This window comes from Gopherus flavomarginatus, chromosome 11 (assembly GCF_025201925.1).
Source record: "Gopherus flavomarginatus isolate rGopFla2 chromosome 11, rGopFla2.mat.asm, whole genome shotgun sequence".
In the NCBI taxonomy this organism is placed as follows: Eukaryota; Metazoa; Chordata; order Testudines; family Testudinidae; genus Gopherus; species Gopherus flavomarginatus.
Genome location: NC_066627.1, coordinates 40,070,042 through 40,142,130, shown reverse-complemented (window position 1 = coordinate 40,142,130; position 72,089 = coordinate 40,070,042). Strand labels below are relative to the sequence as shown.

Sequence of the window (72,089 nt, the reverse complement as noted above, 5' to 3'; positions counted from 1 at the left end):
TTTGTTTTACCTGGCTTCATGTTGATTAGGGTCAATAATCAGGTGAGGATTTTGGTTTTTAATTGTTTGTATGTGATAGGTAGCAAAGAGGGGGAATGGTCTATTTTACACATCTTTCATTGTTTGCAGAACTTTGTAACCTCCCTTTGCTCCTGTCACAGTGAGTAGGATATGCATTAATCAAAAAAAAAGTTTCTAGCCTTTGAGGTTGCGAAAATTTCCTTCCCAGTGTAAGCAAAACTTGAGGTCCCACCTTGCTGAGTCTGGTGCTAATGTCTCATTCTGTCTTGGCTCCAACAGAAGCGTCAACTATCCCTCTCGGTCTCTTTGGAGGTCTTTTAAATACAAACACCAAGTACTTAGCAAAAAAAAAACCACTCTCAAAACAGCCATTTTGTGTCATTGAAATGTATTGTGGAATATTTAAAGTTGTTAAATGGGTAATAATGAACAATGGGGAGGGCATTTCCTGGCTGTTTAACTGAAACCTCCTGACCCCAAGGTCAGTATTGGTCAGTGCAAAACTCTAAAAACAAAGAGGAGGGAAAAGCGGAGTAAAATCGTTACCTTGTTAGGTGTTGCTCAAGGCAAGGTGCTTTGTTGTGTAACCAGTCTCTTCTCAGCAGGTAAAGACCACAGCTTTCGTCCAGTGGGAATGGCCTCACACTGCTCTGGCCACAACAGGCTCAAGCGAGAAACTGCTAAGAAAGTTGGACTTTATGCTTCCTGTTCCATCAAATGTATATTTTATGAAACAATGAACACGTCTACCCTTTCAGTTAGCACGACTATCCATTTAATAATGAGTCATTGCAAACATGCAGAATTGTGATATCAACATTTTTAAGTGCTATCTCTGTTCAAATTTTAACATACTGATTTAAAACCAATGTCCTTTTTGTTCTACGTGGACACTAAGGATCCCTTGGGACTTTTTCAAAGGGTAGGCATTCGCACCTCACTATCTTTGGCTTTCTCCTCTTCCTGCTGTACAATGCTGGTGGGTGCTTCCCTCCACCCCAGAGGTGGCTGCATTTCTGTGCTTTGAAGCACATCAGGACTCTTCAGGTTTAGCAAGACTATTTGAATGCAAATGACTGTTATTCCTAAGGGGTAAATATGCCCTGTACTATGTTGTGTGTCCCTAAATAGAGAGGCACCAAGGTGCAAACTATCCAGAGTTAGAATATTGCTTGTGATACATTAACTTTTTCAGTACGGCCTTAGGTCATAATTAAAACTGCTGGATCCTGTCTGACTTAAGCCAAAGTAGAAAAAATAGCCTGCCCTTTGCCCCATGTAGTCTATTTAGGTTACCACCACTCAATTTGGCAAACAAGCAATGCTCCACATAAGAATGCAATGGAACCAGCCTCGATTAGAAAGCCATAATGAAACACATGAGCAGGTTGCACTGAAGATTGGAAACCCACCCGCCATCCCCCTTTTCACTGTTGGATATTGCCTGTTGTTGACTGTCAGGCAGGGCATTGGCCCATCCATCTCCCCATCCCCCAATACATGAGTTACTGAGTATTACCACAGCAAACATCTTGTCAGATTTGTGAGATCAGAGATCTGAACTGATGACTAGTATGTTAGGAACTTCCCCCTCCCCTACAAATTCCATATATATTCCATCTGAACTTTTAATGCTGCTACAGCATGTTTTCTTCCAGCTGCAGGTTTGATGGAGGGGGGTCGGGATGGGGTGTGGAAAGCAGCATACTAGAATATGGCGTACCTGTGTATATGGAGTCATTGCGGATACTGCTGCGGTTTTGGTTACAGGAAGAGTGTGGGTAGGTGCCAACATGGAGGAAGGCACCAGAGAGTGGAAGAGAAGTGTCAGGTTCAGAACTTTCAATGGGATTTGTGCTCCAAAGCCACTTAGGCGCTTTTGAAAATCTCACCCTTGAACATGATTTTTTAAATAAGTCCTTTGTCCAAAGATGTCTAAAAATGTTTAATTTCACCAGAGTTCAATACACCTGCAAGTAGGCAAGTATTATTGCATCCATTTTACAGACTGGTAGACCAAAACTCAGACAGATGGGGGATGCCATGTCAGAGGACTCACTTGGACTCTCCACCATGGTTAAAACAGGGCAATGTAGTATTAAATAGGACCTACTCACATTTTAACCATGGTCCCAAATTAGGCTAACTTCTTGGACAAAATATGAGTCAAAGACAGCGAAGTCCCATCTACACTACAAGACAAGCATGTTGCAGCCAGGTCCTTGAACAATGGTGTAGGGCAGCAGAGACGTCTCCTTAGAAAATGTTTGTCATTCATTTGTAGGTGGTGAGAATACTGCAAGATTGAGCAATTCAGGCAAATGACACCATTTTTACACCATGCCTGCCACCCAGTCACCCTCTGAGAAGCATAGAGCACCTTGAGATGTGTGTGTTTCCTGCATAGTAGGATTTAAGATCCCTGCAATACCAGTTTTTAAAAAATGTGCTCAAATAAGAGACACACACAACATAAATCAGTTAGGAATAAAGGCTCTTACCAGACAGTTCTGTAATCAAATTCTTTAAAAAATTATTCTATCCTATCCGTACAAAAAGATGAGGGGAAATCTATCTAATCCCTTCTAATCCCTTACAATGCAGAACTGTGATCACACATGTTATTGTGTGATTATGTGTCTTTGAGTGCTCGTTTAGTTACTTATTAAAAGATACCAACCAACTTCTGGTGTATGAAAAGGAAAAATTGCTTGATACTTTTTTTGCATTTTCGAAAGAGAAACAGAGCTTCCATTTATACTATGTAATGCAGTCCATCCAGTCTCATCTCACAGTCACAACTCTTTAGACATAGACCACTACCCCGACATAATGCCACCCGATATAACACGAATTTGGATATAACATGCTAAAGCAGCGCTTGGGGGAGGGCAGGGCTGCGCACTCTGGTGGATCCAAGCAAGTTCAATATAACACGGTTTCACCTATAATGCAGTAAGATTTTTTTGGTTCCCAAGGACAGCGTTATATCGAGATAGAGGTGTATTGGGAGAATTTGAAGTTCTTTCACATGAAAGGGACTATGGTTTCACATTTGCTCAGGTTGGGATTGCTTGCATGAAAATGAGTGTGGCACAGACATATGATAACTATTTTGATGGGAAGATGTGAAATATTTGCGAAATAAACAATTCAGTAAGAGGGGTTGCTATGGACAAGCAAAGGTCTATCAGTCTGGGTACCTGGGACCTAATTCCCAACCATGTGACTTTGGGCAAATCCTTTCCTCCCCTTTTTGCCTCAGTTTTCTCATCTTTAAAATGGGCACTGAATTACCTGACTTTGGAAAGCATTTTAGGATCTATGCCTGTAAGGCTCTACATATACACAAGAAATTCTTACATCATTTAGTGGTGCCTTTAATGAATGTTTCATGAGCACAGATCATTTAAATTGTCTGTGATATTCCCATGTGAACGAGATAAAAGGGGCAGAGTGACTCCTTAACTGATCATGGGTATTTGTTTGTTAATCCTTTTAATTTGTGTCTCTTTTTAAATAAACTTATCGTGGGAAAGGTTGAAAAGGAATGAGTTTCATGCAGATATTGAGTGGAATTTGGTAATAGTGAAGCAGATTGCTTAGTGAGGAAGTTACAGAACATCCTTTAAAGATAATGGGTGAAATCCTCACTCATTGATGGCAAAATGCGGGGCCAGGATTTCACCCACTGAAAGACAGGTTAGAGCAGCTTACTGAAAATATTTTGTAGTATAGTGTATAGTATAGATCAGGGGTGGGGAAACTACGGCCCCTGAGCTCCTGGCCTGGGAGGCTCGCCCCAGCCCCTCCCCTGCTATCCCTCCTCCCCCGCAGCCTCAGCTCGCTCACTCTGCTATCAGCACAATGCTTTGGGCGATGGGGCTGTGAGTCCCAGCCTGACCCAGTCTCTGCGCTGCACAGTGGCAGTGGTGTGGCCCAGCTCCAGCCAGGCAGCGCGGCTGTGGTGCCACCAGTGCTTCAGGCAGCGCAGTATGGGAACAGGGAGGAGAGGGGGTTGGATAGAGAGCAGAGGAGTTCGGGCTAGTGGTCAGGAGCGGGGACAGGGATCGGGGCGGTTGAGGGGAAATAGAGGGTTGAATGGGGGCAGGGATCCTGGGGGGCAGTCAGGTTGGATGGGGCGGCAGAGAGTCAGGGGCAAGGGTTCTGGGGGCAGTCAGGGAACAGGGGGAATGGGTGGTTAGATGGGGCAGGGATCCCAGGGGGGCTGTCAAGAATGAGAGGAGGGTTTGGGTGGGGCAGTCAGGGGACAGGGAGTGGCGGGGGGGTTGGATGGGGCAGGGTCCCAGGGGTGGGCCATCAGGGAATAAGGGGATTGGGTGGGGCAGGAGTCGGGGGGAGGCAGATAGGAGATGGGGGCTGGGCTACAACCCCCTCTTCTAACTGGCCCTCCATAAAATTTCCAAAACCCGATGTGGCCCTCAGGCCAAAAAGTTTGCCCGCCCCTGGTATAGATGCTTGACACAGGGAGTTCTACTAGCTTGCCTAGAGAGTTCCCTTCACCCATGAGTCCAGCCAGAGCACAGCAATCAGTGCAAATGTTTACAGCACAAAATATATATTAAGAATGTGAACATGATACAAGTTCAGCTGGGAATGTCTGGCCATGCAGATTACAGCACAATGTCTACTGAAGTAAATAGATGCCAGCTCCTAAAATATAAATAACCATAGAAATGATACAAACTGAACTAGACAAACTAATACTCTCAACTTTGGAATCCAGAGCTGGTTGAGCAGAGCAAGTCCATTTTCCAGACAAACACTGAATCTTCATCTCAGAATAAAACCACCCACAGTACCCTATTAAAGGCAACATGGCATAATTTTAGATCAGAAACAGATAAAATCAACAGACAATAGCTGAAAATGTTAGTGTCATAGATCTACCTAAAAGAGTGATGGAGACCCCATTGCAAGGTGGACTGCATTATTTAACTAGGTGGCTTTCTGTGTATGTTAAAACTGTTTCAGCATGTTCTGGAGGAAAGAGAACAAGAACAGCATGTAAGGATGCAGTGATTTTCAAGGTAACATTTGAATCAGAGAATTACATGGTGCAGAGGAAACAAGGTGGCTTTTATGGTTTGTTTCTTGGCAGTCTTGCTATTAACATGACTGTCTGTGGAGAAGCCCCATAGACTTTAGGACTACAGCCAGTGAAACTCTAGATTCCATTTGGGGGAATAAGCCAGATGGCGTGTGTGTGTGTGGGGGAGTTTCTGGTGGGACCGAAGAACTATTTGTATAGATTAAAAAACATCAGCAAGAGTATAAAAGGGACAGCTTGATTAGAGCACTGGAGAATGAAAGCACGTTCATCCACAGAGCAGTTACATCAAAGGCAGGGGCAGTGCCAGATTACCAGTTCCTCCCCTCCACCCTTGTCTTCTAAGGGCAAGATGACAGACCGCTGCACAGTAAATCCTCAGCCTCTGCTGTGATTGCCAACAGGGGTAGCAATTGGACTGAAGGTACCTGGAATAGGGGGGAGGAATAGTTCAGTGGTTTGAGCATTGGCCTGCTAAACCCAGTGTTGCAAGTTTAATCCTTAAGGAAGCCACTTAGGGATCAGGGTAAAACCAGTACTTTGTCCTGCAAGTGAAGGCATGGGACTGGACTCAGTGGAATAGGATGAAGGGTATCAGCCAATCAGCAGGTGCTAGAGACTCAGCCACTTTGAAGGTGGACTGGATTTGAACCATTATTCTAGATGTAAAAGGCTCATTACTAGATTACCCAGCAAGAGTCTCTTCCCCTGCTGATACTGTTGAAATTATTGCCACAGAATAATTTACCCAGGAAGCTCTGATTTCCAGGAGGATTGTAGCACCAGGGTGACGTGTCACAATTTTGGTCTTTTTCTTTATAGTTCTGACAAATCTACAAAGCTGTCAATGGTAACAGGGCAGCCTTTGGGATAATACTCTTATAATACACTGACTTTCCAGGATCCTCCCAGAAGCCTGACTGTCAAGAGCTCTGACCTGCTCTATGACACCCTCAACACGAACACTTAAGCAAAGTCTACCTCATAGTACTACTGTTGGTTGTATTGTAGTTAGTCATGGGGAAAAAGCATAAGAGGAAGAAAGGAAAGAGCAATACTTACTAATCTCTTCCTCCCTGCAATTGTATGAAATCACACACCTCATCCTAACAGCTTTTGCAGGATTTGAGCTTCCAAGCAAGTCAAATCATTGTGCCATCTTATCAAAAATTGTTTTATGTTTGTGATACACTAATGCTGTATAATGAAAATGAAAAGAAATTCATTCGAGTACCTTCCATCCTGGTCCACAGTTAATGGTACATTGACATGTTAAAATGTGAAAACCGTCCCCAACTCTTTGTGTGTTACAATCCCATTATTAAAACTGAAAAAAAAATTATAAATCTAATTTGTTTTTCACGATTCATTTTTTTTATTTTACATTTTGCTGTTTTAACAATGCAATTAGACTTGTCAGTTTCACCATTGCATAATTTTTCTTTTCAGTTTCACCTTTGGATGCTCATGTAACAGTTAAATACTCTCCTATATTTGAGCTGCCAATGCTGCAAGACACTTATATTTAAGATAAAAAAACATTTTCAGCGTGTTTTTCAATTTGAAAATATTAATTTTATGAAAGATTTCTAAGAGATTTTTTTAAAATCCCACATCTAGATTTTGGACCGAAACTACTTGACATGACCTTAACCAAACCTAAAGTAGTAAAAATTGAAAGTCAAGCTGGTTGAAACATTTTCAACAACGCAGTTTTCTAACAGAAAATGCAATTTTGTCAAAATCTAAATGTTTTGTGGGACTTTGTTTCAATTCACATCGAAATTTTCATCGGGGAAAAGGTCTACACATTTTGTTTAACTTTTATCATTTTGATTCATCTTGTTTAGACTTCTATAAAATGTTATCACATACTGAATATTTTAAAAATATAATACACAGTTCAAAATGATTTAATAATCCCAAATCAAAATTTTGGTGGTGGATTTTCACTGTACAGATTTCCCAAGGAGCCAAGATTCGGAGGGCAGGGGATGTATAAATGATTGAGAGTATCTTAACCTGCACGTATCTTTTTAAAATGTGGAAGTTAATTGCCAATCATTTTTATTCTGCTTTACAAAACAATTAATATTGAGTCCCTTCCTATAAGAGTTTACAATACAGGTAAAGACAAAGACAACACAAAAAGGTAACAGAGACGAGAAGAGGTAGTAGAGAGAAGTTGAGTCAGTAAAATTAAACTGTAAACTCTACAATGCAGGGATTATATCTTCCTCTGTGTTTGTACAGGGCCAAGCTAGCAAATAGAGTTCTGCTGGTACTTCAGGACTTCTAGGCAATACCATAATATATAAATATTAATTACACCATCACATGGGAGGCGAGTGCATTGTTCTTGGTGGTGACACAAAGCAAAAACTTTCCTGATAATGTATTTAGCTATAGTCTATATTTAGGCAAGCCTGAAGAGGTGAGCATGAGAGAACTTACATGACAAGCAAGAGGCATTGTGGCCATTGTCAGGAAGGGAGTACCTGGGCTAGGGGGTAATCTCTGAAGTGGACAGAGGAGGGAGAATACTAAGGGGAACAGCTGAGCAAGTAGCTTGGGCTATGCCAAGATGTGGTGGGACATGAAAAGAGACAGGGAGATAATGCAGTAGATACTTATTAATCTACTGTCAGAGCCTTGAGAGTAAGCAGAACTCATTCTGTTGTGCACATTTATATTCATTCACAGATATATACCTTAATGCAATGCAATGCTCTGTTCCAGCATTATGGAGAGTTTCCTCGGTTGTCATATGCTTTCCTTTTTCACTGCATGTTAATAATTACAGGCTTTCCTCTACAAAACTGCGCCAGAACTATGCTTCTTTGGGCTGTACTTTTGGTGCCACCAAATGGATAATATTATCAACTGCAGCTCATGTTCTCTGCAATATTTTTGCTGAAAGCTGTGTAAAAATCATGTGACCTACTGAATATCTACACCCAAGAGAGGCTGATACACATTATTTAATTTCAACAAGGGTTTGAAATACATTAATATTATAGCACCCAGAGCTCCTAACCAGCTCCATTATGGTAGCAGGTGTTACAATCACAGACAAGGTCCTTGCCCCAAAGAGCTTGCAAACTAAGAACAGGTTGCACTTGTCATGAACCAAGATGTGAGGGGTGGTTGGAACAGGGGTGGTTAGGCCTAGTAGTGGAAGTTGGAGATGGTGCTCAGGGAACAAGCCAAAGGTCAGAGCCTGGAGCTGGGGACCAGCAGTTAGAGCCCAAGTAAGGAAACAAGCAGGAGTGGAGTGGAGTGGGCAGGACAGGAGCAAGGCTGGAGCGAGGGAGGCAGAGAAAAGATCACAGCTGTGGGCATGTACATTGAGTAGCCAGAGATCAGTTGTTGCTGCTGGGGTTAAAAGCAGGCTTGCTGACTTCATCACTGAAACAGGTGGCCCTGCTGTGCTCATAGGCTGCCTGAAGACTGAACAGGCACAGCTGCAAGTCCACATTCCTGACAGGACCCAATACAGCTTCACACACGCTTCAGAGGCTAGTTCACAAGCAAACTGTGTGTAAGCCTAAATCCCTCCCCTTTGGGGATCACTAAGCCCAAATATAATCATAAGGCATGTCTGGATGTCTTACTTGCTTTTGGTGGATTTCTGTAACACAGTAGAGGGGAGAAGCAGGTTCATTAAGGGTTTTATTCAGCTCTCAGGTAGGTACATGAATAGTAAGTGCTTCATACTGAAACTATTTCCCTTAAACTTTCCCAAAACAGCTGGAAGGCTAAAACTGACTGATCTTAGATCATCTCATTGTAACTAGAGAGAAAATCCTCCCCCCTAATTTGTCTGTGCAATGTTATTCCCTTCAGTTTGTCTGTTGTTGCTTTGGCCATTTGAGTTATAAATGATTCAAATTATTAGGGCTTCCATCACTTCCCTCAGGGAATTAGTTTACAGCATAGAGGACTTCAGTGTTAGGACTTTTTCCTTGGCTCAATTTCAACCCTTTACTCCTATTTCATCTTAAAAATCTCTCACCTCACCAAGCTGCCTTTTAAATAGTCTCTCCCCTAGACATTTGTTTTATGTAGAGGTAACAGGTCAAATTCATCCTTGGTTTAACTCCACTGATGGCAGTAGATCTAAACCAGGAATGGATTTGCCCCAGATGAGAATATCCTACCTGCTAAATCTCCTCTGAATATTAGATGGGTTCAGTTCTTCCCATTCCCATATGCAAATCAGGTAGATCAACAATCAGATCAAGAACACCTTCCCATGCTTCAGTCCCATCACTCCACTCCATGTATTTTTGTCCAGTTAGTGATTCCAATGAAACTAATGTATGTCATGCAGGAACTTTAAAGTTTGAACAAGCAAGTAACAAGAGAACCTAAGGAAGCACTGGTGGAACTAGGTCACAGAAAGCAACTAACAGGTAAGGAATTCCTCTTCCTGTGGACCAGTGGCCACCTGTACAGACCAGATGGGGCGTTAAGTAGGGTTATACCCAAAGGAGAGGGGAAGTAAATGACTGGTTAAACAGGTCCATCTAGCTCAGCAGTGCAGACTGCTGGCCCTAATTCAAAGGCAAGCAGAACTGTTTTTCACACCATTAAATAGGAGAACTAGTTCAAATATTAAGAAAGGGGAGAAAGATGGTGTTATCTTGTAGGAACACAGGAAATGCCACATTGGATCAGGCCCAAGGTCCATCCAATCCAGTATTCTGTCTCTGGCAACAGCCAGTATCGGATGGTTCAAAGGAAGGTATAAAGATATCTCAGACAGATGTGGGACTACATATTTTCCTCCTCCACCCCATTAGATTTCATGCCCATTTCTAATAGTTACAGATTTGCTAATAAAGGGGAACTAACATTTAAGGCTACTCAATGAAAACCATGAAAAAAAGAGAGACTATTCTATGTATCAAAGCTGGACTAGGCAATGCAGTATGTTGATGGCTCAGGTTTTCATCTCTGGATAGTTTCAGAAGTTAAGTTATTTGCTTCAATCAAATCCCTGTTTTGGGGATTACCATCATCCTACGTTGATGGACATATTAGAAATGCACGTAATAAAAATTATTTGTCCACATAAAGGCTACATTACACAGACCACGACTGGCAGTTTCTGCTCATGAGAGATCGCACAGCTGAAGAGCAGGCAAGATGGAAACTAGGACTCAAGCCCTGGCAGAGCTGTATGGGGTTTGCATGAATCACACAAGCACGCATTGTGCCTGGCTTGTCAGTGCTATTAATCAGCCCCATTCAGAAGCACTGAAACTCCCACCATTCCCATCCCCCTTTGCCAATCAAATATGTGATCTAATGATTACAAACACTTGTGTAATTTCAGCACTTTTGTCAGTCTGAATAATGCACGTTAACCTTAACATGAGTTAAATACGTTTACACAATGAAACACACTTTAAAAAAAACTCTCAGGTTGTTAACTTGACACCACACTAGGAGGGTGAACCATTTAGACTATAGAGTTCAGCATGCGACCAAATATTGAAGATTATTTTTTTTATATCTGTGTGACCAGTTTGCTTAGTCTGAATACTTGAGCAAGAAGCTGTTGTGCATTTCTTTAGCTTGGTATGAGAGTTCAAGCCTGCATTCTGGAAGCTCACTGGTGCAAAGAGTTTATCACTAGATATAAAGTGCAAAATGGATATTAAAGGATATCTAATTGGTTGTGGGTTGTTTTTTTAATTAAAACTAGCTCTGTGGGGATTCCTGCCATTCTTGACAGTCATTAGGGAAGTTTAAGCTGCTAAACTAGCAGCCATTCTATTTTAAGTTTAATCTAAAGCAGCTGCTTGTTCCCATAGCCAATTAGGCCAGTCTTTAATGTTTAATTTAGGGAAAAGCAATCCTTGTGCTGCCTGGAGTGCATGTAATTTATTACAACTGCCTTTTGCAATGCAATAATATGACTACACTTTGCATAAATATATTGCTCTTTCAAAGATTACAATGATGTCTTACAACATCCTTGCAAGGTAGGTAAATGTAATGCACATTTTCCAAATGTGGAAACTAGGTACAGACAGGTTAAGTGACTTGGCCAAGGTCACACAGGAAGTCAGAAACCTGCCCCTATCAGCAATGGGGAGAGAAGGAGATTTACAGGCAAATTCCCTGACAAACTCCACTGAAGAGGCAGCTTCTCTCTTTGGCGAACCATTCAAGAGCAACAAACTAAAAATCACAACCTGATGAACCAGGCTCCCAATCCATCCAGGACTTCCACTCCTTTCCCAACCCATGCTAGGTCCAGGACCTGGGCTAGAAGGTGAAGAGAAAGTTAGGTCAGATGAGACAGACTCCTCAGCTAGTCCAACAAATGCAGATTGGCTTGGAAACAGTGTAGACCAAGCATGATTCTGAAACCAGCACCTCCCATTCTGTGGGCCTAGCCTTCCGGCTTAGCCAGCCTCCCCTGAGTGGGGAGCTGGCTGAGGATCTCCGTGGAAAAGCACTAGGGAGGAAAAAATAAGCAGTGGACCATGGAGAAAGTGTCTGATACTGGATGTAGCTGGTGGATTCTAATTGATCCACTTGTCTTGAAGGAAAAACAAAATGTAGTAAGTGGAGGGGAAAGCTTATTCACCTGGAAAGCCTAAATTTTCAGAGAAGCCTATCTGCAAGAATTGATGGTGATGTAGAAGAGTATGAGGTGACGGTCGTTGTATAGTTATAAGGAGCCAAAGTGAAGTGGACTGCCAGGTGAAATTTCGAAAAAGGATGAATTTCAGTTTCTCACAGTATTTTCACTTATCATTGTGAAATAAATTATTCTCTGAACAGAAACTGGAATGGTGCTAAATTTGTAGATTGAATTCAGTGTTATTGAACTGTGAAAGGGGGATTTTAATCCCCTTGCAAGTGAAAAACTCAACATAATTGTAGCTATGGAGTTGCTTCCAATGCCTCCACGATACACTTGGGGTAAAACCCCAGCTCCAATGAAGTCAATGGCAAAACTCCCATCAATAGAGCCCTGTGCGGACACACAAATGTGTATCTGCATCTGAGCCACTACCTGCAAAAATTATCTGTAGCTATCTATGGCTTTGCAGGGCTCTACCCTGGGAGCCGGGCTGAGGCTCCAAGGCATCCCCCCTGCCAGTCTGGTCAGGGAGAGCCCTGTGGGGAGCCTGATTGGAGTTGTGGACCCTCCACCTGCCCTCAGCAGGCGAGGAGCTGGGCAAGAGAGGAGGACAAGGTCAGGGCTGCTCTCAGCACCCTCCCCCCTGCACCACCAACAGGTGGAAGGTCCATGGCGGCTCCCCACAGCTCCCCGGCCAGGCTCCACACTGGCCTGGCCTGTGGGAGATCGGTGGAGCTGCCCAGGAGCTACTCAGGCCCCCTGCCCAGGGCAGGTGGAGGCTCTGCTGTGGGTCCCCACAGCTGCCCACGTGGCTGTTACTGTGGTTGGGCTGTGGCTCCAAACTGCCCTGCCCCCGGCTGGAGCCAGATCGAGGAGAGCTGTGCTGGCAGCCGTGCTGACGCTCCACCTGCCCTGGGCAGGGGACTCGAGCAGCCTCTGGCTCATGTCCCTGCTCCCCCCAGCCCCCGCCCAGTGTCCCTTCCCCCCAGGGCAGGTGGAGGGACCCAGGCTCCCCACAGCTGCCAGCGCGGCTCTCTCCGACCCAGCTCCGGCCTGAGGGGAAGTGGCTCAGAACTGCAGCCCAGCCACGGTAAGAGCCGGGCAGGCAGCTCTGGGGAGCTGTGGCAGACCCTCCACCTGCCCTGGGCGGGGGGTCCAAGCAGCTCCCTGCCCGGTGTCCCTGCTTTCCAGGCTCCCCGCCCAGGGCAGGTGGAGGGATCTGTGCTGCGGTTCCTCACAGCTGACCGCTTAGCTCTTACTGTCAGAGGCCTGGGCGGATGCAAAATTTGTATCTGCATCCATGCTGCTATTCCCGGAAATGGTCCACGAATCTCCACATCCACATCTGCAGTTATAAAGCAGATACCTACGGATTTGCAGGGTTCTACCCCTCAATTCCCATGCTAAATATTTATAGTTACATTATCACATGGTTTGGCAAAGAAATTATCAAAATAAAATAAGCATTACCCCATTATCTCATGGGACTACTACACATTGGAAAAAGGTGTGCTTGGACACAGTGATATTCATTTGCTGTCAAAGCAGGATTAGATTGCAGATAAAAGGACTGTCAATTTCTGAATTGTACCACGCTGAACTCAACATTTGTGCTTGCAAAATACATGAAAAGAATGAAGAGGAAAAAAAATACAGAATGGGAAGAACAAAGCTAATTGCTAGACACATATATAAATATAAAATATGGGTAAGTACTTCCTTGAAACTCAACTAAGCCTCAAACTGACTTGACTGAAACATTAATTGTATGGATCCTATGAGTTAACATATTTGGACAACTGAAATGCTTATCATGTATGTTTCATGACAAACTCCCATGGAAATAATGCTTAATTATGTCTCAAAATAATTACAAAATAATATCCATTGCATTCTACAGACATGAATCAGAAAAACCATGTAGACAAGTATAAACAAAGCATCTAAACTTCCAATTAATTATTGCTAATCATAAAGGAAGACACTTCAAAATAAATTACAAGGCTAATTAATTGTTGTCACAAAGAAAAGTAAGAATGTAACATCATTTTGCAGTAGCTTTAAAAGCCTACTAATTACTGTAATTTTAGCCTGGTTAGTTTGAACAAAGGCTATAACATTTAAAAAAAAAAAACCCTAAAAGTAGCTTCCAGCTTTTATTTTGATCATTTTAAGTAGGTATTATTGAACATTGTTAGACCACTGAGTAATTGGAAGTGGAAAGTTAACATATAAAAAGGATCACTAAATTTCAAATAAGGTTAAAAAAGGGCCCAGAGGAAAGCATATGACAATGAAAGATGACTAACACCTGAAAGTTGCTCTATTCAAGCACTGGTGTATGTTATGTAGGCTACCAGGAACCTTCATGGTCATATGACAAAAGCAACCGCGTATTTCAGTTACAGGGACAGATTTGATCAAACTAAGAGCAAGTCACTGTGCCTTGCTGTACATGCACATAGCATCACTCAGGTCTATGCAGGCAATTCTGACTTGGACTTGAATTGAACTGTCTACCATGTTTAGTTCCTGTTAGAAGCTTTAGGATAGGAATCAAGAAACATGGATTACAGACGTTTTGGAAGCAGCAAATTTAACTAATCTGCAAGGCAAGAAAGTGCAAAGAAAGATTAACACTGCATTTGAAGAAACAAAGGGCTCAAATTTAAAATGGTCTTAATTAATCCACCCCCAAAGTTTGCAGGTGCATCTGTTTATCCACATAAAAGAATGCACACATCTGGGTGAGCATTCGCTCATGTAATGACACTATTTTGCTGGGCAAACATTTGCACTCAGATACTGTGAGCACTTCTTTTGGGATGTCTCTGAAATTTAGTCCACAGCTTTTTATACAAATGAGGTCAGATTCATCATGTAATAATCAAAACTCTCTTCCATACTCTTGCAAAGTGATTCTGAGAAGAAACTGAAGGATTCATTGAAAGGTAAAGACTAGACTTCCATAGTCTAGCCTGTCTAGAGTAAAGATTTAAAAAAGGATGAAATTAGTAGCCACAGTGTGGTAACAGGCTTGCAGTTTCTAAAAAGTAGCTAGGAAATAACGTTAAGTAAAATAGATTTTAGAAGCAAATATTTCCATACCTTGCACTGTACAGTATCTGTAAAGGTCCCCCTTAAATCAAAACTGCTACTTGGCACAGAAGTCACTAAAACATGTAAAAGGGACACTCAGTTTTCCATAAATCTGGACTTTTTATATTAAAAAGAAAGCAGACTACCTAAAGACAGTTTTCTTTGCACAGACGCAAGTCCTTTTTTTTTTTTAAACTGAGTTTAATCTTGATTTCTCTAAGAAGTCCTCTGTAGAATTCTTCTCTCTTCCACTCAAACCCTTGAGTCAGAATCACCAATCTTTTAATGTGTATTTAAAGACACTGATATTCATTTTAATGTGCTAGGCTCATAAAACAGCTTTAAACCAGATGAACTAAATGCTTCTCCAAATTCTCAAACATCCAGAGTTACGGTAATAAGTGTGTTCAGATTTTTCAGTTGAGTGAAAAAGATTTGCATCCATCAATTTGTTTTAATTAAAGGCAAATTGGTTCTTAATAGTGTTCAAAAACCAGCCTCTGCTACTTCAATTAAGAGAAAGAAAGCTCCAGCTCAAGTTTCAGCATAGTGTGATGCCATTCTCCTACACAGTTCTCCAACAAAAAGATGGAAGCCCAAACTTGGTATTTCTAATGTAAGAGGAAAAAAAGCTAGAACACTTTTTGGAGGAACAAACAACGATTTTGAGACCTTCCTTAAAAATAATTTAGCAGTAAATAGCAAAACATTTTCCCCACTGACCTTCTCCTTTGAAATGGAACAGGAGACTATTGTAAAAGTTTTTACTTTTATTTCTGAGATCACACCGAGCTTTCCAAATGACTCCAACCTGACAAGCATTAACTCAAAGCAATCTCTAGCATCTTTAAGAGAGACGTGCACTGGTTCTGATTAAAGTAAGAAAGGAAATATTGTGGAGGGTTTTATTGTTAGCAGTGTCAGAAAATTACAGAAATTAAATTCAGTCTTCACTAACACAAAGAGAAGTTCAATTACAACTGCAGCTAAATTGTGTAGGTAATCAATCATTCTGCATCTAAAAGCATGGAAGGATATATCTACTAGTATGCAGATTCTGCAATCCTAACAAACTGCAATCAAGAGTAAAATACTACTCAGTGTAACTAAGGATGGCAGAATCTGACCCTAAAGAATTATACTTTTTGTAAATAATCTTTTAAAGTAAGTCACATTACCAGACATGGATTTTGGCCATCTATTTCTTATTGAACAGTAGCTGCAAACAACCTAGGTACACTGGTTATTCACAAGTTTATAAACAACTTGCAAACTGAATAATACCAGATAACATCAGATTACGATGAACACCCTATATCAGAGTTACACAGAAAAAAGCCTCTGGGAAGAAAAGCAGCAATGACTGTTACAATCATGCACACAATTGTTTTAGAAATAGTACGCTGTGTGAGTAACCCAGTTGGAAGACTCTTCCTTTGAGCGTTTTGCTGAGCTGTGTGACGTAAAAATAGACTTGTATGCCTCTGATTTCTCCTCACTGTCAACAATAGATCTCTTGGTGGTGCCAGCTGAAGCTTTACTGATTTTTCCAGATGCAGAAGAGCTTCCATTAGCTTCTAAAGAAGAAACAAAAATACAGCTTCTCTAATTTGCAAATCTAAAAAACCCCAAAGTTATTTTAAAATCATTTTTGCACCTCTGGAAGATAAGTTTATTGATGGCTTGGTTCAGAAATCTGACAGCTACAAATATCTTTCATTAATGTATGAGGTAGTTTCTAGTTTATGTAATTTGTACCTCTTCCCACACACACAAAATTGGCAGCTAAATCTACATACAGGAAAGCCCATTGCCCTCTACTGTGTGTGCATGTACACCCTCCCTTACCCTTCTGCACTGCTTAACACAGTATTGACATCATCTACTGCTGTATGCAAAAAACAGAGCTCTGACCTCTGGACTTAGCAAGTAAGTGTAGGAGGATATTTTTCTTCAGCTATTGTTTTAAGGTTAGTTATCAAATGACAAAAGCTACACTCATTACATGTTTATCACTTGGGAATCTATCTACTCCCTTTATCATTGATGAAGTCATTGACAAGCAGCAACATTGGCCTACGTGTCTTTTAATCATTTTTCATTCAAGCCAGAAAAATACCCAACTCTTTTTGTTTCTGATGTCATCTCCTCTTGTGTGTTGGATTTACTGCTAGTATGGAAGCTCCTCTCTGCAAACACTGGCAGAAATGCTCAGTCTTTTCCAAGGATGGAGGTACAGCAAGATTTTTAAAAAGCAGAAGCTTTAGACCACAAGGAAAAAATGTGTACACAAAAGTTTGGCAGAAACTGCACATAATTACTGCCATTATGTGTAAATTAGGCACAGTTGCATGTGTATTGCTAGTTTGGAGCATATCTGCATGTACATTTACCTGATTTGTGCATGCAATCATTGGAATTGCACATACAATCCTAAATAATCCTGGATCATAGCCTTCTCATTTTGGAAAATGCCCTCGTAATTGACTGGAGAGGAATAACAAAAGGTGGATTTGGAGTACTCATCCCTTCCCTGAAAAATAACTCCATGAAGAGGTTTATCCTCACCTCTGGGGAACAAGAACTCAAAGATACCCACCAAGATATATGAAAGAATCAAAATGGGTCCTATAAATCCATGGAAATTTTAGGGCCCAGAAGTCAGCAAATTAATTTCCACCCTGCTCCTAACCTACCTAGGTTTCCTTCCCCCTCACTGGATTTTTTTTTCAGTTCATTAATGCAACCTATTTATGCAGAGACATAAATTATGACCTGTCATTTCAAAAGGGTCAAGCAATTATTCCTTTGCTCTGATTATTTCAAGCATGATTAGAGTTCGTATGTTATTAGAGGTCTACTAGCAATAATAATAATTTAGGATAAAATATCAATTTAAGAATCATCATTTATAAACTGAAGAACTCAGTAGTTCTTTGGGGAGAGGCAGGGGTCCAGACACTTATAATGAAAATACTCTGCATACTACACAGAAACATATTCCTCATCATTGAACTCTCTCCGGATTCATCAAACATTACATGTCTTTTTCTTACAGTAAGAGAAGACAACATTTTCTGAACTTGGATGATTTTGAATCTCATTTCTAAACTCTGACTGACCTTTACAATGTGCTCATTTTTATAGCTCTGGATAAAAACAAAATCAATATAAGACATTCAGTTTTGTCATATATATTACCTAAAATCATACTGATACTCTCTGGACTAATGGGTAGCCAAGTGTAATCTTAACTGCATGACTGCTGCTGAATATATTAGGTATGTCCTGAAGTTACTCTCCAGTGTTATCACTGACATGTAGCAAGACAGCAATCAAGTTATTAAAAGATCCAAAGCTGGTAAGTCTCGGTTGAAAGGAATGTCAAAAGAGACTACTTCTTCAGATTTAATGGGAAATGACAACAAATTTTCTGCACATGTTAGAAACTCCCACCACCATTACCAATGCTGCAGACTTAGATGGGCAAGAATATTTATTTTTACCAAGTTAAATCCTATAAAAACTGGAATTGGTAATAAAAACCATAAGGTGATCCCATCTTAATTTACACTAAATCATCTTCTATGATGTATTGAACAAATCCCTCATGGGGTCATTTATTTTGGGAAGGTTTTTTTTTTAAAAAAAAACACTACTTCTAGCATAGCTGACATTTTTATAGTTTGTTTACTATTTCCTCTCAGTCTTCTTTGACTCCTAAATAATAGTATTAACACCACAAAGTGGAACGGATTACGATATGATTGGTAAAGCAGACATGTAGAAAGAAAATATGAATTATATTAAGGACCCAATTGTCAGACCCAGGCTTCTGGGTGCGCATGCAAACACTGGAATGTACTCTGCACACACACTTGTGCATTTGGAAAGTTTTAACACCGCCATGTGTGCACAAATGTTAGATCGTTACCTCTTACTGGGCTTTATAAGGACAAATTCTTTAACACCCTGCACATGCTTACATTAGAATTTTCAAACATGTTTGCAACATGTGGTTGCATGGGTATGTATGAGCCATTTTGAGCACACACAGAGGGAGGCAGGGTAAAAGCCTGGTCGAAAATTTGGGCCCAAATAGCTAACAAAGAATCTCTATAAATATATGAGCACAGGAAAACGGTTTATGAAAATGTTCCCAGTTAAACTGAAACATACACACCAACCTGCACTCTTTGTGAAGACAATCTGTTTCCTTTCTCCAGAATTAGTGTTCATATAATCTTTTGCAGTCTTTACTGGTCCCGGAGAATCTACAGAAGAAAAAAAAGCTAAAGCATAAGCTTGTTAAATTACTCAGAAGGTAAATGTAAACTATAGCCGTGACGTTACCTTCAGTGGTGTCTTGTTGAGAGACCGATTCTGCGGCCTTACATTTCTTTGATTTCTGAAACAATATAAGCAGAAAACTGAGGTTACATTTAGAATTTCCATATGCGATATCTAACCAAGTGTGTGTGTGACAGAAATATAAGTACCTTTGCTATGCTTATGTGTTTTATACAATGAACTTGTTTCTTTCCACACAATTACTTTATGCTTTTCTTACTATTTTAGTATAGAAAATAACAGTTGATTAGTTTGGCGGCATCTCAAAGAAAAACACACAGGCTGAAACAAAGCTGCCTAAAAGCAGTTTTTTTTCCTTATTTGGTTTCAACTTTTTTTAAAAATACAAAGACTAATAAAATAATTAGTAAAATGACCAGCTATTCAGTAATATTACTGACTAGCACTGAAACCATTCGGTAAAATACTACAGCTGGGCACAATTGTAACGAATAATGGCATTTTTGAACAAAAGAAATTTCAGCATAAACAAATAATATAATTCAATCTTTATTTTTCTCAGTTAACCTTCTCACTGAGTTTAGCTTTTTTATATTTTCTACAGTTTTATCAAGGCATCCCTTCTTATATGGATACTCACTTGAAAAACAAAGCTTAGTAAACAGTTAAAATTAATTTCTCAGAAGGCTGAAAAAAAATCACGTCAATATCATCTCTTGGCAAGATTTTCAAAGCCCACTCTTGTATGTGCTCAAATAAAAAAATCTGCCTGTGTTAGAATATGTAAAAATACATTTAAAAAACTGTATGAAAGTATCAGAAAAAGCAATGAGAATATTTGATGTTTAAAGATTTGCTGACAAAGTGAAGAAATTTACAAACATTGCAAAAAATGACTATCCCAATGAAGGTAAACATTTAAAATATGTTGCTGAATCTATGAGCTCACATACAGTCACAAGTATGAGAGACAAGTATCAGAGGGGTAGCCGTGTTAGTCTGGATCTGTAAAAGCAGCAAAGAATCTTGTGGCACCTTATAGACTAACAGACGTTTTGGAGCATGAGCTTTCGTGGCTGAATACCCACTTTGTCAGACGCATGTAGTGGTAATTTCCAGGGGCAGGTATATATATGCAGGCAAGCTAGAGATAATGAGGTAGTTCAATCAGGGAGGATGAGGCCCTGTTCTAGTAGTTGAGGTGTGAAAACCAAGGGAGGAGAAACTGGTTTTGTTTGAATGGCTTGCCAATTACAAAACCAGTTTCTCCTCCCTTGGTTTTTCACACCTCAACTACTAGAACAAGGCCTCATCCTCCCTGATTGAACTACCTCATTATCTCTAGCTTGCCTGCATGTATATACCTGCCCCTGGAAATTTCCACTACATGCATCTGACGAAGTGGGTATTCAGCCACGAAAGCTCATGCTCCAAAACGTCTGTTAGTCTATAAGGTGCCACAGGATTCTTTGCTGCTTTTAAGTATGACAGAAGGGCTACTAGGATGATCCAAGGAACTGAATACCTGTCTTATGAAAGGTGACTCAAGGAGCTTGGCTTGTTTAGCCTAACCAAAAGAAGGCTGAGGGGAGATGTGATTGCTCTCCACAAATATATCAGCGGAATAAATACCAGTGAGGGAGAGGAATTATTTAAGCTCAGTACCAACGTGGACACAAGAACAAATGGATATAAACTGGCCATCAGGAAGTTTAGACTTGAAATTAGATGAAGGTTTCTAACCATCAGAGGGAGTGAAGTTCTGGAACAGCCTTCCAAGGGGAGCAGTGGGGGTAAAAGACATATATGGCTTTAAGACTAAGCTTGATAAGTTTATGGAGGGGATGGTATAATGGGATAGCCTAATTTTGGCAATTAATTGGTCTTTGACTATTAGTGGTAAATATGCCCAATGGCTTGTGCTGGGATGTTAGAAGGGGTTGGATCTGAGTTACTATGGAGAATTCTTTCCTGGATGTCTGGCTAGTGAGTCTTGCCCAGATGCTCCGGGTTTAGCTGATTTGGGGTCAGGAAGGAATTTTCCTCCAGGGCAGATTGGCAGAGGCCCTGCAGGTTTTTCGCCTCTCTCTGCAGCGTGGGGCACAAGTCACTTGCTGGAAGATTCTCTCCATCTTGAAGTCTTTAAACCATGATTTGAGGACTTCAATGGCTCAGACACAGGTTTGATACAAGAGTGTGTGAGTGAGATTCTGTAGCCTGCGTTGTGCAGGAAGGTCAGACTAGATGATCATAATGGTCCCTTCTGACCTTAAAGTCTATGATTCTATGATTTAATATTAGGGGGAAAACGGACATAGCAAATGCTGCTCTTAGTCTTGTCCAGCAGGTGGTGCTAAAAGACCAGTCTTGGAAAGCCAGAAATAAATTACTGTAATTTTGTTTGCAGGTATGTGGATGTAAATAGCACTTTCTTTTCACTATTCCTCCATCTTTATGTTATGGCCAGGTAAGACACTGAAATTTACAAGAATGCTATCTGAATGCTTCAGAAAGCAGGATTTTTGTATATTTCAATAACCTGTCTGCTTCAAACACAGAACAGGCAGAGAGAAGGGATGATGTATAGGAAACATATCCTTGTTCATGGAGAAGCTCTGCACACTAAATCTGACAATGGATCACCTGACAGCAGTTGAGGCTTTCACATTTTTGTTCTTCATCCAATAAACAGACAGAATGTATGTATCAGAGTTAACAGATTACAACAAAACTGCATTTTCAGGGTAGGTTTTAGCATTGAGTATTCCTTTAGCAGCCCAACTAACAAGCCTGTCACACTTGCCTGCTCTCCAGTGAATCAGGAGTCCAAAGTTGTTACTGACACCAGATAACCAAGTAGAGGTGTTGTTGAACAGAAGATGCAGCCCTAATTATATTTACTGATACTATTGAAAGAACATGGATTTGTGGTTTTGTTGGGTTTTTTGGCTTGAACAATGCAGAATATCTACAAAAAACTTGGCATAAAACAGGCTTCTCCCTTTCACATCTCCATTTCAAGAACTCAAATTAACAGGAAACTTCTCATTTCGGAAGCTAGATGAGGAAGCCCTGTTCTTGAAATGTAGACCTAAATAAGAGTTTTGTTCATTCAAATTTCCATATTCTGATGGTTGCTACCCAACAATTCCAAAAACTAAGGAGGCTCCTCTTTGAACCAAGGAGAAGCTGCAATACAGCACACATTATTTATATTAAATACTTCTTGTATAAAATGCTACTTTAATTCAGTTTGACAAGGATAAGACCAAGATGCACTCTACCCACAGGAGAAAAGATCAGCAACAAAAGACCAAAATTAGATTGTAACAGAAGTTATTACTCAGACTGTGTGAGAATAAATTAAATGTAAAAACTAGTGCCAGTAAATTAAGTGCTCTTCTTTCGTATGGCTTGAGTAGGTAGCAACAACTACAAATTAATAAAATATGGGTTACTACAATGGTAATAGGTTTTAATAAGAAATAATAAACTATTTATAAAGAGACTACCATGAGTTTAAGAAATTAATATAAAACATATTGTAGAATGAAACTTGTATAGATCTTATAGGCAACCACCCGTTTTAAACAACTGTTCTAAAGGATTCTCAAATGTATCAAGTACAATTCTGTTCCTGTGTTATTAGAAAACCATCTCTAAAAGGTCACTTAAAATAGGCTTCACCATAATATAAAAACAAATGCAACTGAGAATAAGTGACACACAGAATAACTGATTAACACCTTCCAAATAACATGTCTGGCTTCCTGCACAACACCATTGAAGAAGCAATCCTATTACCCTGGTTGGAGAATTAATTTTGACATATTTTAGTTAGCTTTTTGAACAGGAAAGAAGACTCAAAACAGAAACAGCTGGAAAAAGCAAAAATACCCTGGGACTATTTCAAAGTAAGTAGCTGCAGCAATTTAGACTCATTAGGCCAACTATGATTCTTGACTATTTCATGAAACACGGTGAGGAGGAGTCAGCTGGAAGCTGGGTGGTGTTCTTCGCACATATGCAGGTTGGTGAGATAGTGTTTAGGACTGAGGGTAGGAGAGAGATACAGGTGCAAGGAGAAGCAAGCATAAAGCAGTTCATATTATTGAGGATCCTACCAGTTCTGTAGTTAAGGTTATAGAAGGATTTTGACTTTTGACGGGACCTTTTTATTTGGATTCATTCTTGGACTCTACTGACCCACACATGACTCTCCTGAAAAGTCCTGAATTTGTGTACATATTGAATCCAAATTTAGTCACTTCCTTGCTTCAGAGAACTACTCAAGTAGTAGCTAATCTGATATAAAAACCAATGGATTTGTTAATTTCTCTCAGATTAATTTGCTAGATTATAAATTACTAAAGTGAGCAGAGAGAAAAGGTGGAGCTATTATGAATAATACAGGAGTTTAAACTAAAACTATGGTTGAAAAAAACCCACCCACAATAAACAGGGATATTTGGAAGGAAGCAAAGCACCCTAAACTAAGTCCTGCTGACTTTAGACCCTTAACCACATGTGAATATCTATTCATTCCCAACACTGTTCCTTTCATAATCCTGAAGGACTTCCAAAGCATTCTGGACATTTATTGGCTAGCTTTTCAAATTCATAAGCAGTAACATTACACAATTTACTGCAGGAAGTGACCACCACAATATTCAATGGAAACTGTAGGGGAACATTTAGTGGGCAGAATTACCAAAACTGTATTTTGGTCAGCAGACATAGGTAACAACTCAATGCTTGTGAAAAGTGCCACAAAGTCCAATGACAAGAGATTAGGACCTTGGTTTTATATCTAATCCAAAGGACAGCATCTCTATCAGCATGGCACTCCTAGGCACTATGAAAATGGATTGGTTCCGTACCAATTTAGAAAAACAGTGCCACCAACTTCACCTCCAATTGCCAGAATACTAGGTCCACATATTGGTCAAGACTGATAGTACTTAGCTGGTGAGATCTGATGATACCAGAGCTTGAGATGGGCATGGCTATAAATGTCTATTAGAGGCTCACCACCCTGAACAATGTTAGATATCCTTTTTAAAACAGACTAGAATAATGAACTATAAAGTGGTGCACACACTATCCATGTATACAGATGACTAGGAGAAATATTTTTCTTCCAGTTGCAGTGTCCAATGAGGGAGATGTACTTTTTTATGCACAATGACTATCAGTTAGGAGTAGTCTTTATGTTGAATAGCTGCAAAGTATGTTTCAATATATTTATTTCTATTGCATTATTTTCCAGTTGTCTTTATTATTATTTGTATTGACATTTACATTGTGGCAGCCATACACTTGAATTAATGTTGGTTGGTCTTATAAGCATATCATCTTTCTGGGACTTGGTCTGGAATAGACAGTGGGGATTACTGAATAAATTCCCTACACTTCAGAAGAGTAAGCAGAAAATCAAAATAGGATCGATCAATGGTTTGAGCATTGGCCTGCTATACCCAGGGTTGTGAGTTCAAACCCTGAGAGGGTCATTTAGTGAACTGGGGTAAAAATCTGTCCAGGGATTGGTCCTGTTTTGAGCATGGGGTTGGACTAGATGACTTCCTGAGGTCCCTTCCATCCCTGATATTCTATGAAAAAATTTTTCACCTAAAATGCATTGTATTGCTGCAGGAGAATGCTGTAGAGAAACAACTAATACTTTTTAAAAAAATGTTCTGGATAAAACTGAAGCATTCAGGTCAGTGGGTCCAACAGGAAATATAGAGACTTACCAGCAAGAAATAAATTATGGATAGCTTAGAATGAATGTGGTTCATTCTGAAGCCCAATGAAGAATCTGTTTGTACAAGTTGAACTTTCACCTATGAGATCTATTCAGAAAAAATCTCATTACACACACTCAACTTCCTAGCATGTTTAAGTCTCTGTAAAACTATTACCTTTCCCCCTTTACTCTTAAGTCTTCTCTCCTCCATTCTTTTCTTCAGCACTTCCACATCATCTTTACTACCATTAAGTATAATCACGTCGTCGTCTTGAAAGGGAACACCACACTTTAAAAGAGAAAAAGGAAGCAAAACATAACTTTTCAAAATCTGAAACAGACGTTTATGTACTTTTTAAACAAAGATCCATCCAGCAGTTTTTTTTAAACACTCCTCAAAGAACTGCCACATCCTTATCCTACCTTCCTTCTGCCTTTTCCATTTTCATTTTCTCTCCCCATTTTTCTCTGTGTATATTTCTCTACTTTTAGACACTGATCAGAAGCTGCAGCAGAAATGGAATTATACTATGGTCTTGCACAAAAGTGCTTCAACTCATGAGGGTGACTAACAAATGAAACTACAGTTAGCACCTCAGGTAAAGTATCTGCATGGGAGCTCAGTGTGATTCCATTTTTGCGGCAGCTAACTGTGCAGGTTGCCTCATACTTGTCAACTAGGAAAATGGAGGCATGTCCATTAGTCCTCATGCTTGATATTTGTTCAATACTGAAAGTTACACATTTGCACATATATAAACCCAACTTAATCTAGACCAGTAGTACGTATGCATATCAAGGTGACATGCAAAGGGTTGGGCACTAATTTTGCTTTTTTCTGAGGTATAAATGAGGACTGAAAAGATTTTTTTAATAATGTTTTCCCGTTAAGCAATGGTGAATTTTTCAGACACCCTCCATTTGTCAGGTGTTTGCGTTAAACAAGAATAGTTTTCAACAGTGCAACCAAAAATCCCTCTTCTGTCAATTGCTCCAAAATTCTCTAGGTACCTGTGTCAGAATCCTACTAGTCTCCAGAGATTCGTAATGTTTTCCACAAAAACTAACAACAACTAGACAATAACTGAATTTTTAATAGGCCAGAGAGAAACCAAAATGTCAAGCCCCCTTCACACCTCAAAGAAGAAAACAGAGCTTAAACTTTTTTTTGTTTTTACAGCACTTTACAGGTCACCTTTAACAGACCTTTAAAAAGAGTGAACATGGGTTTTAGGGTTTTTACCACACAAAAAGTCCTTGAGTCCTTCTTGTAAGTAATCACTTTGTGAGAGAGAAAGCAAAAAATAAAAGTGAGCATTTTGTGTCAAATCAGTTCAGAGAGTTAGTTTAAATCAGTGCAGCCCCCTTGTCTGGGCACACTTAAATTGGCTTAAGAGTACCATGTATTGCTTTAGCTTAATTTAAACCTGTAAACCTATCTCCGATCAGAACCAAGCCAATACTATGAAACTGGCTGACATTATACAGATCACTTGGAGGGCAGCTCACTATTGTATCAAATTAAGAACACCCCCCACACACACATCTTGAAGTGAATTTTGTTTCAGTGTTTTGATAGGTTAAAACTTTGCTGTAGCATAAACAGATTACTCAGTTAGCTTTTGGCACAAGAAGGGAAACCAGACATTTCCCTAGTTAAAAGGCAGTGCTCTAATGACAAAGAGTTGTGGTAGGAGTCCATTCTCCAATTTCCAAGAAATGTAAATGATTAATTGATTAGATGGACTCTCTTATTTTCAAGTACAGTTAAGGAAGTGTCTAGGATTACATGTAATTACCAAAAATTCTTTTCATTTTTTATCATCAGCATTAATATACTTTGGAAAGTCAAGGAAATTAAATTTTCTTTTTTAAGGTGCCTGATACATAGATTGAACTAATCATCTACTACAACAGGGGTTAATTTTCTTGCCCCTCCAGCAAACCTAAAATTAAGGGGCAAGAAATTGGAAGCAGCAGAACTGGCGACTGCATGTGTGCAGATAATATACACGAAGTAGACCCAAACCAACAGTAAGCACTATTGGGGTTGATTCATATTGCCTTACTGTGACACAGTTAGCACTGGTGTCACAGTAACCACCATGAAAGGTTGGGGCTCCCTCTCACAGCTTCCTCCAAAAAGTCATTTGCCTCTGGATTCTGACCTTGCTGTCCGAAGAGTGTTTTCATCACTCGGTGTGTAAATGCAATTTACATAGAAATCAGTTCTTAATCTGGATTAATAAAGTCTTCAACACAAAGGATACCAATGGAAAAAACAACAGCAAGAGAGCAATAGTGGAAGGAATGTGATGCTATAGTACTAACTAGTAACTTATCTTAATAGGACAATAATATTATTTTAATGAATGTTTTATCACCTCTAAATTTCCATCATTTACCATAATCACAATAAATTGCTTTTCCCATAATAGAAACTAGAATAGAAAACAAAGTTGGCAATATTCCTTTGTTCCATTACAACAATATGGGTAATTCTTATCTTACTTTTCCCCTCTTTTTTCAACTGCTAAATCAAAGGAGAAAATCTCTTTCGAAGTAGATGATCGGAAGTATTTTCTAAATACAAGAAACCATAAAACATAGCTATTCAACTATAGCCACCATGGTTTTTAGGACAGGTTTAAACAATATTCTTTTGTTCAAACTTTTGTTCTAATACGTCTATTTAGCTACCCACTTAAAACTATTTATATTCATAGTCAGTTGAAGGAAAAATTTCAGTATTTTGGTCTGTTGTAGTACAACCCTTAAAAGGGATAATAAATATTGATCTTAATGGTGAACCATGCACTTAAGATAACTACATTTACAAGAAATGAATGTATTTGTATCAATCTACATAGCAAATTCTAAAGCTATTCCAATTGTACTAGAACATTCTGAATTTGTACAAAATCCTATTCCATGCAAAAAGGTACAGAAATTGCATAGTTACACTACTATTTCTCTCTTCCCAGTACTAATCTTACCTGAACTTTTTATTTTATTTTATTTTAACAGAGGTACCACTGCACATTTTCTGTCCCAGTCGTAGACTTTTTCTAACAGGTCCAGATTCTAATTTTCTTGCATAATCTATTAAAGAGGAAACCAACCTCTTTTTTTCCTACAAATTCAACTAGCATAAAAAACAAAAGCACACAGGCATTCTTCTGCTGACTTGTTGCCTGTGAATGTTTTTAACTAATATTTCAAAACTATGCCAATTTTGCTCTGAAATTTGTCTCTCTCAACAGGGTAATATTTTAAAGTGGAACTGTACTTGAAAGCAACACTTCTGTTTATTGATAAGAAAGAAGTATAAAGATGTCACCCTTCAGGGGTTTATTTCAGAGAGACAGTACCATCTGATGGGTAATTTGCTTTCCACATGGCACAGCTATCAAACTGCAATTTTCTGAAAGGCTGTGGTGTGGATAAAAGAGGATAATGAAGGTAGTAACACTCAGTGGGACTTGTACAAGACATTGAGTTGATATAATTTCTAATTTTCCTCCTCTTGCCTCTCAGCTATGGCACTCCTGATCTACTCTAGCTAATACATGTAATACTAAGCACTTCTATATTGCTTTACAACCCAAATGCCCTGTATGTACATTTACTAATTAATCTCCAGGAGGTACAAAGTTTTTTTCCCATGCATTTTTCAACTTAATTCACAGAAGGAACAGTTACTTACCCTACAATAACAGTGGATCTTTGAAATGTTGAAGTAGCCTTGTGCAAGTTTGGAATCTTTTCTGAGTAACAGTGTGTCGGGGCCATGCACGCACTCTGTGGTCACCTTGTGCTCATATGCAAGGACATAAATGGCTGAGCAACCATGACCCTTCCTCATTTCCCTCACAATTGGAAGCCTGTGACTGCTGAAAACCATGAAAAGCAGGGATAGGGGATGGGTCATGGGATCTACTCTGACTACAACATTTCAAAGAATCACAATTACTGTAGGGTCAGTAACTGGTTCTCGCATGTGTGTCAGTGTGGTCCAATTTTGCAGGGTTCTTGTCTTCCAGAATCCTGTCAGATGGGCTGTCTTTTCCTGAACCATAAATACTAATAAAGATCCTGGATGTATGTAAAATTGTTAAAAACCTTTAGGTGGTACTTGGTAGTGCTTTTCTACTAACTTTGAGGGGGTGGGAAAAGACGACTGGAGTGTGCTACAACCCCTTTGCTGGGTCTAGTATGTCCTGATTGATTGGAAGGGCAATTATTGATGGTGCTGAGGATGTCAAACAGCTTATGTATGTTCTCTTGGATCACCATTGGCTCGATGTCCAAGGTTTCAGTTATCCTCATAAGCAAGTCCTGGAAGGCCTTAAAATCACTTTGAGCCAGTGTTGGGACTGATCTGTCTCCTCAGGAGAAGATGAAAATGCTTTTGGTGGGGAGGTCAAATGAAGTGTCTCCAGAACCACCTGTGCCCTAAAAGGAGTTTCCTCTAGCTCATGTGTGAGGGGCTCGGTAGGGCCAGTGAACCTGCTGATGCCAGAGACTTTGTCCTCTTCCTTGAAACCTGACATGGACATATGGGAAGGTGGCCCCCCCATAAGGCCAATATGACTGGAGTACTGGCCAGATCTTGCATTGGTGCATGGCATGGGATGTGTCAAACTCTCTAGAGGGTCCTTTTCTGATTGATGTGAACAGGTTCCCTTCTTGATAGAGGGGAGAAGGTATAACTTGGAGGTAACAAGGAGAAGTATATGTCCATGAACAGCAGTGCCATTGGATGCAGGGCTGCTGTCTGCTCAGATGCAGATGTGAAAGGTAATGAGTCTCTCTATTAAGTTCTCTCTCTCTACCAGGAAGGGTCTGCCGATTGGTGCCACTGCCTGTACTGGTGCTGGTCTTGACTGATATCAGTGTCACTATTTCCTCCACTTTCTTTTCAGTCAGTACCTTGTTCCCTGGGCTCAACGTTGATGAATATTTTAAGTCTTCCTTGCAAGATGATTCCACTGCATGCTCAGAGCTGTGCTTGTGCTTGGTGCAGCTTGGCTGCTCAGCACTTCTTGAAGCAGATGGCATACGTTCCAGGTTTCTTTGTCCTAGAGTAAGTGCTAATGCACTCGGCACGAACACTGACAATGCCAAGGGTTCTGGTGCTCTGTTCAGTTTCTGAGATCCTGGCACAGGTACCAACGGCTCAGGTGCCTTTTAGAGGATTTCTTCTCCCCACTGGAATTGGGGTATACTATCAGGCTACTGGGGCATTTGCCATGGATAGTCTCCTCAACTCTGACTTGGTGGATGTCTTCTCCAGGATCAGACATGACTTTCATGGATTGCTCAAGTAGATGTAATTTGAGCCCTTGTGTCTCTCAATTTTCAGATGACAGACAAGAAGGAATGGCAGATTGTTAGGGATGTGTGCTTCCCCGAGGCGCAATAGGCATGTGCCGTCCCTGACAGCTAAGGGCATAAAAGCATCACACAGTGGGCAGGTTTAAATACCTTTGGTTTAGAGTCTGCTACCAAGGTGTCTGAGCCAAAGAGCTTCACCTTGTGGTACAGTGGCATACAGATTTAAAATTTTTAATAAGATGATGTTTAAAAAAAAAAGTGAACAGTACAGAGTTTAAGCGTAGAAGTTTCTGGTTATCAGGGAATAACGTACAGATTATTAAGGGGTGCAAAGTTTTGTTTAAAATCGGATAGTGTAAGGAATACATAATCTACAGTATCCCCGATTGGGAGTAAAAGGTTAACGGGTCAAAGTACAGACACTGAGATATGCAGGTATATTGTTCATATAATGGCTATGTTCAGGTGTGGAGTTTAATGAGTGGATACGAGGATCAATCCATCCTCATCATCATTTGGTGAGATTTAACATTCAGTGAGTTTATGGTTCCAGTTCATATGGTCCAACAGAAAAAGTCTCTACCACTATTCTGAAAAAAATCTGGTCTTGTGTTCATGAGGCGTATTTGAATCTACAGTAAGATCCACAATGACACTTAGGCCTGGCAAAAAACAATTTCGAAGGATAATACTGACATTTATGTTTTTAAGTATTTTTTTTAAATTTACGGACTTTTAATTTTAAAAAAATTTCATGGTTGCAGGAAATATGGGAGAGGGGGGTCAAACAAATTTAATGACAGTAGACACAGATTCAAAAAAGGAAAGCTTTATAAATGTTAAAACACAAACTGTCAACATCACATGTCAAAATTTACAAAGTAAATATCATGAAATCAAACTCTAAAAAGTTCTCCAGCAACATTTTTCTTACTTTGCCTATCTGTAAATTTCTGTTATTGACAAATATTTTTTCGTTGGTTTGTGTGTGCATGGTGAAATCAATGTTTACCGACATTTACCAATAAAAATCTAATCCTCCCAAGCTTACATATACTCTAAGAACAATGTTTCATTGTGTGAATCCACTGTCATTTGGCAGACACATTTTTTACATAAACAATAACTGTTAGTGGAACTTCCTTATCTAATCTCTCACTATCAAATTCGGTCTTTGCATTTTCTGTAAGACTAAATGTTTTCTGCTGGCCTGGAAGATATTACCCTGCCCATACTGCTATATCCCAGTTTTCTGCTTTTTTCCCTTCCATTCAAATCCTTTAACTGGCTAGGTTATTTATTTATTTCCAGTGGGCATCAACTGTTAGTCTATTAGATATTTCCCGCTCCATCAGTTTATAAGAACATTTATGCAGTATTTTGACTGAAGTCTGTTTAATTTTTCTGTTGAGATATAACCTCTCCCCTCCATAATTACAAAGGTGGGGGCCATATGGTTCAGAAAACTAATCCTAACACAGAAGGAAAAGAAACTTTGAAGGAAAAAGTAAGGGCTAGAAAGACATGTACTGAAAACCACTTTGTTAGTAAGATAGATGTCTCACTAGTTCTGCTGTCCCTACCTATTTCATATTTCAGCTGCTGGTGGATAAGATAATACAACACCACCAACTTGTTATACTCTTGGCTATTTGTGAGCCGGGACACCAGAAAGCTTGACAGTCAAGACAAATATGTTTTTGTACTAAGTGGGGAATACATGGAGGTTACTAAAAATCTTCCCCTTGAGTCAGTAAAAGTCCTGTAAAAAGACAATCAGGTCCGGTTAGAGGTTTATTAAGTACAGAACCTGAACTATTAGAGTTTTGTTCCCATTCATGAGGACAGAGGTCTTCTTTCCATGACAGCAACCAAATTACTCTTCAGCAAAACTAAGGTTCACAGATTGTGACAGATGCCAGTAAGCAAAATCTGCACTGACCTAACATAAAATAGGAGTCCTTTTGATCATGCCCTAGGAAGAAAGAATGAATAACTTTCTGTTCAGAGTTTACTGCAACCAATACATGCAACTAAATGACCCCAACCTTGTCACGCCAACATCTCCCAGTACCTTACTAATATAGTACCTCATGGCATTAGAAGATCCTTTAAAAAGCTTTTCTCCCCTAATATTTTTAAGTGATTAAGTTACTGCTTGTGCCTTTAACTTCGCAATTATAACCACTAACTTTGCTGGCAGGCAAAATGTGAAAAATCTAAACAAGCAACCAGCTCCGGTTACGTTACAGAGACCAAACCCTTCCAAGATATGGTATAGTGAGGACAGTTTGAGAGATTGCACTTTTAAGCAGCAGCACACTGCATACAATGGAAAAACAGACTCCATCTTTCTCTATTGCTCCATCAGGAGCAGTTTGTTATTTGTAGTTTTGAATAGGAACATTGCACAGTTTTTTAAGTTGGCAGTGTCACTGGGCCTACAGGCTCACAAAGTTTTTTCTTCTGACTATTGCCCTCTGTGCTACAAAAGAATGATGTTTCATAACAGATAGGCTAAAATGTTAAAGTTTGGAATTAAAAAAAATAAGGACGTGGGATTCTATCTGTCCTCAGAGGAGGAAAATGAAGGTGAGACAAGATTATGATGATCAACAGATGGCTCAGGCAGTGGTGCAATAAGGGGGACTTTGGGATGTTTGATTACTGGGAGGCATTCATGGACAGGGGACGGTTCTCATGGGATGGCACAACTAATTAAAAGAGCTTTAAACTAGAAACTTGGGGGGAAATGATTGGGAGATGTTCATGTAATCTCCACATTAGATTTTAACATTGAAAGGGAGGAAAATCAAGTAAGAAAAGATACCACAATGGAGAACAGAAGAACAGTGAGTAGGAAAATGGACATTAGGAGGAAGGATAGTGCCCATACCAATGAAGCTAACAGTTAGGTAGGCGATACTGGCAGTAGAAGGACTACACCCAATTGGGTGAGGAAAATGGGCAAAGCCAAGCATCAACAATTAAAATGTTTGCACACAAATGCAAGGAGCCTGGGTAACAAAATGGAGGAACTAGAACTACTAGTACAGGAAGTGAAACCAGATATAGGGATAACAGAAACACGATGGAATAGTACTCATGACTGCAGTACAGGTATTGAAGGGTATGTGCTGTTCAGGAAAGACAGAAATAAAAGCAAAGGTGATGGAGTAGCACTGTATATTAATGATGAGGTAGATTGTAAAGAAATTAGAAGTGATGGAATGGATAAGACAGAGTCTGAGCCAAAATCACTTTAGGGAAGAAAGCAACTAGAGGTTCCCTTGGGCTAGTGCTTGAAGTATGCTACAGACCCCCCAGGATCTAATTTGGATATGGATAGAGACCTCTTTAATGTATTTAATTAAATAAATATTACTGAGAATTGCGTGATTTTAAGAGCCTTTAACTTCCCAGATACAGATTGGTGGACAAGTGCTACTAATAATAGGAGAGCGCAGATTTTCCTGGATGTGATAGATGACAGATTTCTTCACCAAATAGTCACTGAATCAACAGGAGGTGATGCCACTTTAGATTTGATATTGGTGAGTAGTGAGGAGCTCACAGAAGAACTGGTTATAGGGGACAACCTTGGTTTGAGTGATCTTGAGCTAATTCAGTTTAAACTAAATGGAAGGATAAACAAAAATAGATCTGCAACTAGGGTCCTTGATTTCAAAAGGGCTACCTTTAAAAAAATTAAGGGAACGAGTTAGAGAAATGGACTGGACTGAAGAACTCAAGGATCTGAATGTGGAGAAGGCTTGGAATTACTTTAAATCAAAATTGCAGAAACTATCTAAAGCCTGCATCCCAAGCAAGGGGAAACAATTCATAGGAAGGGTTGCAGACCAACCTGGATGAGCAAACATCCCAAACACGTGAGTGAGGGAAAGCAGAAAGCCTACAAGGAATTAAAAGATGGGATGGATCAGCAAGGAAAACTACCTCTTGGAGGTCAGAAAGTGTAGGAATAAAGTAAGAACTGCCAAAAGACAAGCAGAGCTGGACATTGCAAATGGAATTAAAATCAATAGCAAAAGGTTCTATAGCCATATAAATAAAAAGAAAACAAAGAAAGAAGAAGTGGGACTGCTAAGCACTGAGGATGGGGTGCAGATTAAAGATAATCTAGGCATGGCTCAACACCTAAACAAATACTTTGCTTCAGTTTTTAATAAGGCTAATGAAGAGCTTGGAGGGAGTGATACGGTGACTAATGGGAACAAGGATATAGAGGTAGAAATTACCACATCCAAGATAGAAGTCAAATTCAAACAGTTCAATGGGACTAAACTAGGGACCCAAATAATGTCCATCCAATAATATTAAAGGAACTGGCACATGAAATTGCAAGCCCAATAGCAAGGATTTTTAATGAATCTGTAAACTTGGAGGTTGTACCCTATGACTGGAGAATTGTTAATATAGTTCCTATTTTTAAGAAAGAAAAAAAAGTGAGCTATTAGTTTGACCTCAATTGTATGCAAGGGCTTGGAACAAATTTTGAAAGAGAAAGTAGTTAGCAACATAGAGGTACACAGTAATTGGGATAAAATACAACATACTGTATATACTCGATCGTACGCCAGTTCGTTTATAAGCCGAGATGAATAAGTAAAATGGAAAAATTTTATAACCCCTTCATAAGCTGACCCTATAATTCAGGGTCAGCAAACTTTGGCTCCCAGGCCATCACTATAAGCCGCTGGCAGATCGAGATGTTTTGTTTACCTAAACCTAAGTAAACAAAGTGTCCTGGCACGCCAGTTGCTTACTCTGACTGGCTGGGACAGGAACTGGTGGGAAAATGTTTTTTTGGGGGGAGGAGGAGAAGCTGGGAGTCAGGGACTAACCCCTGACCACCCCCCACATGACCCCACCCCTATCCCGGGACCCCCAAACTCTCCCCATCCCATTTTATCTGGGGAGGGCAGGGGAGGATGTCTCTGGCCTGGCTGGAGCTGTTCCGGCAGGCTGGGCAGCATGCTCCGGCAGCCCAGACCATGTGGCACAGCCGCAACATGTTCCAGTGGGCTGAGCCGCGCGGCACAGCCACAGTGTGCTCCGGTGGCCTGGGCAGCATGGCCACAGCCTGCTCTGGGGGGGGTGGGGCCAGGTGGCAGGGCTGCAGCCTACCAGCCCCGAGGATGCAGCTGTTTCAGAGGCTAGAGGGAGAGCAGCGTGGCCAGAAGTGGAGAGACTCTGGCCCCGCCTCTTCCCTTCTGGCTCTGCTGCCTCTCCTTGCTCCCTCTGTTGGAGGGAAGGGCTGTGTCCCACGTCTCCCTTTCTATACCCGTTCATAAGCCGACCCCCTTCTCTGGTGCTTCCCTTTTTATTAAAAAAATTCAGCTTATGAACAAGTATATACGGTAGTTTTACAAAAGATAGATCATGCCAGGCCAATCTGATTGCCCTCTTTGAAAAGATAACTGATTTTTTAGACCAAGAGAAATGCAGTAGATCTAATCTACCTGGAATTCACTAAGGCATCTGATACAGTTCCACGTGGGAAATTATCAGTTACATTGGAGAAGATGGGGATTAATCTGAGAATTTTGAAAGGTGGATAAGGAAGTGGTTGAAGGGGAGATTACAACAGATCACACTGAAAGGTGAACTATTAGATTTCCTGTTAAAGGCATTGTCTCAGAACAGTAATGCCTTCATGCAATCTATCTATACGACGAAACTGAAACTGTTTACACAGCCACTGAATAGGGTTAACTGCTGCTTTTGCCTCTCTTTTCCTGTTAAAACACCTTGCAGAGAAGATACTCACAAATCAGAGAAAAACTGAAGGAAATTCCCATGAATAACAATGCAGCCAGTCAATTCTGTTTATGTGATTCAAGCTGTAACTGCTGAAAGGTAGGACACTGAATACAAGCAGAAAATATGCATGCAAATGAGCAAGTTCTAGTTCCGTTTGTGTAAGTGCTCTCTCTAATTATAAAAGGTGTCTAAATTGTTTTAGTCAAATTATATATTTGTGAAGTTACCTGATCTAAGATGGTTACATTTAAACAATTATTTGAACTGTGGGAGCAATAGGCATCCAAAAGCCTTCAGAATCTGACTTTACAGATATGTAGATACACACACACTTTACTACCAAAAAGGTAATTTCAGATTCTGAAGGTCAAATACCTATACAATTCAAATAATTGTTCAATAGGTATAGAAGATACAACTAGCTACCCACAAACTGATTTCACAAGGTAGCCAGAACTTAAAAATATAAAAAGAATAGCTTTTATAATAAATGAAAACCTTTTTAAATTACAATTAAGCTGATTGCATTGATATGAAAAAATTTACGTAAGAAAAATACAGCCTTTTAATACCAATTTTTTTTAAAGTTTTCATTATACTAAAATCTTCTCTTTCTGCCACGTAACAAAATCAGGGTTTGTACCTCAGCTACTTAGACTACAAGATATTTGAGGTAAGAATCATCTTCTTGTTCTGTGTTTGTACAGTGGCTAGCATAGTGGGGTCCGGGTCTAAGACTGGGGCTCCTAGGAGCTATGGTAATAATAACAGATACAAATGTACCTTTTATACCTATTAACAAATTTAGCTTTATGCATTTAAAGCTTGGCGTCTCTGTGTTATTGTTTATTCAGTGTCTTTTAAAACAAATGTGGAACTCTAAGCCTAAAGACATAAAAGCCAGATTAGGGATTTTTTTTCCCCCTAAATTTATGTACATTTGATTGTTGAAAACATATAAAAAGGGCTGGAATTCTCTTCCAAGGAATCTACATATCTTCCTACTCCTACTGTCCCCTGTTCCCACACACACACCAGCCACCATCTAAACCAGGGCTGGGCAAACTTTTTGGCCTGAGGGCCACATCTCGGTATGGAAATTGTATGGCAGGCCATGAATGCTTACGCAGTTGGGGGTTGGGCTGCAGGTGGGCTCCAGCTGGGGGTGCGGGCTCTGGGCTGCGGCCAGAAATGAGTTCAGGATGTGGGAGTGGGCTCCAGGCTGGGGTAATGGGTTGGGATGCGAGAAGTGGCATGTTCTCCCTCAGGGTCCTATGCGGAGGCGTGGCCAGATGGCTCTGCGCATTGCCCCGTCCACAGGTGCCGCCCCCGCAATTCCCCGCATAGCCCCTTGGCTGCCCATATGCATAGGAGCTGGAGGAGGGACATGCTGCTACTTCGGGAGCTGCATGGAACCACGGCATGTGCAGAGCGGGGCAAGCCCCTGACCCTGCTCCCCAGCAGGAGCTCAAGGGCTGGATTAAAAGGTCTGACAGGCCGGACGTGACCTGTGGCCTGTAGTTTGCCCACCCCTGCTCTAAACAGAGCAAGAATTTAGAAGGAAGGATTGACTAGTGTTTTATTAGACCTGAGGCCAAACCATCGTTCATGTGCCAGCCAATCACAAGCTTATGCATTAATATGGTGCTTCAGAAGATGAATGACTACTAGCTAAAAATACTTTTTGGAGGCCAGTATGTAAAGATGCCACTTCAAAAGACTATTCATTAGAACAGTAATTCAAGTATTGAAAAATTCATTTTCCTCAGTGCATGGGGAAGCAGAGGCAGGATGGAGGTGAAAGAAAAAGGGTAAGGAGGGAAGAGGAGAAAAGACACTTTAAGCTATTAATTTGTAGAATTTAAACCTTCCTCCAGAGTTTCTAGTTCTTAAAAGTTGCAAACAGCCCTCCAACTGTGAACTAATACACTGCTGTCTGCAGAGGGCAGCTTTGGTCCCTTGTTTCTGTTCAGTTTTCCTAAACATCCACAAAGTGAAATCAACAAGACTCTCTTCAGTTTCACAGTTACTCTTCATAATCCTAAAGGGTTTGTCTACACAGTCTTTTGGCCCAAGCCTCCCAGCCTGGGTTGACAAACTTGGCCTAGCGAGGCTCTTGCTAGTGCTCTAAAAACAGTTTATACACAGCACTTTGAAGTTGTGGCTGGTGCTGCAGCTTAGGCTCGAGTCTGAAGCCTAATGAAGTGGGTGGGTTTCCGGGCCTGAACTCCAGCCTGAGCTGCAACTTCAAAGCACTGTCTACACAGCTATTTTTAAAGCTGTAGCATGAATTCCAGTATATCCATCTGGCCTAGGAGGCTTACTCCTGATTTGCTCCAACGTGCTATTTAGACATACCCAAATAGGCTTGTTAAAAGTAAGCTCTATAATAGAGGCAAGTAGTGGAGATACACAGGGGAGGAAAAAAAAAAGCTGAGGAGGAGCAGATGATACACTTAATTCCTTCCCCTAACTTTTGCAGGAGTCAGGAGGAGTGGCAGAGTAGTCAATCCTTGCCCACAGAACCTTATGAAGTATTCGGGGGGGGGGGTTAGGGAGAGGAGCAACAAAATAGCAAAGGCTTCAAACTTGTCATCCAGAGGCTGATGCAAAAGAGATCCTCAAGAACAGTCTGCGGACAACACCACTGTAAGAATCTCAGCATTTTCCTCTTCATGGCAGCTGGGAAGAAGTAGGCTGTGTTTCTCACTAGGATATTGCTCTTGGATCTGCCTGGTGGGTCCCCATTTCCTCACATTTTTGATTGGCCCCTTTGGCTAGTAGGCTGCTAGCTGATAAGTGCCTGATGAATGTTTCAGGTTCTGCAGTAACCTTAAGTCATGCAGGAGTAGATACTCCCTTTTCCATACAGGCCCTCAGATGGCTGAAGTGGCCTCCAAATTAATTCTAAGTACAACCTCTTTTGCTGAAATCTGAAAATATATTTGGATAAGTTTAACTTCTTTCTGCTGAAAAAACTTCTAGGGAGAAGCATTGTCTTTGGAGTGATTGTCTTTACTTGTCAATCCTAGTACTAAACATATCACCCAATAGTGACAACCAGTGGAACACTCTGTCCAAGAATACTGTGCTGAGCCAGCCTGCCTGGATGTCATCTGTATTGTGAGAAAAACATGTCAATCTTGCAAAGGAGCCCCCCAGCTCTGCACAGGATACACAACCTTCAATTCTAGGTCAAAACAAAACAGTACTTCAAAGACCAAGAGCCTTGGCAAGACTGACTGTCAGTGTCTCTCTCAAGGAGGCTGATACCTGTCACTTATATCATGTACAGGATCAAATACACCACAAAAGTCTCAACATATAATTCTTCTAAACTGTTCATCAAGAAGGTTGTTCAGCAAAATTAACTGGAGGGCAAAATGATTAAATTCTGGGAAGAGGGAACAAGAGAAACAGCAAAAACAAATGACAGAAACATGATTTAGAATACTATCTGAATTCTGCAGTTCATTTCCATAGGATCCTTTTATGAAGCCCTATGCACATGAATTAGAGATAAAATATCAACCTTATTTTAGTTACGAAAGAAAAGGTCATCCAGCACATACAATATGCACTGCAGAGATGTGACAATTAATACATCACAGCATCTAAAACAATAGTGCTATTGGTTATTAAGGACCCTATGCTGCAACTCTGCATACAGTTTCCTTTAAAGTCAGAGCCTTTCATTTTTGGAGTGCCTGCAGCAGCTCCTTAAGATATTTCTAGGCCATTTCTGTACTTATTTCTGACCAACGGACTTTTTGTTCAATCAAAGTGACAAAAGTGCAGCTGTAGACCTACTCACACATACTGTTTTTAGACTGGAAATACACAAAACACAAATGCAGTTCTCTCTCTCTCTCAAGGCAGTTTTCATACCCAAAAGCTTCTCAGCTCCTACCGGGCTTATCTATTCTCTTTTTACTTATTTAAACAAAGGTTAAATTTTATAAAAGCAGAAGGGAAATATTTAGATTAAGAGAACACAAAGAAAGGCAAGTGTCTCTTCTAGGATTTTTGTTTTGTTTTTAAACTTCAAGCTGCTATGGAAATCCGAACACACCCCTCCACTATACTCAGTTGTCTGCTTAAATTGGAAAGTTTCAGCAGACAAAGAGTTAAGAAAAGCATAAGGTTTTTTCCAGATCGTTCATAGTGCTGTGATAGCAACCCAAAGGTTAAAGCCATAGAATACTATTTATAATCAGCTACAACATAGTTTCTACAGATCTCAGATTGGTTTTTACTTCCTTAAAAGGCTGCGTCAGAGCAATGACAAAACAAATCCGCAGAAGCTGAAGCTTTCTTTCATTATTACATTAGAGGACATTGCTGCCTCTGAATATTAAAGGAGCTACTGCAGAACAAATATATTATGCAGTTAAGTGAACTAACCAGTAAATGAAAACATTTCATGTTAATATTTAACTGATTTCACATGACGTTTCCACATAAGGAACAAAATGAAAGACTTTGCCTGAATTTTCCCTGAAGGACAATGGATTACACATGGGATTTCTTTATTAAATTCTGCTGCAAATGTCTAGCTTCTCCTGTACAAGGTGAGTTTCTATAAGCTGGATTTTAAGATTTATTTATTGCAACACCCCTTAAGAGAACTATAAAGAATGCTTTAATTTTGACCAAAGCGTTGCACTTAGTTTTAAAAGTGTTTTTCAATATATTACTTTTGTCTGAAAAATACAGTTCCTGTTATGTATATTTATGAAGAAAGGTTATTATACGTAAAGCTTTAAAATCTTTATAAAATTCAAGATCTTGTAACTGCAATTTAAGGTTTCTAGCAAACAACTAATTTTCTTACAACTGCATAACCCAAGTGATTTACAGTTTCTGTAATCGCATTTGCATTAAACTGCAGTGCTCAAAAATTTTGTGCAGTAAACCAACGAAGAAAACAGCTAAGAGATTAGCCTTCATAAACCTGGTTGGTGTTCTAGTCAGTATGGATCCAATATTCACCTTTTAGTGTCAACAGTATTTTAATTCCAAAGAAACTCTTTATTGGGGGTCCAATCTAGCAAAATTTTCATTTACCTCACTGAGTGTAGGATAAGGCCCATAACAATTTATTTAAAAAACAGTTGTAAGAAGTAAGGATACAATAAAGCGACATTCACTACCATTACTTTCTTTCAGAATGTACGCTTGGAGTTTGTAACATTTTTTAGAATTATATTGCTCACTTCCCTATATAATTCTACCACCACCTGCTGTATAACTCTCTCTTTAATCAGATAACAAACAACCTAAGTACATATAAAAACAAACTTTAAAATGAAGCGTAAGTGCTTTTTAACCCCTTACTTTCTTTATAATAAAATATTTTCTCTTCTAAAGGCATTTTTTTTGCTCTGTACCACACCTAGCACACAGGGTTCCCAATCCTGACTGAGGCCAGTTAGCGCTACAATAAATAAAACAGATTCCAAGAAAAAAATATTGAAGTGGATTTTTTGCCATTTATGTTTTTTTTTTACATTTGAGGTTAAAATATTATGCATATTCCTAAAATGTTTAAGAAATATACATTGGGGAAGGAATCTTCTCTTCTTAGATGTTTGTGAAGTGCTGTATATATTTATGATACTATATAAAAAAAACCACAGCCCTTTATAATGCTTAGCTACTACAGTGCTAAGCACTACAGAAAAACCCAAGACAAATCTTAATAATCTCATGCAAAACCCCCTAGAGCAGTGTTTCTCAAACTGGGGCCACCGCTTGTGTAGGGAAAGCCCCTGGCGGGCCGGGCCGGTTTACCTGCCCTGTCCACAGGTCCGGCCGATCGCAGCTCCCACTGGGAGCCAGGCTGCTCCAGGTCAATGGGAACTGCTGGACCCGGCAAGGGCTGAGGGATGTACTGTCCGCCGCTTCCAGCATCTCCCATTGGCCTACAGCGACGAACCGCGGCCAGTGGGAGCCGTGATCGGCCAGACCTGCGGACGGGGCAGGAAAACAAACTGGCCCAGCCCGCCAGGGGCTTTCCCCACACAAGCAGCGGTCCCAGTTTGAGAAACACTGCTCTACAGGATGCTATTTATAGGTTTGACTGTTTTAAAGACAGTTTAAATATAAGTAATAATCAGACTAGAGTTTGATTCCTCAGTAACGCCTCAGTTTTTAAATCTATCCATTAAATAATATTTCAAGAAAAAAATTCCTCCTCCTGCAGACATGTTGCATTTCCTAATCTGGTTCTAAAGTATATAGATAGCAGTCCTATAAAATTATATGCCAGTGGATTTTCAATACCTTTTAATAACTTTGCATTTCCTGTCCTTCAATGCAATACTTATGCTGATGTCCAGCACAGTGAATGTCCCATGTGACACATGCCCTAGAGATCTCACCATTCACTAATTCAGAGTGACCTCTCTGTTCTCTGTTTAATCATTCACTCATTATAAAACAGTTATTCTGGCTCTAAGACAAAGCCAGGACCACTCCACTGTAGCAAACCCTCCGCCCCGTAACCCCCGCTACTGGGTACATAATGTCCATTCTACTAACCTATTCTTGGATCTGTTAGTCAGCTGGCAGCAGGCTACACTCCCAGTGCCTGTCACATTTCATTTCTGCTGTGAAAACGCTTGTGTCTGTCTTTCAAAAGACATTCTTCTCCTCTTGCTTTCTCCACAACATGAAAAGGTTGATGCTGATGTGAGTGCTGAATTGTTCAGCTTCAAGAGATGCAACGGACTCACTTAAAAGCGTGCTTCCAGATATATGTTCACAAAGTAAACATATCCCTTATGAGCCACTAAGAAAATATTCTTCTGGGACCTGATTTCCTAATGTTGTTCTTAGGCCTGCGTGTTCAGTGCATACTGAAGAGTACTGCTGACTGACGCACAGTTAGGGCATAGAAGCAAAATGGATGAATCTTCCATCTAGTGTTCCAGAAAATGGATTAATATGCTGAACGAGAAAAATACGCCACTCTTCCAGCTTGAAATCCTGTGCTCTCTAGTAAGGACAATATGATAAATACATTATTTGCCAAAAGTCTAATAAGATTTAAAGATTATATGTTATAGAAGATCTCCAATTTTCAACTTTGATTTGTGTTGAGTTGTGTTATCCTCTGTTTGTAATGCTTTAGAAGCTTGAAAACAAAATTACTTTATTTGATCTTCTATTTGAAAGGAACAAGAAACTTCTGTTTTAACAAAAGCATGAAATCTTAAGATTGTAAGCAATAGCTATGGAAAGATCTAAATTAATAAACTGCATTGATTTTCTTTGCTCATGAGACTCTAATGATAAATTCTGATATCAAGTGATGTTGACAGATGAAAAATATGCTATATTTGTGTGTGAAATATCAATATTTTGCTATAAGCAGTTAACTTAAACAAAGGTTAAAAATATTACATAAAGCAGTAGAAAGCATGAATTGTCCGTACAATTACAAGTAAAACTGTTAGAACCTAAAATAATATTTATCAGACTATCAATTTCATTGAATGTCTTTTCTTTTCTAGGAAGGTATATATCCTATGCCAAACACTTCAAGGATAAGGACTAATGACTTGGGAGACTGGATTGCTGTAATGTCATGCTTCTGATCTGAGGTATCTGTAAAAATATATATTTTCACATATAAAACATGAAATTCTAAACAATTTTGCTGTAACAGAACTGAATTGACTGATCTATACATGTTAGAAAGTAAATTACAGCTACTGTCTTTTAAGGATAGATTTAAGTAAGCTACAAACAAGAAAATGCATTGTGTTTTCAGGTTGTTTATTCAAAAGCACTAATTTAAAGACGTTACAGACAAAAAACAAATGAACCATGGCTCACTTTTTATTATAACGATGGTAACAAAGGTATAGAGATACCTTTGTGGATCATATTGTGATCTCTGGCTCTTATTTTAGTAGTTTTTCTACAGCTAAACATATCAGAGAGAGAGATGTGAAGCTTTAGTATTGTCAAAACGAATCTGGTATGTCCTATCTACTCCTATCAGAGGAGCATCCATTTAATATCGACTGTCAAAAGAGATTAAAATATTTAATAACTCTTGGGCTGACAGGAGAAAAAAACAAAAAGTACAGCTAATGTAAGTAATAATTGGAATCTGCAGAGAATGCAACAGCGGATATGTTCAGCTCCTTATTGTCAATAAGAGTGAACACAGGGTGGGGGAACAAAGTTAAAAAGCTTATTTTAGAATGTGATACTTACTCCTAACTGCCTTCCCATATTGGTGCTTGTGAAATTTAGCACTTCTATGCAATACTAAGAATATAATTTCTGCATCTACAAATGCATAATTGTTTTATCATGTTAAAGAAATTAAAACACTATTTCCCCCCCCCCCTTTTAGGTAATTTGAACTATGTTTAATTGAACTATGGTCAGAAGAAAGTTTCTAGAGAGCAAAAAATGAACCAACTTGATGCAACAAAATCAGGATTTTTAGTGTGCATTGGCCTCTGTATTTTCATCCTCACTTTTATCTATGTAAGAAACACATTTTCTAAGGTACCAAGTGAACAAAAATCCTTCCCAGATACAGCAGAATGCGGTGTTTATCCAGATGAGCTTTGTTCAGCGCTTTTTGAGGGGAAAAGTGCTGCACCTCAAATTGGAAATTGGTGTCAGATTATTCACCAACCTGAAATGCCTGACTGCATACGGACTCCATGCAATTGCTCTACAGTCTTGAAGAGTCTGCATTTTATAACAAGACCACTATCTGAAGAAGAAGGAAACTTCTCCTTGGCATACATCATCACAATTCACAAGGAGTTAGAAATGTTTGTGAAGCTACTCAGAGCCATTTATCTGCCTCAGAATGTTTATTGCATACACATAGATGAAAAGTCACCACAGGATTACAAAACTGCAGTGCAAAACCTAGTTAACTGCTTTGAAAACATTTTTATTTCATCAAAAAGAGAAAATGTTGTTTATGCAGGATTTTCAAGATTACAAGCGGATATTAATTGTATGAAGGATTTAGTTAATGCCAAAACTCAATGGAATTATGTTATTAATCTGTGTGGCCAGGATTATCCCATCAAAACAAACAAAGAAATTATACAGTACATCAAAAGTAAATGGAATGACAAAAATATTACTCCTGGGGTGGTCCAACCTCCTCATATGAAACATAGGACGCATCTTAGTTACAAAGAATATGTACATTCAGGAACATCCTACGTGTATCCAACCAAGAATATGAAAGATGATCCTCCACATAACTTAACTATATATTTTGGTAGTGCTTACTATGTACTCACTAGAAAGTTTGTGGAGTTTACACTGACCGACGTACGTGCAAAAGATTTGCTTGAATGGTCAAGGGACACATACAGTCCAGATGAGCACTACTGGGTCACACTGAATCGTTTAAATGGTAAGATGCATGTTATTTATACTATGAATTGCTTCCTTGTCCCACATTATTACGACATTTCAGCCCAGGAGGGTGATAAGGTTCCCTTTGGAACCCAGTGATGCCATTGTGTATCAGCTGTAGAGGTTACCGCCTCCATCCGCAGCGGATGTGCTGCAGTGTCCACATCCCCTGATGGTGTGGGAAATAAAAGAAGGAATCTTGAAGTATAACAAGTCTCTCAAATGGCAGTGCAGACCACTCGTTACTGGGCTAGAAAAATGCAGCTTTTAAGCATGTCCCCTAACCCCCTGTACAGACTACTTGTTCTAATGCAGCAATAAATTGGGCAAACTCATCTGTCATTTTAAATACCTGTAAAATGAAGAAACAATGAGGCAATACTTTTAAAAGATAGCTTCAAAGACAATCAAAACTATTTGTGTTACAGAAAATAACTGTCTTTAGCTTTGGGGTTTTTTTTTTAGATGCTCCAGCTGCTACACCAAATGCACAGTGGGAAGGAAATATACGAGCTATTAAATGGAAAGATCAAGAAGGAGTTGCACATAATGGCTGCAAAGGTACTGTGATAACTGAAAACAGAACTAGGCCCTTTCAAAACACTGTATTTATGAAATACCACTCTCAGATAAATTGATGCACTTGCTCTAACATCCATTGCAGAATAATTCTTATGTTTCATAATTATCCATGAAATGTCTCAGTCATGGATATTTTATTTTTTAAAGTATCAAATAAAAGCAACCATACTAAATTACTCTTATATCCAGTGCAAATATCTTTCAGTATCTTAGAATACTGCAGACTGTTACAGTACCTATTTACTAAATTGTTCTTTTAACCCCCAACTAAGAAGATAGTTCTATAATTAAGTGAGTTAATGACTGAGTTCCACACATTTAACATTTCAGTAGCATTAAAGCTTAAACAACTAGTGTTTTTACAAGCCACTGCACACTCACATAATTCCCACCTATTAAATGAACATGTATCCAGTGCACTAACCTTAGTAGGTCGTCTTAAACAGAAGAGAACAGATTCACCTGACATCCATTTGACAAATACGCACATTCATCAAGTGAGTGTGCATGTGCCCACAAGGTAACTCAGGGTTGGCCCATGTGCAATCCAGCAATACAGGCAAAAAACGCAGAAATATAGTGATGTCTAAAGAGCAGTTTGACCCTGGCAGAGCATTCAATCACCTACCTGAATTTAAACCTGAAACTGCCATAAACTAAGCATAGAGAAAATTTGGGGACAGGACAAAACAAGATGAATGAATTGTTGTATCCCAGAGGAGAGCATAGGATCAGACCACCAACAAGTCAAGTGAGAAACATGAAGCACTGCAATGTGTCACTGAAGCAGCAAGTCTGGGTACAATGTACACCCCTGTCTAAAATCAATAGTCAGTATGTAGCTCCTTGTTTTTGTAAGTAACAAAACAGTAATATTCTTTATATTTACTTCAACAGTGCTTCATAAGCAGACACATCTATTTGTCATTAATGTTAGTAGCACCTTAAAGTATTTTTAAAAAACATCTAATTCACTATTCCCCACTTCGTTGTACCTTCTGTATTTCAGTCAGCTTGGAATTGTTAATATATTTACATTTTATCTTTACAGGTCATTACATCCGAGATATTTGTGTCTATGGACTGGGGGATTTACAGTGGATCATTGAATCACCTAATCTATTTGCCAACAAGTTTGAGCCCACAACATATCCACTTGTTATGGACTGCCTAGAGAGACGCTATAGGCTTAAAGTATTGCAGCAAGCTGAAGTCCCACTAGAAGCCCACTGGCATTTTCAGGAAAGTAACTATTTTAATATGAAGTTGAATGTCTGAGCCTACTGAACATCTAAAATATTGAGGAGAAAGAATGGGAAGAAATTAGTAACATGTCTTTTAAAAGTGCAGACTTCTTTATATAAATTATATTTAGGGAAGGTGGTATCATCAACCCAGCTCCTGTTCTGTTGTTCACCAACTACCATCTCTGGGCCTACAAACTGTAAGAAAGTTCCTATCGGTGTTAAGAAACCCTTAATTACGAACTAGAGTACAACCACGATTACTTCAGTACAGACTGCTTTTGAAAAAGTTCTGAAGAATATGGACGAAAAGCTCAGAAGACCAATTTTTAATAAGATGTGACTTTTTTCCTTATACCTGAATAAACTACCAAATGATTATATATGAGACTTATCAAACAGAAGCAGAAAATTCAAGCTACTCCTTAAAATGATTCATTCAATGAAGAAATCATTGTTTCATATGTCCCTGAAGAAAGCACCATTCAAGTTGCTGAACCAGAAATTAAGAAGCACAGACTGAACAAAGACAAAATATTAAGATTTTAAAGTTAAATTAAGTGGTGTCTAACTATACGTCCTAGTAAGTAACTTATTTTTAATCAAGGGAGAAGTTTACATTACATACACTAGTCTTAAAGGAATAGTGTAGGTTGAAAACATTCACTTAGTTGTTTTTTTAACTTAGAGTTGCAAGTAACACCTAAATTTCTAAAACTGAAAGAAGACAAATTATATATATGTGCTATTTTCTCAATTTATTTTGTGTATTTGTCAGCACTTTGTATATAGTCAATTTCACTGTTTTGTTGATGGCCTGTTACACTTCCTGGCTCATGCACTAGCATGGCAACATCACTTAAGCACTGCTCCGGTGGAAACTTACATGCATATTTTTCACTGGAGGGTATTTATCAGTAGCAGAGCTGCTATTAGTTGAGTTTGGAGCTGGGGGGACCCTTTTCTTGGGATCTCTGAATGGAACTGGCAAACAATGGGAGCATAGACAGGGCAAGAAGGAATAGATTGTACCTGGGGCTGGGGAGCAACTGAAAACTGGCCAACAGGCCCATTCTTTCATTCCACAGGGTATGCAAGCAGCCCACTTCTTTCCAACACCTACACATAGCTGTACAGTTCAGAGAATATCTAGCAGCATATGGACATGCACACCACCTCCAAACCCATTTGTGGATTAAAGGAAGCACTGTTCTGCATCAGGAAGGTGGTGTCCCCATCCATACCCTATGAACAATCAACAAACAGAGGCAGTAGTGCAAGGATTCCACACAGGTTTGGGCAAGGACCTGTTTTCACTTCCCAGGACCCCTCTACTGGTTCTGGGGAACAAAGCAGTTCTTCTCTCCTTAAGCCTCTCCTGGTTGGCCTTGCCTCAATCCTGCACTGGAATGACTGGTAGGAGTATGGGGGCACAAGCACATTTGGGTGTTGGGTGTTCTCAGGCCAGCCCACTCTCCCTTGAGCAAGAAATCCATATAAGCATCAGCAGAAGAGAAAAACAATTCAAACTATGTCATTGATGAAGGGGGACTTGTGGAGAAACTTCCATTTTTTTAGGGCACTTAAAAAAATCCAAGTTGTCTGTCCCTGCAAAAAAATGTGTGCAGTGGAACCTCATTCCCATGACCCCAAATACACTCCTATATTTCCTAGAAGTTAATTTTGACTTAATAAAATACATACTACTATTTATACATTGCAAATCTAGAGACTTCCGTCTAGGTACTATTTTTTTCCTACGGTTGCCAATGGGTTCTGCTTCTCGAAAATTTTAGAGGCACTCAACAGACCTTTGCTGTGCTCTGCCATTTATTTATGTATGGTATTTAATGGACTTCTGCCATGCTTTGGCAAGTACTTTTAAAAATCATCTAATATCAGCCTCTGGAGTTCCTTTTTCACTCGGTTGCAGTCTCCTCATAATATTTCTCTGGGGAGTTCACAGGGACCGCCCTTAAATTTAACCCATTCTCCAGCATGGTTCTTATTTCTTCATATTTAAATTCTTAAACCTTTTTAATGCCATTTCCTTAAAAGCTAGCTTATGACCCCCAAACTAAGGGGTGTATACCTTACATACTCAAGATGTGCGGATCCAAGTCATGCCACTACTATTTTGGGGCTCCCCCAAGACCTCTTCCACTGGGTTCCCCACGAACTCAGTTCAACTCCAGTCTCATCACTTAACTTGCTTTATCAGGAGTACAGCAAAGCCGCGCTGAGTTGACCAGATTCAAGTGTCAGGGTGGATATAGGGGGCACATCCAGTTACCCAGCAAAACTCTTCTTCTTTTATTGAAATTTACCCATTTGCACTGCATCATACGTTCTGGGACTGGCTTCATCACTTTGAAAGAACCAATCCTTATACAGCAGGCACTGTTCGTGCACTACTTACTTTTTACCTCATTTTATGTTCCAGGCTTACCTTATCCAATGGTATTATCTTGTCCGTTGTAAATGGTTCTCTGGGTGTTCCTCCTTATCTTAGCTAGTTCAGTCATTCTGTTTCTAGCTTGCTGATCCATTTCCCTCCCTAATTCTGTCTCCCAACAAATAAGGCCTCATCCAGGTCCAATTACTTGTGTTAAATCAGACCTATACCTGTGAGGTGGCAAAGTACTATTCTCTCCTTTCCAGGTGCAAAAACTGAGCCACAGAGAGGTTAAGTGATGTACTCAAGGCCAAAGTGATTTCCCTTCCTGAGATTGAGTTTGGAGCTGAGCCATATTATTGAATAGTTTCTTGGCAACACAGTTTATTTGAAAATAACTAACATAAGCACTGGGCATCTGTTTCCCTATTTATTTAGCAAGTCAAAAAATTCAGCCTCTGCCTCCATAATTATCCATGGTATAAAAAGAATCAGCATACAACTTAGTTATTTAAAAATACATTGCAGCATAACTCTTATGAATTTCATGGTTTAAAGTCACAGGGTAAACTAGTAAATGCCTTTTCTCAAGAAAATTCATCATTACAGCATTTTTCACTTTGTTTAGACTGTTGTTGAAAACTAGAGATTTTGTTACATGCATCAGTCATAACAAAATTAGCTTTGAACCTTCTCTTTAAACACCATTATAAAATATTGTGTATTTATCTGTTCTGCACAAATGTTGTAGAAAATAAAAGTAATGATCACAATCATTTTGTTATTAGAGCCACTATAAAGGACTCTCAGTGTTTAGCTTGCACGTTAACAACCCAATCTGCCAGCCTTATTCACAATAAGAAATATCTTTCTCCATAATTAATTAAATTAGTGGTTTACTTCTGTAGCAAGGAATCACTTAACATGTGTATGGATAGCAGAAACTGGCCCTAACTGAATAAACTAGAGAAAAAAAATCTTAGTTTACAGCTGTAGTATGTACATAAAAAGAACCTCTTGTTAAAATAGTATTAAGGTACGATTTAAGAATGGACAAACCAAGAAGTTCAAAGTTGAGCCTGATCCTTCCTTTAAATGGTGGTTCTATATTTTACATAGTTTTAATACAAAACTCTACATATAAAAAAATTGAAGAGAAGGTAAGAAGTCACCCAATGTCGACACAATGGGGCGGTTTACGAAAACCATTTCATCCCGAACTCTGATTTGGCACAAGCTCATAAAAATAAAAGCCTTAACAATATTTTAACTGAGTGTTTTCAACAACAATTTAAAAACAAGTCATTAATGTGACTGGGAGCTGAGAACAGCATTAACTTATATTTATGGAAATTTATTAAATGCATATTATTGTTTTTTACCAGCAAGTTGTTCAGGGTTGTCTCATGTCAATCTGCATTTACTGCCTTTTAAAAACTGTTGACTCAATAAACTTCAATCTATCATGTCAATGTGATTATGTACAAAGTATGCTTCATAATGTATCACAGATGCACTAATTCTATGGATGAAAAGCATTTGAAACACTTCTGAAAGTTGCTGCACAAGCGCAACAGCTGTGTTTCCAAGATAAGCATATTTCTGTATGTTTAAAAGGCATTATTTCAAATACAGTACTACAGCAAGAGCATAGTAAATTCTGTTGAAAATGAAACATTCTCAAAATAAAATGTTAAAGAAATGCAAAAGAAGGCATATAAAAACCACCACCTTCTATGTATTCACATTTACTTTACCACAGCTTATGATAAATGTTATATTTAAAAAGATGTCCCTGGTATCAATTAGAGAGCCTGTTGTATATTGCAAGGATAAAAACAGAATCCTAAATATGGTTTTGAAGAACGTAATGAAACTTGTATTTTGCTAATTTATCAAATCAATGGACCAGAAGTACATCGTTAAAGGTTCTGCCTACTCTCCCCTCCTATCCAATATACATATTAATCCCCTTGGTCCCTTCAAGTTCAGTCTTTGCTCTGCAGGAATGCTTGAATAATATTGCCAACTTTATACATTATAGTCTTCCTATTGAGTGCTTGATGAAGGTGTGATTGCCTGCCCGAGGTGCTCCCTTCTCCTTTTGCTACCCCCACTTGTTTTTCAGAGAGGTTTAACCAAGTTAAGAATCTTGGTTTCACTTTTGAACATAGCCTGGCCTAGGGCTGCCAACTATCTAATCACACAAACCCAAACACCCTTGCTCTGACCCTTCCCTTAGGCCCCACCTACTCCACCCCGCCTCCCTCCGTCTCTCACTCTCCCCCACCCTCACTCACTTTCACTGGGCTTGTGCAGAGGGTTCGGGTGTGGGAGGAGCTGTGGGCTCTGGTCTGGGAGGTGGAGATGAGGGGTTCAGAGTGTGGGAGGGGGCTCCAGGCTGAGCCTGGGGCCGGAGATTGGGGAGCAGAAGAGAGTGTGGGGTTCAAGCTCCAGCCAGGAGGCATTTACCTTGGGCGGCTCCCGGGCAGCAGGGCCAAGGCAGGCTCTCTCCCTGCCCTGGCCCCACGCCGCTCCCAGAATTGGCTGGCATGTCTGGCAGCAGCTCCGGAGGGGTGGGGAGACGCAGGGGGCTCCGTGTGCTGCCCGCGCCGCAGGTGCCCCCCTCCACAGGGGCAGCAGGGACATGCCAGCCGCTTTGGGGAGTGGGGCAGGGCAGGGCAGGCCAGGCCTTGCCTTAGCCCTGCTGCGCCACCAGACTTTCAGCACCTAAAATCTCCCAGTTTGTCTTCAGTACCCTCCAGGAGATAGGGCGGGATTCCAGGAAACTTCTGGCAAAACCGGGAGGGCTGGCAACCCTATGGCATGCCCATGGAAGCATGAAACATATCTGACACTGTAAAGAAGTGTGTTTTTTGGTTGTGCAATCTGCATCTTAATCACTTGATGACCTCATAACAGCAACACAGACTCTAGTAGGGTGACCACATGTCCTGATTTAACAGGGACAGTCCCGATTTTTGGATCTTTTTCTTATATAGGCTCCTATTACCCCCCCCACCCCCGTCTCGATCTTTCACACTTGCTGTCTGGTCACCCTAGACTCTAGTGACAAACCTGGTTTACTGTAAATCCCTTGTCAGTCCTCTCATTGTGGCTACTTCTTCACCCACAGTTTCTTCAGAATGTTGTGTCACAGTCGCTCTGTGGCTTGAGCTACCATGATCACATTAGGCCTGCCCTGTATGCCTTATAGTTGGTGGCTATAAAGGAGCAGTTTAAAAATCAGCAGTCCCAGTTTTAAAGTCACAGATCCTAATGGCTTTGGATCCTGATTATATCAAGGTCTACCTACTAGTGGAACTTGTACTAATGGCTCTTACTAAATGCCTTTGAGATGGATATTATCAACTTGAAAACCAGACATTTTCTAAAAACAGAGTTAAAATAATTTCAGCTATTATACCAGTTGCTAAATCACCCTGTTAATCTCTGCAGCTTCACAATAGTTTCCTTTTTTATAATGTTTTTTCATTCCGGTTGCTACATGAAACATTCACACAAAAACAAAAGACTGACTGACTACAGGAAGAGAATGAAAATGTCCATTATACGCCAAGTACTAGCTCTTGAGCTGGTGTCAGTCAGCATAACTCTATTCAAGTCTGTGGAGCACAGCTGGTATAAAAGTGAAGATTCATAAACTCTAGGACTGGAAGGGACCTCGAGAGGTCATCGAGTCCAGTCCCCTGCCCTCATGGCAGGACCAAATACTGTCTAGACCATCCCTAATAGACATTTATCTAAACTACTCTTAAATATCTCCAGAGACGGAGATTCCACAACCTCCCTAGGCAATTTATTCCAGTGTTTAACTACCCTGACAGTTAGGAACTTTTTCCTAATGTCCAACCTAAATCTCCCTTGCTGCAGTTTAAGCCCATTGCTTCTTGTTCTATCATTAGAGGCTAAGGTGAACAAGTTTTCTCCCTCCTCCTGATGACACCCTTTTAGATATCTGAAAACTGCTATCATGTCCCCTCTCAGGCTTCTCTTTTCCAAACTAAATAAACCCAATTCTTTCAGCCTTCCTTCATAGGTCATGTTCTCAAGACCTTTAATCATTCTTGTTGCTCTTCTCTGGACCCTCTCCAATTTCTCCACATCTTTCTTGAAATGTGGTGCCCAGAACTGGACACAATACTCCAGCTGAGGCCTAACCAGCGCAGAGTAGGGCGGAAGAATGACTTCTCGTGTCTTGTTTACAACATACCTGTTAATGCATCCCAGAATCACGTTTGCTTTTTTTGCAACAGTATCACACTGTTGACTCATATTAAGCTTGTGGTCCACTATGACCCCTAGATCTCTTTCTGCCATACTCCTTCCTAGACAGTCTCTTCCCATTCTGTATGTGTGAAACTGATTGTTCCTTCCTAAGTGGAGCACTTGCATTTGTCTTTATTGAACTTCATCCGGTTTACTTCAGACCATTTCTCCAATTTGTCCAGATCATTTTGAATTTTGACCTTGTCCTCCAAAGCAGTTGCAATCCCTCCCAGTTTGGTATCATCTGCAAACTTAATAAGCGTACTTTCTATGCCAACATCTAAGGCGTTGATGAAGATATTGAACAGAGCTGGTCCCAAAACAGACCTCTGCAGAACCCCACTTGTTATACCTTTCCAGCAGGATTGGGAGCCATTAATAACTACTCTCTGAGTACGGTTATCCAGCCAGTTATGCACCCACCTTATAGTAGCCCCATCTAAATTATAGTTGCCTAGTTTATCGATAAGGATATCATGCGAGACCGTATCAAATGCCTTACTAAAGTCTAGGTATACCACATCCACCGCTTCTCCCTTATCCACAAGGCTCGTTATCCTATCAAAGAAAGCTATCAGATTGATTTGACATGATTTGTTCTTTACAAATCCATGCTGGCTATTCCCTATCACCTTACCACCTTCCAAGTGTTTGCAGATGATTTCTTTAATTACTTGTTCCATTATCTTCCCTGGCACACAAGTTAAACTAACTGGTCTGTAGTTTCCTGGGTTGTTTTTATTTCCCTTTTTATAGATGGGCACTATATTTGCCTTTTTCCAGTCTTCTGGATCATGTCCAAGTTGCTGACAAATGAACAAAGAAATGAGACAGGAATTTTTCTTCCTTCAAACTCCAAATTTAGTAATCTGAGGTGCTATTTGCAACATTGGCAGGTGAAACAATTTCAGATTAAAGTCCAATATTGAAATTGAAAGCCTCTTTTTTAAAATCGCACAATTCCTTCTGAAGTTGACAGGAAATCATGCTGCTGTTCTATTGGATCCAGCATCGTGGAACACACCACCATGAAACCTTCTCATTTTGTGTTGTCCAACCATCCAAAGGTGCTTCCTCCCTCCAAAAATGTTTCTGTTCTCCCAGTTCCTTTCTTCTTCCTCTCAAAGTCATATCCTGCCACTGCTATTTTAGAAGTGTGGCATCTTACTGATATTATATTTGTTTTCTCCTTTTCTACAGCAGCTCCAGAGTTTTCAAAAATACTATTCTGTATACCGCTCAATCAAATGAAAAACTTTATAAGTATTTAGGCCTTTTCTAGAATCAGAGTTGTTCTGGTTTAACCACAAATTGAAGAAAAATTGATTTAGTTAAACCAGTGCATTGTGGATAATCTTAATCCAATTCAAATCAGGTTTATATCAATTTGTCTTAAATTGATTATATTTAAATTTAATTAACATAAAACAGATTAAATTGCATTGAGTGTGCCTAGTTTTTCACTGGTGTAAATCACGCTTTTGGTAAAACTGGTGCAAATTTTAATACAGACAAGGGGTAACATTTTCAAAAGAGTCAATGATTTAGGAGCCTAAATCTTTTAAGAGGCTCTAAGTGCCTCTGTCACTAATGAAAATTTTACCTAAGGCCTTAATTCTTCAAACTCTCTTTTTACATAAAGCACAAATATAAAGTTTTTATCTATTTTCCGATAGATTTTGGCCAGATGGAGTTAAATTTTAGCAGAAGCACTCAAAAAGGTTTATCCTTCAGGTGATAAGAGAAAAAATACAATTAATCTGTTTCTTAATAATACAGACTTGTGTTTCACCTCTTATGCTCCAAGTGCTAGGCTTTGTCTACACTGACAAGTGAAAGAAAACTTTTGTTGTTCTGAGGTGTAAAAAAAAAAACCAAACACACACCCCAAAAGACAAAAGTTTTCCTGACAACCAAACACCAGTGTGAATGGCGTTTTGTCAGCAGGCTAACACCACTTATTGAGGGTGGAAGTTTTTTTGTCAGCAGTAGAGCTCTCTCCTGCCAACAAACAGCGGCTACAGTGCCTGTGTTTTAGTGGTACGGCTGTAGTGGCACAGCCGTGTTGCTAAAAACTGTGTTGTGTACACGTAGCCTTAGTTGTTCTACAGGTTTCACATTTTTAATGGCAGGTCTGACTTGAATCCTAAAGCAGTAGGAGACAGGTGTGAAGAATGGAAAAATAGTTCTAAGGCAACTACTTACTGTGTGTGTAAAAACAATTTCAAAAAATTCTCAGATCTTAACTGTTGCATAGTGTCTCTAATGAAAGAAAGCCGCAATGACGGATGCCTCTTGTACTCTTTCCTGTTTTGTTAGCAAAACAAAATATGAACCAGGACTTTAAAAGTTTCCAGCTACAGAAGAAGAATTTAGATGGGCAATATATTTGAGATTTGCTTTATGCAAGGTTTTTGCTGGGAATTAATGAAGTCATTTCAGTGTTGGGGGATCCGCGTCTGAAAAGAAATGCAAAAGCTGACATCCCTTCCTTCCTTCCAAGTACCTCGGGATTTCAGAAGCCTCTGAACACGGTACAATATGTACCTAGTTGAAATGAGTTGAGGCAACCTGAACTGTCTTTTGTTACCTTAAATCCGACTCAAACATGCATATGTGAGTTGTTTTTGTGGACCAGCATTTCAGAGGCACCATACAAGACAACTTTTCCAAATGTGGTTACGTGAGCTGCATGTGAAATTTAGCACATACACTTTTATGTTGCAAGATGTGAGCATCAATATGCAAATTGCTGTTTAGATATAGTTACCCATTCTGCCCATGTAAATTATGCTTTTGCACATTCATATTTTCAAGTATAACCTAAAACTTCATATTTGAAAAAATATGTTTCTGTATTTCAGTCTGAAATCTGTCGGGAAAATAGATTTGCTAATTTCCTGATTAGCTGGCTTAGAAAAGGGAAGTTAGACACTAAGCAGTAGTATGGGGGTGGAGGAGGTGCCTAACACTGAATAATTGTTTCTGTAGTTCTGGGGTTGGAAATACATCCTCCTCAAAAGGAGATGTGGGCAACCTATTGATCAAGAAAGAGATCTTTGAGTCATTGTGGATAGTTCTCTGAAAATCTCTGCTCAACATGCAGTAGCAGTCAAAAAGCTAACAATGTTAAAAACTACAGCATTAGGAAAGGAATAGATAATAAGACAGAAAATATAATGTATATAAATTCAAGGTGTGTCCACACCTTGAATACTGCTTGCAGTTCTGGTCACCCCAATTCAAAAAAGATACATTAGAAATGGAAAAGGTGCATAGAATGGCAACAAAAATGATTAAGTGTGTGGAACAGTTTCCATATGAGGAGAGATTAAAAAGACTGGGACTATTCTGCTTGGAAAAGAGATGACTAAGGGGGGGATATGATAGGGGTCTATAAAATCATGAACGGTATGGACAAAGAATAAGGAACTGTTATTTAACCCTTCACATAACACAAGAACCAGGAGTCACCCAATGAAATTAACAGGTAGCAGGTTTAAAACAAACAAAAAGGAAGTACTCTTCACACAACTCACAGTCAACCTGTGGAACTTGCTGCCAGGGATGTTGTGAAAGCCAAAACTATAACTGGATTCAAGAAAGAATTAGATAAGTTCATGGATGATAGGTCCACCAATGGCTGTTACCATGATGGTCAGGGATGCAACTCCATGCTCTGGGTGTCTCTAGGCCTCTGACTGCCAGATACCAGGACCAGACAACAAGTGTATGGATCCTCTGATGATTGCCCTATTTTGTTCATTGCCTTCTAAGCATCCGGCAGTGGCCAGTATCAGAACAAAACACTGGGCTAGATGGACCACTGGTCTGACCCAGTAGGGCCATTTTTAAGTTCTATTAGTAGAGCTCCCATGTGTTCTCTAAATTCACTATCAAGGAAGACTCACAGGTGGTGACCCCAAGTGCCATCATTACTCCCATGATTTCTACTTGTGTGAATGGACCAAATTCTTAAGAGGTAAGTGAGAGAAGTGGTATCTCCATGCTCAGCAGAAGGTTTATGAAAAGAATTATGCTTCAGAAAATTCCTGTAGAGCATGACTTTGCTGTCTACTTAGTAGAGGATAGGCAAGCTTTCTTTGCCTTCTTCATGGCAGTGGCATAGGTTTGCAGTAATTCTGGGGTTCTAAGTCTGTCTGTATCAGATAGTTTCTCTCACAACCGAAACTAGTTTTCTTCCTATTTTTCCTGTTGCAGTTTATCCATGAACATGGTAGCCAGTTTATGTGGTGGAGTGAGAAAGGGTGCTTTGGTGGAAGTGTCTCTGCTAGCCATACTCCAGAGTGGCTATAGTGCTCCACTAATTCTTATATGCCTTAGACTCTTGGTTGAGGAGAGTCTTCTATAAGTACATTTGGGAATTTAGCGTGGTGCAGAAATTTGGAGGGATGACTCATGATTTCCCCTTGTTTGTATAATGGATACAGTTTTTATTGTAGATTGGAGGAGGAAGTTGGTGGCATGGAAGAAATAACTTGTTTCTCTTTCCTGTGTACACATCCTATCTGATGAACTAGCCCAGGGCAAGACTCGCTGGCATGCTCTCGGAGATTACCTATATGAAACCTAAGGTGTAGAGTTTAGACAAAAAATGTTGGGCTATTATATAAGCCATAGTCTATGTCAATGTTTCCCCAAGACAATGAGTTTTCTGAATTTCATCGCTATGTCAGAAAGCATCTCTAAGTTCCTTTGGGAAGCACTTCTTGTTTAGCTGTTTGCTAATTAGTAGGCATCCAGATTAATCTGTGGGCTCACAATTTAAGTGGACGTACAAAATAGATTTTTTTTTTTAATGAACTTTTACACAGTTGAGATTAGTTGGGAATAGAGAGACTACGCAACTTCTAGATTTATGCTCTATGGGTATATATTTGTGCTGCCTATTGTGTCCTCTTGGGTGATGCAAACTAGGAGGTCTCAGGATTGTCAGCTAGGTTTTTAGGGTAAAATGCAGGTTAAGACATTCACCTGTAATAAAACAGTGGACACAGAAATACTTATTGACCAACAATGGACCTATTTTAACCTAATGTAAAATAACCTAATTTTTGATGAGTCAAACAGGCAGATGACTAAAACAAAAGTGTTTCAACTATTCAGCACAACAGAGTATATGATATCTGAGGACAGTTTATCAACTTTAGTCATAATATCTATGTTTAACTATCCCCTTCCTCTCCTACTTAAAAAATACAAAGTTGCCCACCAATTGAATCAACTAGATATTGGATATGAAGAAACGGGGCATAATCAAACACATGGCCTATGGGTTATGCAGTAATAAGCTTACATTTCTCCTACACGCACAAAACATCCATTGAACTTTGCCATCAGTGTAATCATAAGAGCCATGCTAGAGCTTATCATTACTGCATCAGAAGTTGCTTCTTCTGAGAACATGTTCTCACTTATCTTTAAGATACAGGTTAGCAAAACAGAATGTCTTTAAATACACCAGCTAGCACAACAGAAGCTGTCGCCATTGCCACTATTTAGAATGTAGCTTCCAAGACGTCTCTGTGGGAATTGGTAAAATCCAGAGTACAATATTGTGGAAGGCCTTGTGTTCCGAGAGACAGCCTATACCAGATATTAACAAAAAATATTCCTAATAATCAATCACTAATCACAGAACATACTATATATAGAAAATGACAGCTTTTTTACTTCATATTCTCACATTCACTTCAGTTTTTAAATCCACTACTGCACAAAGAAAAAGAGTGCACCAGGGGAATACAGATAATTATTGCTTTCAATATAAACAAACCATTAGCTACCAGAAAGCATAGAAACCAGTTCCCTAAGGGCCCTATTTACTAAACTTCTACTCACTTTCTGTGCATGAGGCAACTGGATCAGGGCTTTCTTTTCTGAACATTTAACTCTTCTCTAAGTTCTTCAGTCTTAACCACATATCAAAGGAAGTGCAGACCAAAACATAGGGCCTGGTCTACACTTAAAGATTTTACTATGTCAGTTAGGGGTGGGATTTTTGTTTTTAAACCAACAAAGCTATGTCTGTAAAAATCCTACTGTACATACAGTTCCACTAGTATATTTAATTTGGTTTCCCAAACTAGCATAGGCTACACTGGTAAAATAACTTTTATACTGATATCAGTGCATCCACACTACAGCGTTTTGCTGGTATAGCTATACTAGTAAAACTATACCAGCCAACCTCTCCTAGTGTAGCCAAGTCCTAGAATGAGTCCACTGAAAACTTGTGTTAAGAATCAGAGTCCTCTGATGTAATTAGGTCAACTGTATACATACATATTTTTAAGAGTCACACTACTATATAGGTTCCTTTAGAAGGTGGCAGAGTCAGATTTTTACCCATTTGTTTCTGGATGCCAGTATATCATTAGTCTGGTGATACAAGCACACTAGCGCTCCAGAAGCCCCACAACATACCTCAAGCAGCTGCTTAGAGCCATGCTGAGACCTTGGATTGCATCACTATCTGGGGAGAAGCATTGTTTCAGGAAGCTGTTGTGGTCAGCCACAGAAATAAAACTTGTGTGAAAAGCAGATGTTCACAAGGGCATGAGCAGGATGCCAACTAGTGCTAGAAAAATCTCAAGCAGCTCAGAAGAAAAACACAGTGAAACGAGATAAAATGAGAATCTGGTAGGGGATAATGTGATCTGTCCAGTTTTGAATGAACTAGATAGGATTCTACAAAAATATAGTACCAGCCATTCCAGGCAGTATTTGGAACCTGGTGCTGGCCCTCTCCCCCTACTGAGGATGACTGGCTAGACCCACGGGGAAATGAGCAGGAGGATGCTGGAGAGGAATTGGCCCTTTTTTGTGACTCAGGACCCTGATGACAGCCAGCTGGAAAGCCAGTCCCAGGTCTACTGTGTTACAATGGACCCAGTTCCTGCCCTGCATTGTTTGAGGCCGAACGCCAGGCCGGAACTGAAGGGTAAGATCCCCTAGAACTTTGGCATCTAAATACCTATCTTTACAGTCTATTTTTTATTGTTATTGTTGGTGGATGTGAGCTAGGAACTCCCACCTCCTTCCCATCCTGCCCTTGTGCCCCCAGCACAGTGCAGAGGAAGTTTGTACCCCACCCCTCCTCTGTCCCCCTAAGGAAAAAGTACAGGATTGGGAGTCAGGATTCTAGCCCCAGTTCTGCCAAACTAACTCTAAAATAGTATTGAATCAGTTAAAATTGAACTGGCAGAGGAGTTAAGACTTGATGTAGACCTATTATAAACACAATTATACTGAAAGCAGTATTGAAATGTTAGCAGCTGTTACTTCTGAATATACTTTTACACAAGCATTCAAGGAGCATGAGCCTGTACTGAGACCACTAAAATTCTCCACTATATTCAGACTTTGTATGACTTTTGGACAAATCAGTGAACATCCCTGCACCAGAGCGTCAACATCTGCGGAACCAAGACAATGTCATGTAACCATCATGCTGTTACAAAACAAATGCAGCAGCTCAGTCTTCATTCCAGCGGTCCACAGACCATGAGTCCTATTCTCTTAAATACTCCAGGAGAAATACCACCAAAACAAATCTGCTAGATCTATTATACATGAACTTTGTATACCTATGGTGCAGAATGAATACTAATTTTAATCAAGAAAAGCTGGCATATATGATGTTTCAGCTTCTTCTAGCAGCCGGTGCAATTCATAGATTCCCAGTGCCAGAAGAGACCATTGTGATCATCCATTTTGACCTCCTGTATAACACAGGCTATACATAGACCTTCCCCGAAATAACAGCTAGAGCATTTCTTTTAGAAAAACATCCAATTCTGATTTTAAAATCCACCACAACACTTGGTAAGTTGCTCCAATGGTTAATTACTCTCACCATTAAATATTTACACCTTATTTCCCGTCTGAATTTGTTTAGCTTCAATTTCCAGCCACTAGATTGTGTTATATCTTTTTCTGTTAGAACTGACGAGCCTATTATTAAATACTTGTTCTACATGTAGGTACATATAAACTGTCACCCCTTAACATTCTCTCTGTTAAGCTAAATAGATTGAGCTCCTTAAGTCTATCACTAAAAGTCATGTTTTCTAATCCTTTAATTATTCTCATGGCTCTTCTCTGAACCCTCTCCAATAATTCAACATCTTTCTTGAATTGTGGATACCAGAACTGGATACAATATTCCAGCAGCAGTTGCACCAGTGCCTAATAACAAGGTAAAATAACCTCTCTACTCCTAATCGAGGTTTCCAGTTTTTGCATTAGCCCTTTGTACACAGCATCACACTTGTAGCAATGAAGAACACCAACAAACAAAATTATCAACGAAATACCCTAAAATAAAGAAAATATTCTTTTTTGAGCACACTAATGTCTTCAAGAACAAGTCAAATAACAGAAGCAAAAATAGAGTAAATAATTCTCTTGCGCATTCATATCATTGCTTCCAGAAAAACATAAAGAAAAGAAAGGAAATCATCTGCACCTTGACTTTCATCAAGAATTCACATCAGTGTTTAAGTATTTATGTACCAACACACAAGATTGTTTTACAATGTTAAAATCATACACAGTAACGTAATTATCTATATAGTTTTACTTTTTCATCTGGTGAGATTGCTGTACTAGTTTTCCAAGGAGAATAATTCAAAGTAATTTGTCTTTTACTGTAAGTATTGAGATTATTTAACTATTTAAAAATCTGGAAAAAAGTTATCTGATATTTTAATGTTACAAATGGGTCAAAAGATTTTTTTAAAATAAAACAACAAATGGCAAGTATTCAGCAAATATAAAAAACAACCTTTTCTTGAACTGAAATTAAAATACTACAGTGTCTGGGAAAAATAATAAAATGAACAAAACATTTGATTTTGAAGAATAGCTGTTATAAAACCAAACTAACTTTAAGAATAAGGGTTTTAAGCTGTACATTTTTCAAAACAATCACAAAGGAACTATTACACTCAATTCAGTTAAAAGGATATAAAATTTTTATTTTCAGGCTACTAGAAAAGTGAAATTTTGAATTTTGCAGATGCAGGCTCAATTTGTATGTTCACTTGTTTAAATTTTTGTGTGAAGAAGCATTTGTGTCTGGCACAGAGTGCCTGTATATTTATGTGTACACCCAAACTATGGCCACATTTACTTCTATGTGTTTTTAAAGCAAAAACAAGATTTAAAGATTTAACTTACCCGGTGACAAACTTCTGTTTTAATTTCTTTAAGAGCACGTTCAGAGAACACACAGCCACAATTCCGCAAAAAACAAAACCTTGGGGAAAAAATAAAACCAAAGTAATTTGATTCTAACATCTCAGAAAATTTAGTTTACCAGTAACAGACATTTTATTTTATACATGTGTAATAAATAAATTAAACCAACACTGCAGATGGCAGCAAGTAATTTACCTGTTAGCTTTCTGTACACCTCCTTGTGGCTAATCAAGAGAAACACAAGTATGACATAGCTAATTTGCATTAATGATAGTGAGACTCATTATAATTACTAACTAAACAAACAATAAAAATCAAGCATTCTGAATTATGCTATGTACAGTACTTTGTTAATTTATTCTGACTAGTCTAATTCAGTTTATTTTTATACTATTTCAGTGAATACTAATGAGTTTACTACAGTCTCTCAAAAATTAATGAATTCTTACAAGGCCTCAGTATACTTTTCTCCTGATCCATGCAGGTTCCCCAGAGCCTCTGAAGTATCTAAGCGCTAATCAAACTCTGGTATTTATATGATGAGCACTCTGATGAGCGATGGACACTCTCCACCATGACTTTTCCTGTTGTGGCTGCTGCAAAGATCATATTCGTAGCCCATCACTTCCCAACCCATCTCACCCCTTCCTGTGCACACCTCCATTGGCTCCACTTTCTCTACCACATCAAACATAAGCTGCTTGTATTCATTTTCAAGGCCCTTCACAGTCTATCCCCATTTTATCGTCTCTCATTCACTAATGAGCCATCTATCAGCCCACCAGCCTCCATCGCCTACTCGTTAAATTTTCAAAGAAATTTCTTCATATATTTTCCATAGGCTTCCCCTCACACTTGTAAGGTGCCCCCTGCAAACATGCACTAAGCTACCTCATTATCCATCTTCAAAACCTCTCTCAAAAGCATTTAGGAAAAACGTGGACAAACCGGAAAGAGTCCACAGAAGAGTAACAAAAATGATAAAAGGTTTAGAAAACCTGACTTATGAGAAATAGTTAAAAAATCTGGGCTTGTTTAGTCTTGAGTAAAGACAACTGAGAGGGAGCTGATAACAGTCTTCCAATATTTTAAGGGCTGTATAGAGAAAGAATTGTGATTAATAGTCCTCCATGGAGGCATGACAAGAAATAATAGGCATAATCTGCAGTAAGGGAGCTTTAGCTTAGCCATTAGGAAAAACTTTCTAACTAAAAGGGTAGTTAAGCTCTAGAACAGGAAGCTTTTAAAAACAATTGGACAAACACCAGTCAGGGATGGTCTATGTTTACTTCATCCTGCGACAGTGCAGGGGGCTGGACTTGATGACTTCTCAAAGTCCCTTCCAGCCCTATATTTCTATGATTCTAAGATTCTATATGTTGGTCAGGGAGGGTACAGGCATACTTAATCTTGCCTCCCAACAGGGGGCTGCACTAGATCAGTGGTCTCCAAAGGGGGGTGTGCGCAACGATCCATTGGGGGGCATAGCAGGAGGAGCACTACCGGAGCAAAAGGGTGGTGCGGCAGGAGTAACGCCACCGGAGCAGAAGGGCGGTGCGGCAGGAGTACCGTTAATAAATAAAATAAAATAAAAAAATATTTAAAAAATATTGTTTATTTCAGCATTATCTCATCCTTTTTTAATTTCTGTTTTTTGTGTATGTTTTATAATGTACATAATATATTAGTACAGTAGTACATGTATATAATTTATACATAAACCTACATATTTTGGGGGTGCGTGCTCAAAAAATTTTTACTGACAGGAATGCACAATCAAAAAAGTTTGGAGACCACTGCACTAGATGACCTCTTGATGTCTTTTACAACCCTACATTTCTATGATGCTTACAACAAAAAGTTGGTAATGGTTAGGCTGCTCTATCAAGCTGACCAATATTCTCTCATTGTTTCCTTGTACTCCCCAATCTGCATCCCTTTATTGTCTCTTGATTTATAGATTGTAAAATCCTTAGGGCAGGGATTGTCTTTTGTTGTTGTTGTTATTGTGTGACTGTATAGCACCTAACACAATGAGGCCTGGTGCATTAGTAAGGCTGGTAGACAGTACAGTAACACCAACAGTAAATAAATAATAATGTTGGGGCTATTCATAGTAATTCTCAAAACATTTGATTTGAAAATTAATTTGAGAAGTGGATTAAACATAATGGCTATTTTTTAAAATACGGACCTAAGTAAAATGTAGAGTCTTGGAGCAGGTTAGCTAATTTTATGATTCCTACCATAATTCAGTTTTCCAGTGTTCGATATAAAAAATTTTGAAGTTCAGACAAACATAATTCTTACTTTTATACAATCCAAAATAACCATGTTACTGTGCATAAATACATAACATAACAAATTTTCTGCTAACTACTAAATGAGCAGTATTGCCAATGGGAGCTATATTCTTAACATTCCGTTTCTGAATATCTCAAAGACAAAGCGAAAAAAGTGTGAGACAGATCTCTTAATGATTCTGTATAAGGTTTATATGCTTTGGGAAAGAGCTTCCTTTCCAACAACCCAATATGGGGCGGGGGAGCTTCAAAGTACCATTAAATAAGAGTCATCCCCTCCCCGATCCTGAAACATTTGCTGACAGTAAAATGAAAATGATAAAGCCTTCAAGAACCGATAAATAAGCCATTAGGCATTTACCTGTTTGACTGTTAGTTACTGACTATAGTACAATTTAAAATGGATTCTTGGAATGAACAGGCATTAAAGAAGAACATTTTCTTGCTGGGGGTAATTATTTTGAGAGGTGGAATATTAGGTCATTCATCATCATACATAAAATGGGTGAGGGGATCTTGAACATAATTTGGTAGACTTCCACTCTAGTTTCACAGATCTGCCACTATTACATTCCTCCAAAATAATGTGTCACAACAGGAGGACTCCCTGGGGTTCACCTTGCACCACGGAAGTTAATAGGAGTTTTGCAGTAGACTTTCAGCGGGAGAGGGATTACAGCCCCCTAATGGAGTTATGAAAATTTACAGCTGCTCAGGATCTGCCCTCCCAATATTTTAACAGTTTCTACAATATTAATTTACACAGTTCTAAGTAAAGTCCAGTTAAAGTTATATGTACGATACTAACCGATGCCTTCCATTCATTTCCAAGCCCACCACAGGGCAAATAAAGCGTGCACATTGGATGTCATCATATTTATCACCTTTTGTGTTCCCTTTATCACCTTTCCAAGCTGGATTATCTGCAAGGTTCAGCTCTGTCACATTCTGAAAGAGACAAATGTAAATTTTTAAGTTGCGTTCTAATGATGCTTGAGACATGTTGAAGTGGTGATGTTCCTGAAGATACATTTTCCTTTACAGCTTTGTAGTGGGGCAGTTGCCCCACTTTGGCAGAGGAGGGGTGAAGGGAGGCTGGAGGGAGCCTGTGCAGAACCCGGCCAATCAGAGAAGGGCAGAAAGGCAGCCAATCAGGACCAGGCTGGGCCCTACATAAATGCTGCAAAGCAGAGGTGATGGCAGTCCCTTCCTGACAAGCAGGGGAGAAGGGCTGGCTCCCTGTAGACAGAGTACCTAGGCGAGAGCAGTGCTGGGCAGGCTCAGAGGAGCAGAGAGTGAGTGAGCCAGCCAGGCGACGGCCCCTGACAAAAAGGTCCAAGAAGGTATAAGGACCAAGGGAAAGTGGCCCAGAGTACACAGGGAGAAGAGAGGATTGAAGGAACAGTGGGAGGCTATCGCTAGAGGGTTCTGTAGTGGGCAGGCATGGATCCTCCCCTCCCCCCTTACACCACACCTTACCATAGAGGAGTATGGCCGAAGGACAGTGCCTTGTCCCTGTGGCAAGTGACTAGACTTTGGGGCGGCAGGTTCACACCGAGGACTGCTGATACCCCTGGAAGGGGAGAGAATAGAGCAGTGGCACAGATGAAGGGCTGGGTCCAGAAGAGGACGCCACAAGCCAGAGAGCAACACGGGTCCCAGAGAGCACAGCAGGCAATGGGTGGGACACCACCCGCAAAGGGAGCTCCACAGCTAGGACAGAGCTAATTCCCAGAGCAACCAGCAGGAGGTGCTGCGATGGTGAGCACAACCCGTTACAGGTTTATTATATGAAGAAACGATGAAATTCAACAGAGATAAGTGCTAAGTACTACAGTTAGAAAGGAAAAATCAAATGCACAACTACAAAATGGAGAATAATTGGTGCAGATGTAGTACTGCTAAGAAGGATCTGGGGGTTATAGTAGAGCACAAATTGAATGAGTTAATGTGATGAGGTTGCATAAAAGACTAATATTCCAAGGTATATTAACAGGTGCATCATCTGTAAGACACCAGAGGTAACTGTCCCACTCTACTCAGCACTGGTGAGGCCTCAATGTCCAATTCAGGGCACCACACGTTAGGAAAGATATGGATAAACTGAAGAGAGTCTGGAGGAGAGTAACAAAAATGAAAAAGTTAAGAAAATCTGATATGAGGGAAGGTTTTAAAAAAAAAATGCTGGGCATGTTTAGTCTTAAGAAAAGATAACTGGGGGTGGGGGGGGGGAGACCTGATAACAGTTTTTCAGTACGTTATAGCTGTATATAAAAGAGAACTGTGATTAATAGTTCTCCATGCCCACTGAAGGTGGGGCAAGAAACATTGGGCTTAATCTGTAGCAAGGGAGATTTAGATTAGATATTAGGAAAATCTTTCTAACTATAAGGGTAGTTAAATCCTGGAACAGGCTTCCCAGGTAGGTTGTGGAATACCCATCACTGGAAATTGTTAAAAACAGTTTGAACAAAAACCTGTCAGGGATGATCCAGGTTTGCTTGGTTTTGCCTCAACATAGGGACTTTATGACTTCACAGGGTCCCTTACAGCCCTTCATTTCTATGATTCTATTATCTTACATTAGAGCTTTCAATTACATTTATAATGACAATGACATTTTAGTGTCACAGACACTGTACAAAGTTTTTATAAGTTCAGCCATACAGCAGCTCTGAAATTTTACACTTGCAAAGTGTTTGTGATCTATCTGGCATGGGAGACTCAGGATTCTACGCCTGATGGCAGTATTCTAACTGATAATTCTGCAATATAGTATAAAGATTTAAAAACAAACCATTTACAAAGTGGCCATATTGGCTCAATATCAACTAGCCTCTTTCCCAGTTTAGTCTCACTGTGCCTCTCTTTACTCACTGTTTAAAAGGTGATAATAATACCTATGTTACAGGAGTGGTATGGACTTGGTTATTTAATAGTGACATGCAAGGTATCAGGAGTAAGGCTACATTTTAGTCACAAATATTTTTAGTAAAAGTCACAGACAGGTCACGGGCAGTAAACAAAAATTAACAGCCCATTACCTGTCCATGACTTTTACTAAAAATACCCATGACTACAACTTGGGGGTTTGCCTGGGGGCCCCACGGGTGCTGGGGGAGGGCAGCCCAGATGACGTGGGCAGGGGGGAAGGCAGTGGTGTACAGCCCGGGATCCCACTAGTGCTGGGTGGGGGGAGGGATGGCAGGGCCGGCCGGCTCCCTACTTGGCTTGGCGCCTCTCTCCCACCCCCGCAGCAGCAGAGTTTGGATGTGGAGGGAAAAGGGGGTTGGGGCACAGGACGGGGTAAGGTGGCCTCTGGCACTTACTTGGGGGGCTCCCCGGAAGCAGCGACAATGCCTTTGCTCAGCTACTAGGTGGAGGCATGGCCAAACAGCTCCATGACAATCTCACAGCCTTAATCATGAGCTATTCACAGAGCAAAGGGTGATCCAAATGCAGTTCTAAATTCTATGAGGTGACATGGGCAACTCATTTAATGCAGAAGTGTAGCTTGTGAAGACAACACGGTACAGCATGCAATACTCCACTTCAGGACAGGACAAATGCCTGTTTGGATCAAAATGGAGTATGGCAAACTGGGTGTAGTAATTTCCACAGATTGCATCCCCATAGTATAAAAGAAAGTGACTGAAATCTGCTCCATTTTATACAGACTGGGTACAGACACTGGCTGCCTAGCAATTTGAGAATGTGACCATTAGTTAAAAGTATGGGAGCCCCTGCCATACAATATATCATAAAAAGACAGATATCCTGCAGTATAGCAGCAGTGTCTCTGATAGTGTAAGCCAACACAACTGCTACCAAAGCATCAGACTGCCTGGAAACGAGATGCTAAATTTACAAGGTGTATAAGAATTAACATTATTTGCTAAACTTTCCATTTTGAACTGGAAAAAGTGCCAGAACAGTACTTGAAAAATTAAGATATTAATTGGCTGCCTTTTACAATCAGATTTAAATTTTGGCATCCACTTACCTTAATGCTCCTGATATATGATGCAGCCTGCACAAGGGATTTATCAGATGACTTGTCCAGTAAAAATTCAATGACAGCATCTTTGTTATACAGCCTATAACATAAAATGTATAGTCAAAATTCTGTGACTTTCATAAACTACATTTATTCAAAAATTAGTATTTTTATCAAGAAAGCTAAAGAAAAAACAATCATACCTGCCCAGCTCACAGGCTACAATTGGTCTCCTTAGTTCTTCTTGACTCAGTGCGCAGTAGTACCACTGTGCCACTAATTCTGCATTTTTGTCAATCTGAAGGAGGAAAAAACATTGGTTTATCATTCATTTCAGATGGATTTTTCCCACTGGCAGATCTATCATTCAAACCTTTACATTTGAAACCAACACCCTCTGGGCTCAAATTCACCTGATAAAATGTTTTTTCAAAATCTTTTTCAGTGAAGATTCTGCACATTTGCTAGATTAGACCTTGATTTAGTGTTATGGGAAACAAGTGTTTTGCCTATGTCTGACTTGGAGCTCAATCCTGCTAACCCTTACTCATGTAAGTAGCCCCACTGATTTCAACAGGACTCCTGACAGACATAAATGTCTAACTGTATGTGTTACCACTGCAGGATCAGAACATTAGATTATAAACTCAACCAGAAAGGTCTGGGGGAGGGTCTTCTAGTGCTGCGGTTTTCAACCTGTGGTCTGCAGACTGCTAGAAGTCTGAAGACTGTGTCTAAGAGGTCTGCAAAAAGTTGTCATTATCATAGAACAGCAGTGTTTAACCATGGGTCCATAGACTATGTCTAAGACTTCCAAAGGGGTCCGTGCCTCCATTTGAAATTTTTGAGGGGTCTGAAAATGAAAAAAAAGTTGAAAACCACTGTTCTATTGGTTCCCATCCTTTTTGTTGGAGCCCCTTCCTTGGGATGGATTGACAAAGGACAACGTTTTTCCTTATATTTTGTCTATTTTCATCTGTTCTCTATTCCTCTGTCTTCCCTCACTCATCTTTTACAAGTTTTTCTACTCACTTGTCTCTTTCCACCTGTTCCTCTTCTCCTCTAAGGCTATCGCTGCCCATCAGTATGACCCAATGCTAAGGCAAGTGAAACAAGAGCAGAAAAGCAAAGTTTGGGCGGGTAGGCTGTTGCCTGAGCCTACAACCTGTAAATGTGAACTACTGCCTCAGCTGAGCACATTGTGGGCCACAAGAGAAATAGGAAGAGAATGTGGATGGATTTAAAATGGCTGCTTGGTGCTTTATACATGGCAAAATGTTTGCCGTGTTTGTGTATACTCATGGGGATGGCCATGAGGTCCTGCAGCTTTTTCCATTCACACTGATTCTCTCCTCTGATTTGCCCCTCAAGGCAAAAGCAAATAAAATCACTGAGAACACTGTACATGCTTGATACATTAAAAAAATAGAAGAGATCTAACTAGCTGTCAGAATGTCTTTAGTACCATAGTGTAACACAGACACTGCCATAATGAATCCGATCATTGATCCATTTCATTCATTATTCTGTCTCCAGGAGTAGCCAATACTGGATGTTTTCTGAGGAATAACTGCCCATAGGGGAAGTTTCTTCCTAACTCCCGGCAGCTAGTGGGTTGGCTTATCCCCAGAAACACAGGGGCTTACATCTGATTGGACAAAAAGTGCATAATGTAACCATAGCTGGCATCCAAGAATGCACCCAAAAAACACACCACCCCTTTCGAATCTTCCTGAACAGCTAGCTATCACTACCATGTAGCAGTGAGCAGGTGAGTTCCATGCTGTGCAATAAGTGGCACTCTCTGCCCATTTTACTGGCATGAAGTTTAGCTTCATTCCCATAACAAGCCGTCACAAAAAGCTGCCGCGCTCGGACAGTGTCAGATAAAGAACAACCTCCACCTGGAAAAACACGCTGAGGCCTCACACTGCAGGGGGAGAGAGACAGAGATTCCAGAGGGGTTTGCAATCGCCAGCTCAGGGCTATTCCTCTGAGTCACTAACAGGCTTACGGCGAGGATCTCCAGCTGTGTTACTGGGGGAGTCCCCTGACTTCCTGTTCAAAATTCGACCGCAGCCTCCGCTCCCTCTCAGTGACCAGGCTTTCCACACTGCGGGGGGGGAGCTCCAATCCCCGCCCCCCCGTGCCCCCGCGGACCGGGCCTGCCGCCCCCGCCATGGCTCCTTGGAGCACACGCCTACCTTCTCGACCTTACGAGGCCCTTTCACTAATTCGTGTCTCTTGGGGATGGTTCCCCCATCGCAACCCATCGTTCCCCTCCAAGCTGCACTTCCGCGTCGTCCCCTCTCCCACAACAAACGTACTTCCGGCAGGATGAATAGTGATTCCGGCGCAAGAGGATGACGCACCAGGGGCTCAAGTTGCTAAGGTCCCCTAGCAACCAGTCACCCGAAGGGCGGGGGAAGGGGAGCGGGTTTGAGGCTGCGCACTTGAGCGCAGTGTCCCTGCCTGTATGGATTCAGTGGCTGGTGGGAGGACTCATCCTGCTCCCACACTAGGGCTCTGGGAAACGAGCACCGTACCACAGAGCCCAACAGGGCCCCCGCATGTCACTCCAAAGCTGCACGCACAGGCACCGGGGGTTGGGCCCTGGCACGCAGGAATGGCACTGACAATCAGCCACATGGGGATTGGCCGTGGCACATGGG

At 40.0% G+C, this 72,089-nt stretch overlaps 2 protein-coding genes across 5 annotated transcripts; one reads left to right on the top strand and one right to left on the bottom strand.

Moving 5' to 3' along the window:
• Nucleotides 1–13,214: 13,214 nt before the first annotated feature.
• RTF2 (replication termination factor 2) lies at nt 13,215–71,758 on the bottom strand. Of its 2 annotated transcripts, none has more exons than XM_050918227.1 (9): nt 71,622–71,758; nt 69,621–69,715; nt 69,424–69,517; nt 66,229–66,368; nt 63,097–63,175; nt 25,028–25,141; nt 19,149–19,203; nt 18,983–19,069; nt 13,215–16,372 (listed from the first exon to the last, which is right to left on the bottom strand). In XM_050918227.1, exons 1-9 carry the CDS (start codon nt 71,688–71,690, stop codon nt 16,185–16,187), a joined length of 921 nt encoding a protein of 306 aa, XP_050774184.1. In that variant the 5' UTR covers nt 71,691–71,758; the 3' UTR covers nt 13,215–16,184. The 2 variants fall into 2 exon arrangements, with proteins under 2 accessions (XP_050774184.1, XP_050774185.1); XM_050918228.1 differs by lacking the exon at nt 71,622–71,758 and adding an exon at nt 66,900–66,993.
• On the top strand, nt 40,247–51,074 carry LOC127031440 (beta-1,3-galactosyl-O-glycosyl-glycoprotein beta-1,6-N-acetylglucosaminyltransferase 7-like). 3 transcript variants are annotated; one of them, XM_050918215.1, is made up of 6 exons: nt 40,247–40,544; nt 42,828–42,975; nt 43,491–43,580; nt 44,345–45,379; nt 45,847–45,942; nt 47,015–51,074. In XM_050918215.1, exons 4-6 carry the CDS (start codon nt 44,404–44,406, stop codon nt 47,239–47,241), a joined length of 1,299 nt encoding a protein of 432 aa, XP_050774172.1. In that variant the 5' UTR covers nt 40,247–40,544; nt 42,828–42,975; nt 43,491–43,580; nt 44,345–44,403; the 3' UTR covers nt 47,242–51,074. The 3 variants fall into 3 exon arrangements, with proteins under 3 accessions (XP_050774172.1, XP_050774170.1, XP_050774171.1); XM_050918213.1 differs by having other exon boundaries at nt 42,814–42,975; XM_050918214.1 differs by lacking the exon at nt 42,828–42,975.
• Nucleotides 71,759–72,089: the final 331 nt, after the last annotated feature.

Excerpts from the sequence above, each read along its gene's own strand:
- LOC127031440 (XM_050918214.1), top strand. The coding sequence starts at position 44,404 with ATGAACCAACTTGATGCAACAAAATCAGGATTTTTAGTGTGCATTGGC. Across the intron at positions 45,380-45,846 it reads CACACTGAATCGTTTAAATG|ATGCTCCAGCTGCTACACCA; the intron begins GTAAGATGCATG and ends TTTTTTTTTTAG. Across the intron at positions 45,943-47,014 it reads TGCACATAATGGCTGCAAAG|GTCATTACATCCGAGATATT; the intron begins GTACTGTGATAA and ends TTATCTTTACAG.
- RTF2 (XM_050918227.1), bottom strand. The coding sequence starts at position 71,690 with ATGGGTTGCGATGGGGGAACCATCCCCAAGAGACACGAATTAGTGAAA. Across the intron at positions 63,176-66,228 it reads GAAATGAATGGAAGGCATCG|GTTTTGTTTTTTGCGGAATT; the intron begins GTTAGTATCGTA and ends TTTTTCCCCAAG. Across the intron at positions 25,142-63,096 it reads AAACAGAAGTTTGTCACCGG|TGTGGTGTTCCCTTTCAAGA; the intron begins GTAAGTTAAATC and ends TCTCTTTTAAAG.